The 60,607-nt window shown below is 46.8% G+C and overlaps 2 protein-coding genes across 2 annotated transcripts; both read right to left on the bottom strand.

Annotated features, from left to right (window-relative positions):
* Nucleotides 1–22,023: 22,023 nt before the first annotated feature.
* LOC137436232 (alpha- and gamma-adaptin-binding protein p34-like) lies at nt 22,024–50,938 on the bottom strand. The gene is made up of 10 exons (XM_068129961.2): nt 50,838–50,938; nt 47,032–47,222; nt 45,479–45,575; nt 45,202–45,291; nt 40,069–40,149; nt 39,539–39,594; nt 38,961–39,054; nt 37,078–37,194; nt 25,722–25,771; nt 22,024–25,525 (listed from the first exon to the last, which is right to left on the bottom strand). Exons 1-10 carry the CDS (start codon nt 50,893–50,895, stop codon nt 25,451–25,453), a joined length of 909 nt encoding a protein of 302 aa, XP_067986062.2. The 5' UTR covers nt 50,896–50,938; the 3' UTR covers nt 22,024–25,450.
* A 3,730-nt stretch (nt 50,939–54,668) lies between these two features.
* Nucleotides 54,669–58,224, bottom strand: LOC144889327 (LRP chaperone MESD-like; the record flags this gene model as incomplete). Its single annotated transcript, XM_078769484.1, is given in 1 exon segment — nt 54,669–58,224. A coding segment is annotated over 1 exon segment (266 nt), but the record flags the coding sequence as incomplete, so codon positions are not given.
* Between the last annotated feature and the right edge of the window lie 2,383 nt (nt 58,225–60,607).

Below are 60,607 nucleotides of genomic sequence, written 5' to 3'. Positions count from 1 at the left end.
GTACACTTCCGGAATGTTTGATTTATTTGTATTCAAATGTCTGGTAATTGTTTTATATTTATTTATGCGAATGTGTACTTGTATATAACTGTCATTAATTTAAAAAGGCTTCGGCACTTTTTTCTTTCAATTTTTTTTTTTTTTTTTTTTTGCCGAGAACACTCCCAGGCACTCACCGATGAACATCTGAAAGTTTGATGAAGATCCGTTCAGCCATCTCTGAATAAAACGCGGACACACACACAGACAACTCGCGTTTATATATATATATATTGTTGCGGTTTTGAGAACCCCTCACTTGTAAATACTTGTAAATAATTCTTGTAAATAATTCTCTTCATTTAAAAAGGTCGCACCCATAGTTAGTCCACAAGCAACACGTAGGACACCATAGGACTTTAGTTATTTCCTTAATATGTGTTTCAGATAAGGCTGTGTTCCCAATAGTTGAATCTGCGTTGTATTAATTAAATAAGATAGGTCCTTTTCAATTCCATTCATTTTGAGGCTTGACTCTCTCCAAATTCTATTACATGCCTTTTGTTAGCAGCGTTCGCTGCCTCGCTGAGCTTCCGCCCAAGCGCCGCCATTACGCACGCGGTCAAGCTTGGAGAAGAAGGGGGCGGAGCGCCCAGAACGAGGCGTGGCCCTGTTAGGGGCAGAGCCGGTGAGCCCTCGCTAACCAACCAGGGCTGAGGTGAGCTCACCGGTGGGCGGAGTGCGAGAGTACGCGGCTTGATTTCAAAGCGCCCTATATAAGCGCAAGCGCGGCGCCTTTACACAGAGAAGTGCTGAGAGGAGGTGCTAAGAGAGAGAAGTGCTGAGAGGAGGAGGTGCTAAGAGAGAAGAGAGAGACATGGGGGTGCTCGCATTGCTGCAATAGGCTAAGGCCCCTATTGTTGCTGGTTGTTGAGCTCGTTTGTACCAGATTTGGTTCGGGTCCAATTTGGTTCGGGTCCAATCCCACTCCCAGACACCAATTGTTGCGGATTCGGGGTCGGCGCTCCCCTTACCAAGGGGGGGGGGGGGTTAATCCCCTTGTCTTTTAAGCTGGCCGTCCCCCGATCCTGGAAATTATAACGCTCCTTTCCGGTCGAGATTGGCCAGGGTGATTGGTCAATGGAGTCCCAAATACCTGAGTGCCAATCCGACCGCAAAGCAGGGAGATAACTCCCGCTCGGACCGTGGACAAGATGGAAATTGCCGAGCGGTTTAGCAATCCGAAGCCCGAGCCATTAACAAAGGACTAAACCCGATCCTGAGCGGTTTCCCAAATCGTGCCACAGGTACTCAATGGAGAGAAAGGACGAAGACGATTGAATGGAGAGGAAACCAAAAGGTAAGGAAGAACAAAGGATTTATTACAACAACCAAAGAAGAGGAAACGAAAGGGAAGAATGTACAAGAAGAAGAAGAAGCAGGACACAGAGCAAGCTTATCTATGCAGTCTTACTTAACCCCAGGACAAACAGACAGACTTACACGGGAGGGTATGGTCGGGGAGGAAGGTCCAGGCAGATGGTAGGGGAGGAAGGTCCAGCTCCGGTCCAGGCTGAAGAATGGGAGGCAGCTTGCGTGTCGCTATGGGAGGCAGCTCGTTTGTACGAGGAATCATTAAGCGGCGCTGAACACCTGCGAAGCTGAGTAAGGAGGTCACGAGCGGAGAACTGCGCATACGGACTTGCGAAAGACTACCCCCACCCCCCCCCCCCCCCCCGCCATATGTAAGGTCCGATCGCGCGATAGCGACACGCAAGCTGCCTCCCATTCTTCAGCCTGGACCGGAGCTGGACCTTCCTCCCCTACGATCTGCCTGGACCTTCCTCCCCGACCATTACCCTCCCGTGTAAGTCTGTCTGTTTGTCCTGGGGTTAAGTAAGACTGCATAGATAAGCTTGCTCTGTGTCCTGCTTCTTCTTCTTCTTGTACATTCTTCCCTTTCGTTTCCTCTTCTTTGGTTGTTGTAATAAATCCTTTGTTCTTCCTTACCTTTTGGTTTCCTCTCCATTCAATCGTCTTCGTCCTTTCTCTCCATTGAGTACCTGTGGCACGATTTGGGAAACCGCTCAGGATCGGGTTTAGTCCTTTGTTAATGGCTCGGGCTTCGGATTGCTAAACCGCTCGGCAATTTCCATCTTGTCCACGGTCCGAGCGGGAGTTATCTCCCTGCTTTGCGGTCGGATTGGCACTCAGGTATTTGGGACTCCATTGACCAATCACCCTGGCCAATCTCGACCGGAAAGGAGCGTTATAATTTCCAGGATCGGGGGACGGCCAGCTTAAAAGACAAGGGGATTAACCCCCCCCCCCCTTGGTAAGGGGAGCGCCGACCCCGAATCCGCAACAATTGGTGTCTGGGAGTGGGATTGGACCCGAACCAAATTTTATTAACATCTGAAAAAAAAATTGGTCGAAACCCAGGGAAGAAGTGGGAGTCATGGAAGAGGGGATTGAAGAAGGTGCGGTAGAGGGGGTTGCAGGCATACAAAATGGCGGCGCCTCGCACATGGCTGCGGCAGCTGAGCCCGCGGCACCAGTAGACTGGGGCCTATTTGTGACCCACATGATGGCCTTTATGGTCAAAACGGGGGATAGCTTCAAGGGAATGGAAAATAGAATGGGTGAGCAATTGGGAAGAAAATTGGGGGGTTGAGGAATGAATTGGGAGAGCAAATTGGGGGGTTGAGAAATGATATGGGCGATCAAATTGGGGGGTTAGAAAGTAAATTAGGGGCCCAATTGGAGGACGTGAGTGGCGAAATGAACGAGGGGTTAACGAGGGTGAAAAGCAAGATGGACACCCGGGAAAATCAAATGAAAAGAATGAAGGACGGGTTAACGGGGTTTGTAAACAGAGTGGGTGGCCAGATAAAAGCATTGGGGAGAGACATAGACCGCAGATCGGGCGGAAAAGTTGTGGGGGTACGCGACGAGGTAATGCAGCTAGAGGAACACGGGAAAAGCGAAGTTGAGAAAAGCGAAGTCACGTGGACGGGTATAGAAATTGCGACCCGGGGTATGGAGAAGCCGACGACCGCCGAATTAAAAGATTTTATTTTATTAGCGCCAGCGGTCGTTGAGCTGAATAAAGAAAAAAGAATTAATTCCAATGGAAAAAGAAATTAAAATGGAATCAACCGAACCAATAGTGGAAATGGAAATTGGAGAGATGGCAGGCATAGAAAAGCACTCGTGGAAGGAAGAGGTGGAATGTACTCAAAGTCTGAATTCGCATTGTGATGCCGTGCTTAACCCCAATGAAAGTTTGCAGGTGTTGGAGCGAAGAAGAGGAAGCGCCAAGGTGAGTAGGTTGGTGTATGGCGCGAAAAGATTTTTCGGAAAAGTGTTTGGCGCAAAAAGAATTTTAGCGCGCTTGGGATCCCAGCGTAACCCGGGCGGTTGTGGAAGGTCCGTGGTGCGCTGTGTGAATGGAAATGGCGCGCGTGTGCGAATGGCGCCGGAGCGCGAGTATGACACGGAGAGTGAGAATGAATGCATGACAGAGTGTGATAGTGGGAGTGATTGTGATACAGAGAGTGAGTTGGTTGTGGAGCGTGTGCGAGAATGCACACCTGAGTTGGTTGTGGAGCGTGTGCGAGAATGCACACCTGAGTTGGTTGTGGAGCGCGTGATTGGGTGTGCGACAGGGGATTGCACACCCGTGGGTAGGTGTGCAAGAGAGTGCACACCCGTGAGTGTTACGGAGTATGTAACGGGGGAGAGGTGTGCAGCCGAGGAGTGGTGTGTAACAGAGAGTGCGAGGTGGTGTGAGAATGCAATCCGAGCATCGACGTTAACCGGGACAGCATTCAGGCCGACGTTTAGCCGACGCGAGCTCTCGGGGCGTGGTGCGCTTTGTGTGCTGCGGGGACCGGCGGGGATCATGGCCGCGTCACTCCTGCACGGAGTGCCGTGCACGATTCGGGCCGGGCTCCGCCCTGCACGGTTGGTGCCGCGCTTTGTTAGGCAAAGCGATCGGCCCGGTTCGAGAGGTAGGAGGGGTCGGAGCGGCGTCCCCTTGCGGTGGCGGCGCTCCGGCCGGGCAAGGCTGGGCCACCGCGCATGGGAGCGCAAGGCCCTGCATAGGGATGGTGCCTGGAGTCTTGGCCCGACCAAACCTCCTCCCCTGAATCCGAATGCCGGACGGACCCAACCTACAGTAGACCAAACCACCCAAATCCATTGCTCGGCTTTGCGAAGCCGAGCTTTGATGATGTAATGACGCACCGAGAGGCTCAAGTATAGTGGACAGTTGATGGTAGCAATAGTAATGGCGAATGGTATACGGTGTAGAGGGATGGTAGATCTACCATCCCTCACATCGTATTATTTGGGCACATGAGCTATAGTTTATGGGGTTTTGGCTGTACAAACTAGCCCGGGAGGGTAAGGATAATGATTAGGGATCTAGGAAATGACCATAGGTAACTGTAGATTTAAGTAGCGACATTATACCTGTAGTGGGGACGTAGGTAGATTAGATGGATAATAACGACGTGGGATGTGCATAGTGTAAGGGATGACTGGGAAGCACGTGTAATAGAAGGGCAGTAGTTAGATTAGATGATGCTATGTGTTTGTAGTGAGTGATGAAATGAGGAATTGAACGAGAGGATTTGTGGTGAGCATGATGAATGGCATTGCGTTGAGTGGATTGACTTGCAAGGTGTGCAAGTGGAGAAGTACAGGTGTATGGAGAATGGTTGTGTGGAATAGATGGTATGGCATAAATAGTATGGAATGGATGGTGTGGAGTGAGTAGTGTGGAATATGTGGAGTGGAGTATATGGTGCGAAGGAGTGGATGGGGAAAGGATGGACCCCTTCACGAATACCCGGGGAGGGTAGTTTAAAAGTAGGTAGAGGGAGTAGGTAAATTGTGGTTGGATATTGACATCTGTGGTGCGAGAGTAGCAGAGTACTGCTGTGATTGGTGCTTGAGTAAAGTGGAATGGCTGGGCGTGTGGCCTGTTAGTGAGAATGGTTAAATGGGCACTCCGCCACTGTTAGTCTGTCAGCCAGGTGAGGCCGCAGGTAGGCTCTGGGAGCCAGTTAGTGTTCAATGGGGCCCTAGGATCCAGAGGAGGACCCGGGTAGCCCGACGCCAGAGAGGGCGGTAGTGGGGTAAGGGAGCCAGAGGTCCTTCCCCAGGTTAGGGTGAGGAGCAGGTAAGCTCGGGTGGCGACGTACAGTGGCGGAGGTGTACAGGTGAGCGGACCTGCTGGTGAGCCACATGACCCAGCCCCAAAATTGTGTGAGGACACAGGGGGAAAGAATCGGGGGAGTGAGACCCCAAATTTGGTGAGTGCCACAGTATGTTCAATGGGAAATGGTTTTTAGAACCACATAGAGTAAAGTGGCCAATGGATTGGCAGAGAAAGACCCCGGGTAGAGTAAAGTGTGTTAATGTCATTTAGAAGGTAGTTAGGAGAAAATCTCTTCGCACCATCCGCATCCACTCACCCAAGGTGACAGTACTCCACACCATGTTTTTGCAGATGTTTGGGAATGGTAAGACGCATCATGACGTGGGGGTGACATTGTGTTTGTGATTCCATCTCTTCCTCCTTAGGAGGGATTGATGATGAATTTGGCATTAGGGGAGATATGGGGGGGACGAGACAGTAGAGACGAATTTGTAAATGGTGTAAATACGGCGAGGGGCAAGGGGTAGTGTAGGTGACATGGGGGGTGACGAACGGTAGGGACAAGCTTTCTCAGCTCGCTCTCCCGCGCTCTCCATGTTGCATTATCTTGTATTAATGTGTACCCTTGCGCTCTTGCCCGCTGCCTTACTTGCCATCCTTCCCCCACTCATGGACTTGTTTTTTTGGGCCCGGGGGGAGTGCGCAGGTGACTGCAGTTGTGTGCCCGCACCTCCGCTGCCTCCGGCCTGCACTGGTACACCACTTATGGACCACACATTCTGTGGCATAGCACCACATATGGACCCTACGTTTTGGGGCCTGGCACCTCTGCTGGGGACCGGCGGTATCTGATTGCGGACCACTGTTCTCAAAGTGGCATCCATGCCATGCAGGTGGACCACTGGAGTTGGGCCTGCTGGCCATAAATAAAGAGTGGAGACGATCGGTGCACTCTTATTAAAAATAGGCAGCAAGCATGAAGATCAAGATCAACCAGAACCAGCGGCCCAGCAGAGAAGACATCCCATCATCATTGCTTATTCTTTTAAAATGTGTTTTTTGTGCATTTTTTGGTGATGGTGCTTTATGGTGCTTTTGGTGCATTTTTATGATTGATGCATGTGGGTGCTTGTGGTATGGTGTATCAGTGCAGTGCAGTGTGGCAATGAGTTTCCTCTTTTCAAAAGTTCTGCTTTTGTCTCCCAAAAGACAGATCCTGGGTTCAAGTTGTAAATAATCAAAATAGTAGTCTTGTAAATAATGCTCCCCACCGGCTTGATGTGTAGTTTCAAAACCATTCCGCAATTCGGTTAGTCTGTGGGCATGAGTCTGTTAGGTAGAATGCAACGCAGCAGGCGGGACATACTTAATTGTTAAAACTGTCGCACTCAGGGTGAGGTTAAAAGTAGAGGGTTACTACACCTGAGTGTCACATTAAGTTAAAGTTTTGTCGGCATGGGACGTGCCTGGAGGAAAGGAGGGTGCAGTGTTGCGGTTTTGAGAACCCCTCACTTGTAAATACTTGTAAATAATTCTTGTAAATAATTCTCTTCATTTAATAAGGTCGCACCCATAGTTAGTCCACAAGCAACACGTAGGACACCATAGGACTTTAGTTATTTCCTTAATATGTGTTTCAGATAAGGCTGTGTTCCCAATCGTTGAATCTGCATTGTATTAATTAAATAAGATAGGTCCTTTTCAATTCCATTCATTTTGCGGCTTGACTCTCTCCAAATTCTATTATGCGCCTTTTGTTAGCAGCGTTCGCGGCCTCGCTGAGCTTCCGCCCATGCGCCGCCATTACGCACGCCGTCAAGCTTGGAGAAGGGGGCGGAGTGCCCAGAACGAGGCGTGGCCCTGTTAGGGGCAGAGCCGGTGAGCCCTCGCTAACCAACCAGGGCTGAGGTGAGCTCACCGGTGGGCGGAGTGGTAGAGTACGCGGCTTGATTTCAAAGCGCACTATATAAGCGCAAGCGCGGCGCCTTTACACAGAGAAGTGCTGAGAGGAGGAGGTGCTAAGAGAGAGAAGTGTTGGGAGGAGTAGGTGCTAAGAGAGAAGAGTGAGAGACGTGGGGGTGCTCGCATTGCTGCAATAGGCTGAGGCCCTCGAGACCCCTATTGTTGCCGGTTGTTGAGCTCGTTTGTACCGATGCGCGAGGAATCATTAAGCGGCGCTGAACACCTGAGAAGCTGAGTAAGGAGGTCACGAGCAGAGAACTGCGCATACGGACTTGCGAAGGACTACCCCCCCCCCCCACCTCCCACTCGCCATATGTAAGGTCCGTTCGCGTGCCAGTGACACGCAAGCTGCCTCCCATTCTTCAGCCTGGACCGGAGCTGGGCCTTCCTCCCCTACCATCTGCCTGGACCTTCCTCCCCTACCACTACCCTCCCGTGTAAGTCTGTCTGTTTGTCCTGGGGTTAAGTAAGACTGTATAGTGTATAGATAAGCTTGCTCTGTGTCCTGCTTCTTCTTCTCCTTGTACATTCTTCCCTTTCGTTTCCTCTTCTTTGGTTGTTGTAATAAATCCTTTGTTCTTCCTTACCTTTTGTTTCCTCTGCATTCGATCGTCTTTGTCCTTTCTCTACATTGAGTACCTGTGGCACGATTTGGGAAACCGCTCAGGATCGGGTTTCGTCCTTTGTTAATGGCTCGGGCTTCGGATTGCTAAACCGCTTGGCAATTTCCATCTTGTCCGTGGTCCGAGTGGGAGTTATCTCCCTGCTTTGCGGTCGGATTGGCACTCAGGTATTTGGGACTCCATTGACCAATCACCCTGGCCAATCTCGACCGGAAAGGAGCGTTATAATTTCCAGGATCGGGGGACGGCCAGCTTAAAAGACAAGCGGATTAACCCCCCCTTGGTAAGGGTAGCGCCGACCCCGAATACAACAACAACAACAACAACAACAGCAACATGCATTTTAAGGCCATTTTCCCTGCTAGAGCGGGGGTTAGCCTTGCGGTCCCCATGACAATCTTCTCCATTTTGCCCTATTTTCTGCATCTCTCCTTGTTAACCCCCTTGCCCGCATTTCTTCTTCCACCATCTTTAGCCAAGTCTTTCTCGGTCTTCCCCATCCTCTACTTCCTTCTACATCAATTTCCATCACTCTTCTCAACCAGTCACTTTCATCCTTCCTCAACACATGACCAAACCATCTCAGCCTGTTCCTCTTCACAGCATCAATCACAGGCAATATTCCCATCATCTTTCGCAATTCATCATTTGTCTTCCTCTCTCTCAACGATACTCCGCACATCCATCGAACCATTCGCATTTCCACCCTTTCCAGCCTTCGTTGCTGCTCTACGTTCATTACCCATGTCTCGCTCCCATAAATCATAACACTTCTCACACATGCAGCATACACCTTTCCCTTCAGCTTCAGCGACACTCTCCTCCTCATCAGCACGGCACTCAGTTCCCGAAACTTCTTCCATGCACATCTCACTCGAGCAACGGTTGCCGAGTCTGATCCACCTTCTCCATTCAGCATGCCTCCGAGGTAGCAAAATGTTTTCACACCTTCCAGCTTCACGCCGTCTCCAAGATCCAACTCAACATTTCCTCCATCTGCAGCTCCCTCTGTGCACACCTTACATTTGAATGTAGCTGCCACACTGGTAAATGACCCTCTCAGACCACTACATTTTTGATGAACCCACTCAGCGCACATTGTACATTGAATGGAGTTCACTCCGACACCCTTCCTGCACACAGCACACGGCCACTTCCCAGTTCTTTCCACCTCACCACATGCTTTACCACTTGCCATCACCTTCGTCTTTCCGATATTCACCTTCAGACCTTTTGTCTCCATACATTCCTTCCACTTGTTCATCTTTTCCTTCAGTCCATCCATACTTTCCGCAATCAACACCAGATCATCTGCATACAACAACTCCCACGGCAAACCCTCCTTTACGTTCTGAGCCAGCACCTCCATCACAGCTACAAATAGCAGTGGACTTAGTACAGACCCCTGATGCACTCCCACCTTCACCTCAAACTCACCACTGTTCCCGTCCTTCGTCCTTACAGCTGTGCGCGCTCTTTTGTACATTGCCATCACTACTCTGATCAACCATTCCTCCACTCCTAACTTCCTCAATGCCCATGTCAATACTTTGCGTGGAACCCTATCGAATGCTTTCTCCAGATCAACAAACCCAAAAAACAACTTCTTCCACTTCTCCATGTACTTCTCCTGCAACTGCCTCACAATGAAAAGCGCATCTGTCGGTCCTCTTCCTGGCATAAATCCAAACTGCATTTCGTCGATCTTCACTTTCTTCCTTATCCTCCTCTCCAACACCCTTTCCAATACCTTCATTCCATGCTCCACTAACTTTATCGCTCGGTACGAGCCACACTCCAGAGGGTCACCTTTCCCCTTGTATAGAGGGACGAGGGTACTCAGTTCCCAACCACTGGAATGCGGCCTTCTTTCACCACCAGATTACAGATCTCTGTCATTCTCTTCACACCCCAACTTCCTGCTGCCTTCAACATATCTCCCACAACTCCTGTCGGCCCTCCCGCTTTTCCACTCTTCATTGCTTTTATCGCTTCCTCAACTTCCTTCTCAGTTATCTTCTCTGCCGGTCCTAAAACTGGGTTACTCTCTATGTTGCCATCCCATTCATTCTCTGTATTCAACAGCATTTCCATATATCTTTTCCATCTTCCTTTAATTCCATCTGGGTCGACAACGATTTGTCCCACTTCATCCTTCAAGCAACTCACCCCCATCACGTCACACCTCTCTTTCGCTATGTGCTTTGCAATCCTGAATACTGCTTTCTGACCCTCTTCCGAATCCAAGCGTTCTCCGAACATTTTCCTACATGCCTCCTGCGCCTTTGCTACCTCTTTCTTTGCAGCCTTCCTGGCTGCCTTATAACTTTCATGCTCTGCTGTTTCTGCGCCCGTACCCTTCGCCTTCTACCACTCTTTGAACTTCTTCCTCTTCTCATCAATCCTCTTTCCAACTTCATCATCCCACCACCATGTTTCCGAGTGCCTCGGTGGTCCTTTTGTCCATCCACATACCTCACCAACGGCTCCCAACAGACTAGCTTTCATTGACATCCAACCACTTTCAAGCTCAACCACATCAGCCTCTACCCTACTCAGCCTCTCTTTTAATGCCTCCCTTACTGTCACCTCTTTCAACCTTTTCTTGGTTGGTACTTAACCCGCCGAGCTCTCCTCGCACCTTTCACCCTTATGTCGCAGACAACCAAGTGGTGCTGTGAAACAGCCTCCTCCCCCGGGATCACCTTTGTGTCCCGGAGGTGCCCCCTATCTCGCCTACGCACCATCAGGTAGTCAACGGTTGTCGTCGACCCACCTGACGTGTATGTAACAAGCTTATTGTCCTCTTTCTGGAACTGAGTATTACAAATCAACAAATCAGCTCCATCAGCAAACTCCAAAATCCTTTCACCTTCTCCATTTCTCACACCATATCCGTAACCCCCATGAACTCCCTCAAAACCATCCATACTCCTTCCCACATGTCCATTCAGGTCTCCTCCCACCACAACAACTTCTTCATCTTTCACGTTTTCCATCAGCTTCTCTATCGCACACCAGAACTTGTCCTTCTCTTCATCACTCCGACCAACCTGCGGAGCATATCCCGAGATGACGTTCACCAAGAGCTTTCCAATCATCATTTTCACCATCATCAACCTATCACTCACTCTAGTCACACTCACCACACTGTCTACAAACTCCTCAGAAAACAGGACACCAACACCATTCACGCCCTCCAGGCACCCTTGCCACACAAACTTGTATTTCTGTCCCTGCCTACCCTTCACCATTCTCACACCACTTCCCTTCCATCTCGTCTCTTGCACACAACATATGTCCACTCTTCTTCTGACCAATACTTCCACCACTTCTCCTGATCTCCCTGTCATTGTCCCTACATTCCATGTCCCAAACCTCAGAAACAGATCTCCACTTTGGGCTGCACCCTGCCAATATGTAGTTGTAATTGTCATGGTTCTCTTTTTGAGGCAATGTTTTTATGGCCGGATGCCCTTCCTGACGCCAACCCTCTTAGTCGTCTCTTACGACACGCGGGGATACGGTGTAACTATTCTAATCCAGGGTACACACTGGGAAACGTTTAAAACATGGAAATTCTGGGGGGGGGGGGGGGGGGGCTGGGGGGGGGCTGGCGTCAGCATCACGGCTGCAGTTTAAACATATTCCAACAATATCCAAACAGAACCATGAAAACCATGAAAAACAATCTTGGAAAAGTCTCCAAGCGAGAACGTGGATTTGAGAAGGAAGGAGCAGAGGCGGAAGAAAAACGAGATACAGGGGGCGGGGCACAAGCCGAGACGAGGAGAGCGAACAAGCACGTGTCCGGGAGGAGAGAAAGAATCAATATAGAATTATTTGTCTAGGGAGGTGAGGTGAGGGGGAGAAAATAAAATAAAAGAAACAAGCAATACAGCGAAGGAAAGAACCCAAATCGACAAAACATTGACGGGGGGAGGGAAGCCCCAAGTTACCAGGCCGCGCACGAGGTACGACTCAGAAAACGATTAACTACACACAAGTTTGTACGAATTACAAACCAATACCAACCAGAAACACACAATAACACGTACACAGCAAAATAACCAGTGGAAATTTGACAAAGACAAGAATGGGAAAACACTTAAACTTCGACCCCGAATCCGCAACAATATATATATACTGTATATGTAAATCGGGATTTAAATTTAATTCAAAAATTGATCAAGACGTCAATTCTCTTTCAAACATTCAAACCGACAGAGGTAGTTTTGTATCACAGTGTGGGGGTTACCTTATTGGGACATAATCCACAGGCACGGGCCAGTGGGGGCTTTTGATGGTTTTGGGGGTGGCGCGTGCATGGTTGTTGGAGTCACACCCCTCGAAGAGGAATTTTGCGTTATAAAAGCTGTATGAGTTCCGGTCGCGAGTGAGTTCTGTGGAAATAAAGGAGCTTTGAACAGCTACGAAGTGTCGCGGCCTCTCGTCATCCGCAACTCCTACATTGGTGACCCCGTCTTGCTCTCGACGTTTTGGGAGCTTCAAACGAACATGGCGACAAGCGCAGTTTTGATTAAACTGCCGGAGTTTTGTGATCGACAGGCTGCCGTCTGGTTCGCACAGGCTGAGGCTCAATTCGCCATTCGGAACATTTCTGCGGACGACACGAAGTATTATTATGTTGTGTCTGCGCTCAGCTGCTCCACTGCGACCAGGGTGGTGAGCCTTCTTCAGGATCCTCCCAAGGACCGCAAGTACGAGACGCTAAAAGCGCTGCTGCTCGTAACCGTCGAGCGCACTGAGGCCGAGCGCGCCCGCAAACTACTTTCTCTACCCGGGCTGGGCGATTACAAGCCGTCGGAGCTTATGGACCACATCTTGTCTCTCCTGGGCAGCCACCGACCATGTTTCCTCTTCAAAGAGCTGTTCCTGCAACAGCAGCCAGGACAGGTACGGTCAGCCCTGGCCAACTCATCTGTTGGGGATTTCCGCGCCCTGGCCAGGGAAGCAGACAAGTATTTCTCCGCCAGACAGCAATGTAGTGCGGCGCATGGGACCCCGGCTCCGTCGAGCCTCCACCGCTGGCGGACACCGTCACGTTTTACTGAAGAGGCCCGTGAGGAACCTCAGCAGCCTCGGGAGGCCCGTGAGGAACCTCAGCAGCCTCCCGAGGCCTAGACCAGCCCCCTCGGTTGGCCCAACCCCCACGGGCGGGGCCGTCTCACGTCGGGTAAGTCCCCGGTTGGCCCACCCACCGCCAAGCCGCTAACAGTCTCTGCTCGGGTCATCAGTCATTTCGGCCGGGTGGTTAAGGCCCCCCCAAAACTGACATTGCCCGTGCGAGTTAATTCTGGGGGGGGCGCATGTGGGGGTTACCTTATTGGGACATAATCCACAGGCATGGGGCAGTGGGGCTTTTGATGGTGTGGGCGTGGCGCGCGCACGGTTGTTGGAGCCACGCCCCCGAAGAGGGATTTTGCGTTATAAAAGCTGTATGAGTTCCGGTCACGAGTGAGTTCTGTGGAAATAAAGGAGCTTTGAACAGCTAAGAAGTGTCACGTCCTCTCGTCATCCGCAACTCCGACAACAGCATCTGTAGAATTTTCACCCTTTTACTCAACTCCGTTTTGCTGTTATTTGGTGGAGCAAAAAGTCAAGTGAGCTTTATAGATATTTAGATATATGAACAAGTCGTAAAATCAGACTCGCAATGAAAAGGGCATCCAAGAAGGCAGTGGTATGATTGCCTTTCGGGAATAAGAGCCCACACAATGAGATCATGCACAGCATCTCTTCACACAACAGCGGCAGTAAAGATGGCGTCTCGCACAACTCCTTCACCAAGTCACGTGACAAAATAGTAACATATTTGGCTCGCATCATGCAAGCCAAATATGTTACTGTATGTTATTATTTAGATATCATATGGGATACAACTTGTAATGTAATAAGTGGTGGGTGCTTCGTGTGCAGCCACCCGGCTGCTGGTTGCATCATTTTTCTGTGGGCGCATCTGCCGCTGATGCAATGCCTCTCTATCTCTATCAATGCCCCAATGCCAGTTATCTGGTACTCATTTTGCCGACCTCGGAAGGATGACAGGCTGAGTGAACCCCACCTGGCGTTAATTCAACAGGATTCAAACTCAGCATCTTACAATCCCAATTCCGCAGCCCAAACCATTAGGCCCCATGTGTAGGTAATAAGTATTCACACTCTCACTCACTTCAGAAACTATTCACACCCCTTGACTTTTTCACATTTTGTTATGTTACTGTAACATATGCATTGAGCTACATCAATGCTGCTGTTGTTGCATTATTATTGTTATTATCGTTGTTGTTTTTTTGGGTTGTTGATTGCGTACATGAAGACGCAATCGCGTCAAACGTGCTCGCTTCTGGCACGATGGAGTCTGTGTGAGTGTTACATGGTATCAGAAGTGTGTATATTCACGCCATCAACCACCATCCGCCTCTCTAAACATGGCGTTGCCGAACTTTGAACATCAGTCGATGGACTGGGATAGTCTCGATCTCTATGAGGAATTTAGGCGTTTCAGAAATCGTCAGTTTTGTCTTGTCTGGGCCGCTCGCAGATATAACAAAGCCTGGTCAAGCAGGATGGCTCGGAATGTGGATCGGCAAACAAGGTCGTCAAATCTACCGAATTCGAGCTTGAGAGGAAGACCCAGGGAAAGTGTTCAACAAATTTCAGAGCTATGCGCAGCCCAGAAAAAAATTCTGACCGAAGACCATTCTGACAGAACTACAGAGTTCCTTGGCTGAGATGGGAGCACCTGCGGGAAGGACAACTGTCTCTGCAGCATTCCACAAATCAAGGTTTTATGGGAGAGTGGCCAGATGGAAACCACTCCTGAAAAAAAGGCACATAACGGCTCACCTGGAGTTTGCAAAAAGCACGAGAAAGACTGAGAGCATGAGGCAAAAAATTATGTGGTCTGATGAGCCGAAAATTGGACTATTTGGCCTGAATGCAAAGACCGACGTCTGGCAGAAACCAAGCACAACTCATCACCCATCTAATACCATCCATACCGAGAAGCATGGTGGTGGCGGCATCATGCTATGGTGATGCTTTTCAGTGGCAGGAATTGCGAGACTTGTAAGGATAGAGGGATCAATGAATGGAGCCAAATACAGGCAAATCCTTGAGGAGAACCTGTTTCAGAGTGCAAAAGACTGAAGAAAAAAAATGCAGGTCTTCGACTGCAGGGAAGATTTAAATTCCAACAGGACAATGACATCGTTTCTCCAGGTTTCACACCCTCCCACTCTCTTGGGAGCCCTAAGTTTGCCTTGGGAAGGTGTGCTGTGCCAATGGACCTTGCACAACTACACAATGAGGTCACGTGACCTTTATGTACTTTGCTATATTATCGTTTATGTTGGAGAATGAAAATGTCTGAATTGTTCTCAATTGCCCTGTCAACACATGTTTATGACATCCTTCATATGTTTTTGCCTTTTAGACTTGAAGAACTAGATGCATGGCCAAACTAGATGGTATTCATAGAATACTTACCCTGCGCAGTCAACTTATTGCGAGCCAAATCTTGTGTTTTTGAACATTTTTTTTTTCTTTGATCCAATATGGCTGCCAGACCACATGAGCGATGGCATCATAAATTTATACTCTCCAATATAATTGTTGCATAAATCACGCTCAATAAATTTAAAACTGATCAGACTAAGCGTTGTCCCTGTCGAATTATGACGTCATAATTATGGCACCAATGACGTCATCATTAACAACACCTATTCCCCATATGGAGTTCTTTACAATGAGCCATGTTTCAATTTTTTCCATGCAGCGGTTTTGGATTTAGAGGTGCAACATTTTTCGGTTTTTCCAAGATGGCACCTGTACCACATGACCTATGACGTCATGATTATCATTAAAATATTTGAAAGGAGGAGGCACTCCTATGGTGAAAATTTCGTGTCCATCAGACCAACAGTTGCTGAAATTTTAAAAAGAATAATCGGATAAGTGTACTTGTCGAATTATGACGTCATAACGAAGGCACCGACGACATCATTAACATATCTTATTCCCCATGGGGAGTACTTGACAATGAGCCAGGTCTCAATTTTTTCCATGGAGTGGTTTCAGAGATACAGAGGTGCAAAGTTTTTCCAAGATGGCGCCCGTACCATGTGACGTCATAATCATTAAAATATTCTACAGGAGGAGGCACTCCCATGGTGAAAATTTCATGTCAATCAGACCAACGGTTGCCGAGAAAATGATTTTTTTTAAATGCAGACACGTACGGCACACGGCGCACATACATACTTACCTGTATGCTTAACCTCGCTTTTCGCTTCGCGAGCGCAGGGTAATAAATGAGGGACATAAGATAAGAGTATTGTGTAAAAGTTTGGGATATTTTCATTTTTGTGGTACTATTCCCCATTAAAAATTTGTGGGAAGTGAGACGTGTGCAATATAGGAAGATTGTGGCGGGCACAAGGGTCAATAATTCCGCGCACCAGTGGGTGGCGCGAGCGTCCAGGCGGGGCACTGAAATACATGCCCCGCCTTTCGGCCGATCGGCCACGCCCGGGGGCAAAGCGTGGCCTCGGGACATATATGCGGGCTCTAAGCTCGAGCCCGCCCAGTGCTGATATGCGAGCTTGTAATAAAGACTTGTTTGTATCCACGCGTTGTGGCCTACCCCTCTGGCAATCGAGTCGTGTGTGCACAGCACCACACTGGTGACCCTGATTGGTTCAGCCGTTGCTGACCCCCGAACGCGCCATGGCTACCAACGCCGTCGCAATCAAACTCCCGGAGTTTTGGGAAGCGCAAGCCGACGTTTGGTTTGTGCAGGCCGAAGCTCAATTCCAACTCCGGGGCATCACGGCGGACGAGACCAGGTACTACCATGTGGTCGCTGCCCTCGGGCCCGGCACTGCCGCCCGCGTCGTGTCCATCCTTCGGCGCCCGCCGGGCGACCACAAGTACGAGGCACTCAAACGTCTCCTCCTCGCCACGTTCGGGCTCACGGAGATCGAACGTGCCGGCTGCCTCCTGGACCTTCCCGCCCTCGGCGGCACACGACCATCCGTCCGGATGGATTTCATGCTGTCCCTGCTTGGAGACCAGCGCCCGGATTTCTTATTCCGAGCACTTTTCCTACGCCAGCTACCTGTACAGGTGCGCCTCGCGCTGGCCGGTTCCAAAATAACGGAACCCCGCGCCCTGGCTGGAGAGGCCGACAGGTATTTCGCGGCCTGCGACACGCGGTCGGTGTACGGTGCTGCCGTCGTGGATCCCGGCGCGGAGGCTACAGCGCCCCCTGCTTCCCTCGTGGCCGCTGCTACGCCCCACCCACTACCACCACCGCCGCCGGCACGGCCGCCGCGGGGGCCATCGCCGCAAACCTACCACCAAACCTACTACCAAACCTACTACCTACTACCATGCCAGGTTCGGCCGCAAGGCTAAAACGTGCCGCCCGCCGTGTTCTTTTGACGGGTCGGGCCGGTGCTCACTTGCGGCCATGAGCGTCGGCCATTCCGGCAGCCGCCTGTTCATCATGGACACCTCGTCCAGGCACCGTTTTCTTTGCGACTCGGGAGCGCAGGTAAGCGTCCTCCCTGCCTCCGTGTCCGACAAGCAAGCCGCGGGCCGGGGCCCCGCTTTACTTGCCGCCAACGGTACACCCATCCGCACATTCGGGAAGCGTTGCCTCTCACTGCGGTTCCAAGGGCAGCGCTTTCAATGGTCGTTCGTCACCGCCAGCGTGCCAATGGCCCTGCTCAGCGCGGACTTCCTATGTGCGCATGGGCTGTTGGTCGACATTAAGGGCAGACGTCTCGTCCAGGCCGAAACCTTCAGCTCGCTCGCTTCTTCGCTGAGCGGCTCACCGAGCGGCTTGCTGAAAGGTTCCATCCCGGCGAGGTTAGTCTGTACGCTTCCGGCAGCGGACGAGTTTACCCGCCTCCTCGCCAGTTTCCCGGCCCTCACGCGGCCCACCTTCTCAGCGGTGGCCGTCAAACACGGGGTGGAGCACCATATCCACACCGTCGGCCCACCGGTCTACGCCCGGGCACGCCGCCTGGACCCCACGACGCTCGCCGTGGCGAAAACGGAGTTCGCCACGCTGGAACGGCTGGGTATCGTACGGTGCTCCAACAGCGCTTGGGCCTCTCCTCTGCACATTGTGCCGAAGCCCGGCGGCGGATGGCGGCCGTGCGGGGACTACCGCCGGCTCAATGATGCCACCACCCCCGACAGCTACCCGGTCCCGCATATCCAAGACTTTTCCGCCCGGTTGGCAAACACGACCGTGTTCTCCAAGGTGGACCTCATCCGGGGCTACCACCAGGTCCCCGAACAACCGGACGATGTCCCAAAGACGGCCGTCATCACCCCTTTCGGCCTCTTTGAGTTCCTGCGGATGCCTTTTGGGTTGAAGAATGCGCCCCAGGCGTTCCAGCGGCTCATGGACAGCGTCTTGCGCGACTTACCTTTCATCTATGTCTACCTGGACGACATCCTAGTCGCGAGCGCGTCCCGGGACGAGCACCTGCTCCACATCCGCACGCTTTTCGAACGCCTGGGCCAGCATGGCCTGATCATCAACCCCGCAAAGTGCCATTTCGGCGTCGCCGCCATCGACTTCTTGGGGCACCGCATCACCAGGCACGGGGCCGTCCCTTTACCGGCCAAGGTGGAGGCCGTCAAGAGTTTTCCGCGCCCCCGCACGATCAAGGGGCTCCAGGAATTCCTGGGCATGGTCAATTTTTACCACCGCTTCATGCCCCGCGTCGCCCAGCTCCTCCGCCCCCTGCACGAGGCCCTCCGGGGAAAGCCGGGCAAAGGTGACATCGCCTGGTCGGAGCCGATGGCCGCGGCGTTTGCGGGCGCCAAGCTGGCCTTGGCCAACGCCACCATGCTGGCGCACCCGGCGCCCGATGCACCGTTCGCCCTCACCACCGACGCGTCGGACTACGCGTTGGGCGCGGTGCACGAGCAGTGGGTGCGTAGTGCTTGGCAGCCCCTGGCGTTTTTTAGCCGGCAGCTTCGCCCGCACGAACGCCGCTACAGCACCTTCGACCGTGAGCTGCTCGGGCTCCACCTGGCGGTCCGACACTTCCGCCATCTGCTCGAGGGCCGCCCGTTCACGGCTTTCATCGACCACAAGCCCCTTGTGTTTGCGATGGCCAAGGTCGCCGAGCCATGGTCGGCCCGGCAGCAACGTCACCTCTCTGCCGTGTCCGAGTACACGACGGACATCCGTCACGTCGCGGGTAAAGACAACCCGGTGGCGGATTGCCTTTCCCGGTCCGTCGCGCACGCGGTCCACCTCGGGATCGACTATGCCCGGATGGCGGAGGACCAGACCGCCGACCCCGGTGTCCAGGCCTTGCGGACCGCCGTCACGGGCCTCCGCGTCACCGAGGTGCCGTTCGACGTCGCGGGCATGGCCCTCCTGTGCAACGTCTCCCTCAGCCGGCCTCGCCCTATCGTGCCCGCTGGCCGGCAGCGCCCGGTTTTCGACGCCATCCACGGCCTGTCCCACCCGGGCACGAAGGCCTCCCAGAAGCTCGTCGCGGCGAAGTTCGTCTGGCATGGCCTCAGGAAGGACGTCCGCGACTGGGCCAGGACGTGCCTCGCGTGCCAGCGTGCAAAGGTCCACCGCCACACCCAGGCCCCGTTGGCCCCGTTTACGGTGCCCGAGCGTCGGTTCGACCACGTCCACGTCGACTTGGTGGGACCTCTGCCCCCCTCGCGGGGGTTCACCCACCTCCTCACCATGGTGGACCGCACCACACGGTGGCCGGAGGCCGTGCCATTGGCGGTGACGTCTGCGGCTGATGTGGCGCAAGCCTTCATCGCCACTTGGGTTGCCCGGTTCGGTGCCCCCTCGGACATCTCGTCCGACCGCGGCCCCCAGTTCACCTCGGAGCTCTGGGGCGCGGTGGCGCAAGGGCTCGGTGTCAAACTGCACTACACCACGGCCTACCACCCCCAGGCCAACGGCCTGTGCGAGCGCTTTCATCGCTCGATGAACCGCGCGCTCCGGGCCAGCCTCCGCGACGGCAGCTGGACCGACAGGCTCCCCTGGGTCCTGCTGGGCCTCAGGACGGCGCCCAAGGACGACCTGCGTGCGTCCTCGGCAGAGCTGGTCTTCGGACAACTGCTGCGGGTACCGGGCGAATTTATCCCTGACTCCACGGCTCCTTGGTCCACGGCGCAACAGTGCTCCACCCTGCAGGAGACCACCCGGAGGTTCGCCCCGGTGCCGACGGCACACCACGGTTGCCCGTCCTCCCATGTCGCCCCGGAGCTTCGCACGGTGGAGTACGTTTTCGTCCGGCACGACGCCCACCGGGCACCACTGCGGCCCCCGTACGACGGGCCCTTCCGCGTGCTGGAGACCCGGGACAAACATTTCACCGTGGACATCGGCGGTGCCCCGGATCGTATCTCCGTGGACCGCCTCAAGCCGGCCCACCTCGATCTGGACCACCCCCTGCAAGCAGCTCTGCCTCCGCGTCGAGACCGCCCCCCCCGGTGGTCAGACCCACGGCACCCCCAGCCCCGCTACCCCCCAGCCCTGCATGCATCGCCAGGGGGCGTTTCGGCCGGGTCATCCGGCTCCCCCGCAAGCTCACCCTTCAGGTGCGTGGGAATTCTGGGGGGGCACGTGTGGCGGGCACAAGGGTCAATAATTCCGCGCACCAGTGGGTGGCGCGAGCGTCCAGGCGGGGAACTGAAATACATGCCCCACCTTTCGGACGATCGGCCACGCCCGGGGGTAAGGCGTGGCCTCGGGACATATATGCGGGCTCTAAGCTCGAGCCCGCCCAGTGCTGATATGCGAGCTTGTAATAAAGACTCTTGTTTGTATCCACGCGTTGTGGCCTACCTCTCTGGCAATCGAGTCGTGTGTGCACAGCACCACGAGATAATAATTAAATTTCTGTGAAAGTCAATTTAATATCGCAGTTACTTTCAAGTAAACAAGTATATAAAATATATTAGGAAATTGAAAAGTTATATATATATATATATATATGTTATAAATATTGTATTATCCTGTGATAGCAATATCCACTTACCACAAATAAAATATGCACGGAACAGTCTGTGGATTTTTGTACAGTAAATAATAATAAACGGAAATAATCAACACCAGTTACATTAATGTGAATCACAAGAAACCACAATAGAAGTTGTGAATTAGTGAATGTGTGAAATTAGATTTCATCAGCTTGTTCCCTTGCTTAAAAGTCGATAAGTGGGTTCAGAATCTGTCAAGGAAGCAACGTTTAACAAAACAGCGTGTGAAGCTCCAAACTCTGTGAGATGAAGGGCACATTATTTATAAAATACCAGGAAAGCTGAAGATCTCCAACAATGGTGTGAGGTACTCTTTTCAAATGCCTGAAATAAACTGGCTTCGTACAAGAAAAGACCAGGAATACCCAGAATTACCTCCCCAAGGCAACACAAGCAGCTGAATTGCTCAGCTTAAAATATAGAATTAAACTAGAACGGCACTCAGTAGAGAGCATACCTCCACCAGGTGAACAGTTTACGTTTTGTATCCTACAGTAGACCAGAAAATCACAATACAGAATCACATTTAATCAAAATCATCCGTCCACAACTTTTTGAGATATCCTGCTTTGTATCGTTTTTGGCCCTATCTCCCAATGGTGAAGAATCGCTTTAAAAATTCGACTAGCTGGCTCCGAATCCGGATATTCACCAAAATCTAATAATTTCCTCCTTGTCACACATAATACCTCTCTGCCAAATGTCGTCCGAATCCGTCCACAACTTTTTGAGATATCTTGTTCACAAACGGACAAACAGACAGACAGACAGGGGTGAAAATATAACCTCCATCCACCTTTGGTGGCGGAGGTAATCAGCAGCTGATGAAGTGAAAAGAGAGCAGGCTTGACATTAGCATCCCATCCAGCGCTGTGCACAGAAGGCTCATTGCAGCAGGTCTTCATGGCAGGGTTGCAGCAAAGAAGCCACTGCTGAGACCACAGAATATGGTGAAAAGATTGAAATTTGCAACACAACACCAAGACTGGGTGCCTCAACATTGGAATTGGGTACTGTGGTTTGATGAATCAAAGTTTGGACTTTTTGGATCGAAGAAACACCAGTTTGTACCCCGAAGACCTGAAGAATGTTTGCATATGACATGCAATGTTTGCATCTTTCTGTTAAGCACGGGGGATGCTCTGGCTGTCTGGACTTGTATCAGTTTTTGGTGGAGGAAAAATTGGTAAAATCAATGGGATGCTAACAAAAGAGAAGTACAAGCAGTCCCCGTGGATAAGATTTTATTGCTAACTATGATGCTATAGGTCACATATGATGTCAAACATGATGCCAATCGGTCATATTATGGCAGCCATATTGAATCAAAGAAAAAAGTTGGACATCATTTTCTCACAGGCCACTCTTGAAACGAAAAAAATTGAAACTTGGCATTTGTCACCAACTCCCCATGGAGTAAATAGAGCAATAACGATATTGTCATCGAATAAGTGGTATTCCAGCCATAATTGGTCAAATTGAAATCTTTATCCAAAAAAATCTGAAAATTCATATATCTGATCTATGACCCGATGTGAGTGAACAATTAAATTTATGACATCATAGGTCACTAATCATTAATCCAATATGGCAGCCATATTGGATTAAAGTGAAATATTTGGACATAATTTTCTCTGAAACCGTTCAACAAAAAAAATTGAAACTTGCCATATGTCATCAACTCCCCATAGCATATATAGGGTGATAACGATGATATCGGTGAAGTGGTATTCCAGCCATAATTGGTTGAATTGAAATCTTTATCCAAAAAATGTGAAACTTCATATATCTGATTGATGATCCGATGTGAGTGACGAATTAAATTTATGACATTCATAACCCATGCCAAGAAACTATGTGACATAATAGGGTGCATAGATAATACGGGTCATACGGGATACATGCTGAATAGATAATACGGGAGACATGCTGAATGGAGAAGGTGGATCAGACTCGGCAACGGTTGCTCGAGTGAGATGTGCATGGAAGAAGTTTCGGGAACTGAGTGGCGTGCTGATGAGGAGGAGAGTGTCGCTGAAGCTGAAGGGAAAGGTGTATGCTGCATGTGTGAGAAGTGTTATGATTTATGGGAGCGAGACATGGGTAATGAACGTCGAGCAGCAACGAAGGCTGGAAAGGGTGGAAATGCGAATGGTTCGATGGATGTGCGGAGTATCGTTGAGAGAGAGGAAGACAAATGATGAATTGCGAAAGATGATGGGAATATTGCCTGTGATTGATGCTGTGAAGAGGAACAGGTTGAGATGGTTTGGTCATGTATTGAGGAAGGATGAAAGTGACTGGTTGAGAAGAGTGATGGAAGTTAATGTAGAAGGAAGTAGAGGACGGGGAAGACCGAGAAAGACTTGGCTAAAGATGGTGGAAGAAGAAATGCGGGCAAGGGGGTTAACAAGGAGAGATGCAGAAAATAGGGCAAAATGGAGAAGATTGTCATGGGGACCGCAAGGCTAACCCCCGCTCTCGCAGGGAAAATGGCCTTAAAATGCATGTTGTGTTGTTGTATAGATAATACGGGTAATGGGCCATAATAGCAGTGGGCCATAATCATATCCTGTTCAGTTAATGATGGTATTTTTGCTCAGCATGAACGTGCGAAGCGAGACTATGCTTGCAAAATGAGTGCCGTTCTAGTTTACGAAGAAGTTGTTTCAAGCACATTTATAAATACTGTTAATTTACAATAACAAACACATGACTGTTATCACTGATAATTTGATGAATTTACCCTGAAGTATGAACATCATTGGAGTAACCCTAAGTTTTGCACAGTACTGTATATCACTACTTATTCAACCAACCATGTGAGTATCGACTTACAATACTACCTGTTAATATCACTGTCTCAAAGGTGCAGATTCCATATCAAAATAAGATGAGATCATGTAAACACAAGACACCAGGAACCCACTTGGGCCCCCAGAGAAGGCCCATATCCTTATAGCTTTATCTTGGTTTTTGGCCAACTGCACATGGGGAAGGGAAAATGACGAGTCTCCTCAATGAAACACACCATGCATGTACAATCAATGAAAGGGCACAGAAGGAACCGCAAGTGACAGGAATTCCAAATATTAGTGGCATCGAAGGCATAAAATGATTTAAAACCATGCGAAATAATGTCAATGATAAGGGGGAGGGCCACTGGGGTGGATTTGACCACTTTGTAATAATCTAGTCTGCCCAAGGCACTGTGGAAAGCCACTCAGGCCAAAGAAAAGCTGGTCGTGGAGTCCGGTACCACCTGGTAACCCACTCACACAGCCCACTGCCCCAAGTGATGTTAGGCCTCATGCTATTAGTTTTTTGTGGTAATGGACAATTTAGACCCACTATTTTCATACTAAATGTCAGAGATTTATGATCTAGATTACAAACCAGCAGCTTCTTCTGGTGGTCATGGGTTTCAGTAAATAATCAAATTTCAAGGTGTCAATATGCAGTTTTACTGAATAAATTCACCACCTACAGAAGGTAAATGAATAAATATTAAATATACATGTATTTAATGTCTGGTTAATTAATTTACCTCCAAATATACACAATGATATGTATTATCTGCAAGCTTAGGCCTGCACTGAAGTGAAGTCCTGACTGCACATATACAAATTCATGCAAACTCGGGCTCCAGTTTTCTCTCTTCGCCAATGTCATGTACTTGCCTCTCCTTTCCGTAATGGTAGGAAACCGATAGAATGACAGACCAAGGTTTTCATATCCATTTGAGAGCATCATATTGCCATGCAGGACATAACAACCGACACAAGAACAGCACGCGGTAGAGCACATACCTTCGCCACGCTGAACAGTTTACGATTTTGTATCTACCGAGAATAAGAATCTGAATTCGGACCTGAACCAAAATCTAATTGACCTGTTCTTGTCATCTACCCAACTAATCTACCAAGTTTCGTCCAAGTCCGTCAATAACTTTTTGATATATCGTGCTATATATCGTGTTTGGCCCCATCTTTCAATGGTGAAAAATCACTTTAAAAATCCTAGTATCTGGATCAGGATCGTCACAAAATCAAATAATAAATTCGTCCTTGTGGTGTGACTCAACCACCACCAAGTTTAGTCCGAATCCAACAATAACTTTGAGATATCCTGCTCACAGCCAAACAAACAAACAAACAAACAAACAAGGGTGAATACATAAGCTCCATCCACATTCGGTGGTTTCACTCTGATTTATCGACAAAGGCCAGACCAGCTTGATGGCCAACATGGCGGCACCCACAAAGTCACGTGACCTGATAATCTGCCCAAGGTCGAGACACCACTCAAGCAATATAATTCCCAAACTAATTTAATAATGCTGGATAAGAACGCTGTTTATCAATCGAGCCCTCATAATCATGTTGAAGGGAACCTTTTTTTATAGTAAAGGTGAAGTGGTGGCACAACGTAACAGAGGAAAATACAGAATATTTACTCCACATTTTCTTCTTATGGGAACTGAGGTAATAACATGGTTGTTTGAAAACAAAGGCAAAACAACATCTCCCTTAAACTTCACCACCTGTACACCATACCATCATGATCCCTGATGGACACAAAACCCATATCCATTTCTTAGTATATAATGTATTGCCCTCTTTTGTACCCTTATTAATGTCTCCTTTGACAAAATTCAATCCTCTTCAGACGAAAGGCCAGCAATCTCGTCTTCCTCACCACCAATGGCGACCCAGAATGCTTTTGCCACCTGGGAAGCAGCAAACGAGAGTTGAAATATGCTATATGTGATGAGCAGGGGATGCGAAGGAATATAATGAATCAAGAAAAGTACGATTCATCCAATGAGGCTACAATCGTGCTGATGGTGCAAAGAGAATGAAAGGGGTTGGGTGTGAGGTAGATTTGATGTGAACACAAAGACAAAAGATGAAAAAGACCCTCACCTTCTCAGCATGGGCTTTACGATCTTCACAGGGCAGGAAGGCGGCTCTGTCTGCAAGGAGACGGCATTCAATTTATTATCCCGTTATTACGGCTCAATCACACAATGACCGTCAAATATGCTCGCACTTTGTATTCAATGACAGTGCATAAAGAGGTTGGTAGGAGGGAAATGCCAAGGAGGGAGCATGAGCAGGCATCACTGGAAACAGAGGAATTCCTAACAAACTTGAACAGGTGTTTAAAACATCTTTTGTAAAACGATGAGAGATACGAGACAGAGACAGTATTTGAGAGTGTCACATGACTTGAGGACAAACTGCAGTAATGAGTGTTTTTTTCTTTTAACAAAAACCTACAGGATACAAGACTCGTATAGCAACGAGATAATTTCTTTAAAATTAATGTCATGGTTATGAACTGGCCCCAGGTTACTGCACATACATGACACACGAGCACATGTGTGTAAAGTGGTTTTCCATGCCAGCACAGGTGTGGAAAGTGGTTTTGCAACACTAACACAAGTGTGGAAAGTGGTTTTGCATCACTAGCACAAGTGGGGAAAGTGGCTTTGCAATACTCGATATTTGCAATATATTTTACAAATTTGCAATATACTTTACAATATACTTTGCAATACTTTACAAACCTCACTTCCCTTGTCGGTTATAGTGTTAGTAAATATGCTCAGACAGGTCCCCACCCATTGTCCAAGGGAAACGGGAGATATGCGTTGTGTGGCCTATAATAGGTCTTCTTCTTCCTCCTCATCAATACCCCTCATATTCTTCTTTTATTCCTCCTTTAAATCCTCTTTATTCATGGCCCATGTATGGTGGTTGCCATTTCGTGCCCCACACAGTACAAATTCAGTTCTCTCCCTCTTACAAATTACCACAAACATTCTTCATCTATCTATAATTCCAGTAATCTCTGTCTGTACGTTTGTACGTTTGTCTGTGACCGCTGTTTCTCGACAACCACGGGTCCGATATACTTTTAACTTGCCAGGTATATTGCTGGGGACCCGAGGATGTGCCTTTTCAAGGTTTCATATTAATCGGACAATTACTTACCGAGCTATGTCCAAAAAACGATTCAACCAATCAGAGAGCAGCGAACTATCGCGTGTGCCGAACGTGGCGGGCACACTCTGCCTCGGATGGCACATTTGAGAGCGTATTCATTTATTTCACGTTTGCAAACTATGTTGGCGTTAAACTATGTTTTACAACTAATAAAAACGAATTTGCGATTCATTCGCTTTCCTGCGCGTTTGTGCACGCGATGGCGATTTCTTTACCAAACTCCGGAAGCCGTTCGCTTTGGACCAAACCATTGCATGTAAATAGAGGGGGGGGATTGTCACCACTCGCAAGCCGTTCGCTTTGGACCAAACCATTTCATGTAAATAGAGGGGGGGGGGATATAATTTTAGATATAGATATAGTACGGGCATGCCCTAGTCTATCTATAATTCCAGTAATCTCTGTTTGTACGTTTGTACGTTTGTACGTTTGTTTGTCTGTGACCGCTGTTTCTCGACAACCACGGGTCCGATATACTTTTAACTTGCCAGGTATATTGCTGGGGACCCGAGGATGTGCCTTTTCAAGGTTTCATATTAATCGGACAATTACTTACCGAGCTATGTCCAAAAAACGATTCAACCAATCAGAGAGCAGCGAACGATCGCGTGTGCCGAACGTGGAGGACACACTCTGCCTCGGATGGCACATTTGAGAGCGTATTCATTTATTTCACGTTTGCAAACTATGTTGGCGTTAAACTATGTTTTAAAACTAATAAAAACGAATTTGCGATTCATTCGCTTTCCTGCGCGTTTGTGCACGCGATGGCGATTTCTTTACCAAACTCCGGAAGCCGTTCGCTTTGGACCAAACCATTTCATGTAAATAGAGGGGGGGGGGATTGTCACCGTACTCGCAAGCCGTTCGCTTTGGACCAAACCATTGCATGTAAATAGAGGGGGGGGGATTGTCACCTTACTCGCAAGCCGTTCGCTTTGGACCAAACCATTTCATGTAAATAGAGGGGGGGGGATATAATTTTAGATATAGATATAGTACGGGCAATGCCCTAGTGTATATAACAGGCACAAATAAATTCCCTTTCTTTTTTTAAAATTAACCCTCACTTACAGCATGACAAACAAACACCTTACATGCCACCGCACCACATTTAACCGCAATTCAGACAGTGAAGGAAGCACCAACCCTCTGCCTTTTCAAACGTGCTTGGTGGGAAAAAAAACAGTTAAACACAGAGGAGATGCCAAGCAGAGGAGGATTCCAGCTCATGGATGACTGACAGCAGGAGGAAGCGTTGCCTGGTGAACGCACCAATGAGAGCACCTTGTCGCACGTCAAAGGGCACACCACGGCCTTCGCTCCCGGGAACTCCACCTCCCAGGAACTCTGATCCCCAAAGTCTCCGCCCCGCCTCAACTGCTTAAAAGGTGGAACGCCAGACCGATCGCTGCTGTTAACACTTGCTGGTGACCCCAAGACGACCTTCCTCACTGTTCATGCTGTTAACACATACTGAGGACCCCAGGACAATCTTCCTCACTGTTCATCCTGTTAACACTTGCTGGGGACCCCAAGACAACCTTCCTGACTGTTCATGCTGTTAACACGTACTGAGGACCCTGAGACAACTTTCCTGACTTCATGCTGTTGACACTCCCTGGTGAGCCCAAGACAATTTGCCTGCCTGTTCGAGCCATCAATGAGGAGCGATTAAGGTGGAACTAGGAAGCGCTGCGCCAGACGGCGCTGAGAGAATAGCGCAACGAAGGTTCGAGTACGAGGCAGAGGCGCGAGAGTGAACGAGACTCAATAGTTTTCCAGTAGATAAGAATTCATACATTTTGCCTTGTAACGATACTGTGCTAAATTAAGGTGAACGGCAATATATTACCACGGATTATCGCCTGTTTTAAATGACAATAAGGCCGTGGAATTAAAATTATTCCTTTGTGGACATATCATCACCTGCATGTCAGGCCACATGATCCAACTCCGATGTCACGTGATGGATGCACAATGTACTTCCGCCCGACGGAGGCGACGCGCTGATATCATGGTAACCAGGACGAACATGACGATATGGTCACAGGAGGCAAGGTGGCTTGATCAGAGATGATAATTGCTTTACTGCATTTTGTAACTGAAATGTATTCTATAAGCAAGTGCCAGGAATGATCACAAAAGCAAACTGGAAGGCCTGGTCTGTATGTTTGATGTAGTGGATTTGGCTATGGTCTGGAGACGGTAGCTCCACCATGCATGTGCTCCATTTCCAATGAACATCAATCACCCTACTGTGGGTATGTGCTGTTATTCTTTATATTTCTATTTCCTGCAAATACCTGCATATAATAATTAAGGAATACAAGTGGTAAATGGTTAAGTGGCGGTCTTGGAAATTGTACAAGAATACTGTAACGTTTATAGAGGGTAGGCAGTGATTACTTTAGCACAGGTAGAATGTGTAGGCAATATGCTCCGAATGTCGTGCAGCCATTTTGATGTAAATAAGTCAGCTCCGGGTGTTTGGATTACGCGTTACGTGTGGCCATACGGAGGGTGGCTCTTGTGTTAATTAGCTCAGGGATTATGGGTAAATTTATCCCCTGTATGTCGTTGCCTCCAATTTATTCCTTTGTTCCTTATGACACCGCACCAGACACATAGCCAAGCCATGCAATCGACACCCTAATTAAGCTCACTAATTAAAAAGCTAACCGGAAGCCAGGCAAGAAGCAGTACCACTGATTACCCCGAATTGGTAAGAGGACACAGGACGGGCAGGCCAAAAGCCACACCCAGAGGGGCAGTGATTGGTCCAAGGTTTTGATTGACAGAAAGGACGAGTAAGAAAGGACTCACTGATTGGTGAAGGAAGGACAAATGACGTCAGAGCCTTAACGATAAAAGAACGCGCAGGTAGACATTTTCTGTCTGCTTCTGGTTTTGATCGCGTGCAGTTGGCATTTATATCTCTCGATTCTGGATGTGTTACGGATTTATGTGAATTTATGTGAAGTACTATTCAGGTCATTGCTTATTAATGTGTAGTCGATTAAAGGTTGTTGTGATTAAAGGGTCAGGAGCCCTTCTGGGGAAAAGGAGACCGGAAACGGGAGAAGAAAAGACACGAGGTCCGGGAGAAGCGGATCTTCTTCCTCTTCCTCGCCGAGCTCCGACGCGAGCGGGATCGATATTGAGCAGCGTGGGGAACGCTGCGTTTGAAAGCCCGTCTGGCGAGAGGAGTTACCTGGGCGGGGTAATTACCCATTTACACGTCAAGTCGCCGTGGGTTCGTGCACGGAACCAAGCGTCCGGCACAGTTCGCCTCACCGTCTACAAGGACGCGTACGGGTCGCACCTTGGGCCTCGCGCGCGTTGCAAGCCGCGCTTGGTTTTGCCCCGTTGCTTGGCAAGGAGGTGTGCGCTGCAGCAGCTGTCCCCGGTACGAGACGTGCACATTTGGAGCACGTCCGCCCAGGGTTCGTTCAACCGCCAGTGTGCGGAGAAGAGAGACATTGTGAGGGACAGTGACCCAAGTGGTCGTGAGTGGGGACAGGGGGGGACACATATGTAAGATGGCCATCTTCGTAATATTGATTGTGGATTGTTGATGGTTGTTGATTGCTCGGGGAATATATTATTGATTACTCCGGATCCTTGGTGTGGGGTTTCTTATTGACTGGAATTCATATTGATTGCGTTACGAAAGCGTATAAATCATAGATCTTTCTGGCGGAGTTCCTCTCATCGTCCGGGGGTCACCGAGACCAGGTAGTCACCGGGAGGACCACGTAACAGAATTGGGGGCTCGTCCAAATTACAATTTGCGGATTCGCAATTGGGTCTACGTCCGGGATCTATAAAATTTTCTAAATTTTAGTCCGGGAAAGAATTCCCAAGAGTGGGAACTTTTCCAACGTTCCCAAAATTGTTTTGCTCGGTCGACAAAACAACAACAACAACAAAAAAACAAAAAAAACAATAGCAATAATAGTAAGACTGTTGCTTTTCTTTGTGGTAAAGTCTTGGGTGAAGGTTAACAGGTGTTAACGATAGTCACCATGGCGTTTGTTGCACAGAACTTTGCGGTAACACCTAGTGAGGCACAGTTCCGAGCGTTACTAAAAGCGGACCTCTTGAAATTGGCCAAACATTTTAACTTGGAGGTCCGAACTAATTTGAGGAAGGCAGAATTGCAGACCACGGTGATACAGTCTATGGTGGGATTAGGAACATGGGACGAGTTAGCCTGGGAGTGGCTACCCGAAGAACCAGAAGACGTTGAGCTCCGGAAACTGGAGTTGCAATTACGGAGCCAGGAACGGATCAAAGAAGAGGAAAGGAAAGCAGAAGAGAGGAGAGAAGAGAAACAAGCAGAGGAAAGGAGAGTGGAACGAGAACTCCAGGAAAGGTTAGAAGGGAGAAAAGCAGAGGAGAGGAGAGCTGCAAGGGAACTCGAAGCAGAGGAGAGAAAAGCCGAAAGGGAATTGAAGGAACGTGATCTGGCGCTTCAGCAAGAGATTAAATTCAAGGAGCTGGATTTAATGAGAGAACGGGGAGAGGTACCACCCTTGCTGACGGGGTCGACACCTAGCCAGAACACCTGGGAGGTGGGCAGACATGAGGCTGGTTCCACCCTTCAGTGAAAAGGAAGTCACTCAATTTTTTCCACACTTTGAGAAAGTGGCTCAACAGTTAAACTGGCCGGAGGAGGCCTGGACCATACTGGTGCAAAGAGTGCTGGTGGGTAAAGCTCAAGAGATTTATTCGGCGCTACCAATGGACCAATGTGCAGATTATGAGGTATTGAAGAAGCACATCCTCAAAGCCTATGAGTTAGTTCCTGAAGCTTACCGGCAAAAATTCAGGAATGCCAGGAAGAGGGAGAGTGAGACCCATGTGGAGTTTGCCAGAGTGAAAGAAAACATGTTTGATCGGTGGTGTGAGTCGAAGGGAGTCGGGAACGACTTCGAAGCATTGCGTGACCTGATGCTGGTGGAGGAATTTCAACAGTGTGTCCACGAGGACATCAAAGTGTACCTGCAGGAAAAGAAAGTACCAAAGTTGTGGGACGCAGCCACCATGGCAGATGATTATGCCTTAACACACCGGATAGGGGTCCACACACCTAACTCCTCGCCTAGATCTCCGCAGGGGAGTTGTGGAACAGCAGGTGCAGAGAACAACAATACATGGCGGCGGCCTCGAGATGATTATGGGGACAACGCTGATACCCGAACTGTTCGAAATCAGGGGGCTACGGGCCCAAGACAAACGTATTTTTCGGGGGGCCCGAGGCAGACCACGAGTTTTTCCTCCGGGCCTAGTTGCGCTTTTTGCAAGAAACCTGGACACTTGATGTCCAGTTGTTACCTCATGAAAAGGGAAAACCCAGAGCGGAGTCCGACTATTACCACTCCGAATGCGATGGCAAGCGTAAGAAATCGCCCACAGAAGAGTTACCAACCATTTATTTATGAGGGGTTGGTCTCACTCAAGGGAGACTTGACTAACCCAAGACCTGTTAGGGTATTGAGGGACACAGGAGCCCATCAATCCTTAATGCTTGAAGGCATTTTGCCATTGTCAAAGAGTACAGCAACTGGTGATAGTATTCGGTTACAAGGGATCGGTGGCTGTGTTAGTGCCCCACTTCATGTCATCCATTTGGAATCCGATTTGGCGTCAGGACCGGTCACCGTCGGTTTACAAGCCACGCTTCCTGTAGAGGGAGTATCTGTGATTATCTGGAATGATTTGGCCGGGGGGCAAATTTATGGTAACCCGAGGGTGGGTAAAGAGCCCCGCAGGGGAAATAACACCACCCCAGCTCGGGATGGCGACAAAAGTTACAAGTTATTTGTAGGGGGATTGAACTTCGACACAGAGGAAGACGTTCTGACCTCTGTCTTCAACAGATATGGGCCGCTGGTGGAAGTGCGGGTGGTAAAAGACAGGGAAACGCAACGGTCAAGAGGGTTCGGCTTTGTCACGTTTGCAAGCACAAGAGATGCCAGAGAGGCAGAGAAGGATTGGAATGGTAAGGCTTTGGAGGGTCGGACCATAACAGTAGGGAAGGCATTTCGTAGGCGTCGAGAGGTCTACAGAAGAGGACCACTTGGCGGTAGTTTTGGTGTGGGCAGCAGCCGATATTACAATGGAGGCTGCCAGAGTTAAGGCACCTCCTGAAAGAATGAATGTCAGAGCACTGGCCGAGAAGGAGACCGCCAGTCAGGTAACGGCTGGGACAAGGGGTCCCACCGTAACTGTTAGGAGTCTGGAGAAGTTGAAGCACTATATACGGTGGAGCCGCCGAGCCGGGGCTCCTACACGGACTAACCGTGAACGCCACATTCTTAAAGGCGTCCAGGTAGGGAACTTTCCTGCACGGACTAACCGTGAACTCCACGTTCTTAAAGGCGTCCATGTAATGAACTTTCCTCCCCGGACTAACCGTGAACTCCACATTCCTTAAGGCGTCCATGTAGGGAATACTCAGCTGGGCCTCCCGAAAAAGTGCTATCGTGAGGTTTAACTTTGGGGCTTTGGTCACCACCTCTTAACCGTCATTCAAGAGAAACTAGAAGTGGTTGACGCTTGGTCCAGAGTGAATTAATCTAGGGGTTTTGTGAAATTTTGTTGCTTTATTTTTAAGTGATAATTGTGCCCGGGGGGAACTGATGATTTGGGGGTGTGAGTTATCTTGTTTGTTTATCCAAGTTGGCCGGCAAAGAAAGTTTTCGCTGGGTTCAAACTTTCTTTCTTGAAGGGGGGGAGTGTTACGGATTTATGTGAATTTATGTGAATTACTATTCAGGTCATTGCTTATTAATGTGTAGTCGATTAAAGGTTGTTGTGATTAAAGGGTCAGGAGCCCTTCTGGGGAAAAGGAGACCGGAAACGGGAGAAGAAAAGACACGAGGTCCGGGAGAAGCGGATCTTCTTCCTCTTCCTCGCCGAGCTCCGACGCGAGCGGGATCGATATTGAGCAGCGTGGGGAACGCTGCGTTTGAAAGCCCGTCTGGCGAGAGGAGTTACCTGGGCGGGGTAATTACCCATTTACACATCAAGTCACCGTGGGTTCGTGCACGGAACCAAGCGTCCGGCACAGTTCGCCTCACCGTCTACAAGGACGCGTACGGGTCGCACCTTGGGCCTCGCGCGCGTTGCAAGCCGCGCTTGGTTATGCCCTGTTGCTTGGCAAGGAGGTGTGCGCTGCAGCAGCTGTCCCCGGTACGAGACGTGCACATTTGGAGCACGTCCGCCCGGGGTTCGTTCAACCGCCAGTGTGCGGAGAAGAGAGACATTGTGAGGGACAGTGACCCAAGTGGTCGTGAGTGGGGACAGGGGGGGACACATATGTAAGATGGCCATCTTCGTAATATTGATTGTGGATTGTTGATGGTTGTTGATTGCTCGGGGAATATATTATTGATTACTCCGGATCCTTGGTGTGGGGTTTCTTATTGACTGGAATTCATATTGATTGCGTTACGAAAGCGTATAAATCAAAGATCTTTCTGGCGGAGTTCCTCTCACGGTCCGGGGGTCACCGAGACCAGGTAGTCACCGGGAGGACCACGTAACAGATGCGATAGTGGACAGTCGTGTATCGACGTTCCCTCTTCCTCTTGCGCTTTCTCGTACTGGATGCCACAGCGGACGATTGTGTGCCGACATCGTCTCGCCCCTTCTGATTTGGACACCATCGTGACCGGCCGTGTTCCGAGATCTTGCTGGTGGTCGTGAAGAGGCAGGGCTGCGGACCGAGGGCTGCAGTTTCACACGCAAGGACGACGAAGACAGGCACAGCTGGAGGAAGGAGCTGCACGCCTGCTCGTTTGCTTCGCGCGGGAGGCCTGGTCCGCGCGAACTCACGCGTTTCATGCGCAAAGACGCCAAGGCCTCAGACGATCTTGGACAAATCCTGACGAGATTTTGGAGACGCTCTGAGCTAAGTCCGCCACTAAAATTACACACATTTATTTTCGTTTTTTATATTTCCCTTCGTCTGTGTGCAAGTCTGTGTGGAGGGTCCCTCAATGTAGGATTTTAGTTTTATCGTGCTTTCTTTGTTATCGGCATTTTCTTTAATAAACCTGTTTATTTTTGTACATTTTAAATCTCAATCTAAGGAGAAGATTGTCATGGGGACCGCAAGGCTAACCCCCGCTCTTGCAGGGAAAATGGCCTTAAAATGACTGTTGTTGTTTGTTCTATTTTAAATCCATGTTGTTTGAGTTACTTTATCCAGGTGTGAAGACGTCAGGTGGAAGCCGTTCAGGTAAGCGCTCCGGTTTCCCCCCCCCCCCCCCCTCCCACACTTGCCCCTACACGTATCCTCTGATATATTTTTGACCGAATGCCTTGGAGTATTAAGCTCGTTTTGGTCATCCGTGTTACCCTGCGTTTCACCAAAGGCAATCACGCGACAATACTTTATAGATGGCTTGTGAGTGAATTGTGACGACGCTGTTCCACCCAGGAATACTGTTGTAAATATTGTAGAGTAACGAGGTGCCTACTGTAATTTCTGTGTGGATTTAGTGGTCTCGTTTCCATTTTGTACTTGCAGTGCATGTGTCACTGCCATTTTTCTTTTTATACACAAATTGCCTGGGTTGATTTCCCAAAAAGAACACGGGAGGAAGGAATTACTTTTCCATTCCAAGTGGTGTCATGGACAGGATTTTAAAGGCAACGAAAGGGCAGTGACCAGGATGAAAACCGTGGAGGCCAGCAACACCCAGAGCCTGGAAGCCAAGCTGCAAGAGTGTACCTGGATGTTGACACAGCAGGCAGACTAGTTGAGACAGCAGGAGGCCCAGATAAGTACACCACAAGCTGTCTGTGTCCCCAAGGAACGTAAAGTACCCATCTTCACAGGATTTCCAGAGAAACCTGTGCAACCCATTGTGGAAGAATTTGTGGATGCAGTGAAGCGTGCCTTCAGAATGTGGTATATTCCTGTCCAGGATCAAGCAGGTGTTGTGCTGGAATTACTTGGGGGCCAGGCCAGGCAAACAGTAAAGTTAATGCCGGAACGTGACCAAGTTGGCAAGGTAGTGAACGAGATGGTTGGCAAGGTAGTGAACTTTAAGAAGTACCATCAGAGACCCAGCTGGGAGAACAGATTGAAGCATGCTAAGGAAATTCAAAACTTACTGGGCTAATGGCATTGACTGAGATTGGATGGCGTACTATACCGGGCGATACAGGATCCTAGAGATGGGGTTGAAATCCGGCAGTTGGTGGTACCTCAGGTTCTGAGGAAGGAAGCTTTCAAAGCCAAGCGTGACCACGCTGATCACTTCAGTGATGTACAACACTAAAGTTTATGCAACAGTGTTATTACTGGCCTTCTATGATGGCAGATGGAGGAAAATGGTGGACTCGGGACTGCAAGAGGTGTGCTCTGGCAAGGGACACCCTGCCACACCTCTCACACTTTTGTTTGTATGGACTTCATAGCTCCATTGGAAGCAGTGGCTGTGGATTCCATGCTACTCGAGCGCATGTCAAATGTGTACGAGAAGGTACTAGTGGTAAGACATATTTACCAAATTCTGTATGGTGGTACCGACCCGAGACGAGACGGCACAAGCAGTGGCAGCCGTCCTTGTTAAGCATTGGTTCGCCTATTTCGGATGTCCTGCCAGAATTTATTCAGATCAAGAGAGGAACTTTGAATCTAACACCATAGCAGAGTTGTGCACGTGTTCCGGCATCCAGAAGAGTCGTATGACCCCGTACCACCAGAAGGTAATGGTAGCTGTGAGAGTTGGAACAGAAATATGCATGAAATGCTTAGGACCCTCCCACCTGAAAAAAAAAGAAGATGTTGGAGAGACCATCTGCCTGAGTTCACACGAGCATACAATAGCCATGTCCACTCCTCGACAGGGTACCTTCGATTTTATCTGATGTTGGGCCGGGATGCGCGTCGCGCGACTACCTATGGATATAACACTAGGACCTGGCACTTCACCGGAATCAGAGGCTGTAACCATGGATGAGTGAGATGTAACCAATTTAACCAGGAACGGCTGAATACGGCATGTGAGAAAGCTAGGCAGAAAGCTTAAAGGAAGCTCACAGCTCTCCATGCATGTGGAAAAATAATCATTAGAACGGATTACAAACAACGACAGGGAAATATAACAGCAGTTGTGAATGTCTGAAGAAATGCAGATGCAGACGGACAAACAACAAATGTTAGTCATGTTATGGCCAACAAGTGTTTCAATTGTTTTTTTTTTTTTTGTTGTTGTTGTGTAAAATGTGGTTACTGAAAATTAAAGACCTTTCATCTGCTTTAGCTTCTCAAAAAGTCGTTCAAAGCCAGAATCTGGGTCCCCATGGGTCGTGGTGAGTGCTGCCAATTCTTGGATGTCACTCTCCAAAGCTCCATCTCCATGGGCTGCATGGGAAAGAGGAAAAAACAAACAAAAACACAAGAACATCCTCTTTCTTTTCCAAACAAACTTTACAGAAGGCAACTCTTAGTGTCCCTCAGAAAATTGTTTGTCCTCTTCATAAACAACCAATAAAAACACAAACCATAATAAATAAATAAATAAATAATGGAATGAGATACAACAACTTGGCTTGCTACATGTGAAAGAATATCTCTCAGAAGTTTTCCTAGTCTCCAGGTGTCTACTGTGACATGTGACATCACATTTACTACAAATGGCATCTCCACAAGAAAAAGCAACTTGGGTTTCCTGGCTTATAGAGACCAAATCAGTGACAGGTTCAACGAAGCTTTAGGATGACCTATGAAAGGCAGCCGCCATCAAGAAAAAAAATATTTATGAGTCGCACAAAAACTTTATGGAGGTGGTCCTGCAGAGGAAGGGGGCAGGCCAGACAAGCACAAACAGTGAAGATGTTGAACACATTCGTGAGTCGTTCAAGCACAGTCCCAATAAGTGCATTCAGATTCGGATGATTATCTTAAATCTTGACAATAAAACTTAAAGAAACGTTTCATATTCTGCAAACTGCATCCCATTTCATTACGGTTTGAAATCGGAACGATAATTTGTGGACACCCTGTGTGTGTATATACAAAGGCTGATCCATAATCATGTCCCTATATTTACCTCTGCCACCGAAGGTGGATAGAAGTTATGTTTTCACCCCTGTCTGTCTGGTTGTTTGCCTGTTTGTCTGTCTGTGAACAAGATACACTACATTACCAAAAGTATGCGGACACCCCTTCTAATTAGTGGATTTGGCCGTTTCAACCACACCCATTGCTGACAGGTATATATAATCAAGCACACAGCCGTGCAATCTCCCTACACAAACATTGGCAGAAGAATGGGCCATACTGAAGAGCTCAGTGACTTTCAACGTGGCACCGCCATAGGATGCCACCTTTCCAACAAGTCAGTTCGTCAAATTTCTGCCCTGCCAGCGCTTCCCCGGTCAACTGTAAGTGCTGTTATTGTGAAGTCGAAACGTCTAGAAGCAACAACAGCTCATCCGCAAAGTGGTAGGCCACACAAGCTCACAGAACGGGACCGCCAAGTGCTAAAGCGCTTAGCGCGTAAATAATTGTCTGTCCTCGGTTGAAACACTCACTATCGAGTTCCAAACTGCCTCTGGAAGCAAAGTCAGCACAACAACTGTTCGTCTGGAGCTTCATGGAATGGGTTTCCATGGCCGAGCAGCCCCACACAAGCCTAAGATCACCATGTGCAATGCCAAGCGTCGGCTGGAGTGGTGTAAAGCTCGCTGCCATTGGACTCTGCAGCAGTGGAAACGTGTTCTCTGGAGTGATGAATCACGCTTCACCATCTGGCAGTCCGACGGACGAATCTGGATTTGGCGGATGCCAGGAGAACGCTACCTGCCCGTATGCATAGTGCCAACTGTAAGGTTTGTGTGTGTATGTGTGTGTGTATGTGCATATGTGTGTGTGTATGTGTGTGTGTATATATATGATGTGTGTGTGTTCCTGACAGACTCAACCCACTGCACAGATCATGTACCCAACAGTTCCAATCAATCCCAAATCAACCGAACCAACTCTCACCTATGCTAACCTGTAAATACCTACAATAGCTTTGAAACCCAACTTGCATACACACACTCAAAAGAACTTCGCTTGCAATCAAACAATGGTTGTCACGATCGAAAATAAAACTCTCATTCAAATCCTTCAGTCATATTCACCATGTTCTGTTGGTGTTTCAGTTTCTACACCATCACCAATACAACTTGATCTTTCTGATTCTTGCAACAGCAATGTCCGCTCGTTTCCACCACGCTGCAATGAAAAGAGCACATTCTTGCCCACTGCATCCTTCAAAACCATCTTCTTTCCCATATGGACGAATAGATTTGCATGTGTGAGTGATGAGCAGGAAGTAGTAGAGTGTAGCTTTTTATTGACCTGCTTTCCTTCGAGACATTATCCAACCACTTAAGCCTCAAAATTTTCACAACTAGAGAAGTTAGAAATGTGCTCATGTGACAAGTACAGACAGTTTGGGTTGATCTGGTTGGCATTCCCATGTAAACGCTTGACTCGTGATGATGGGATCCCCGTTTCAAATTCCATCGACTGTTTTGTTTTAACCATTGGCCATGCGAGCAACTTTGTAATTCATGTAAAGGTACGTGATATCTCCTAATGTCCGAGTCCTGTATGTAATAAATGTAGAAGTTCTATCAGACGAAGATAATGTTAAAAGCAAAAGGGGACAGTTGTGTTGAAAGTTGTGAGACAGGGAAAATGTGACCTTTCTTACATTTCCATGTCGAACATCTCCCACGTGAGGCCCCATAACTGGTGATCTTCCAAGCTCTAAATGGTGAAGAATAAACATTTTTTTCAAATGAAAAAGAACACACGAGAGTGTAGGGACAGAAGCAAAAGGAAAGGTACATGATGATCCCAACTGAATGCAAGAGAGCGATTCAATTGGATTAATTGGATGCAACGTTGATCATGTGGTTTCAGTCATTGGAATTATTCATTTAGAAGACAAAAGGATTACATCTTTGAGAAGAGAATATCACGTTTGTTGATGCTCATATCACTACTTTTCAAGAGAGTTTGCCTCGTATTTTCTGTCACGTGCAAATACTTGTATCAAATTATGATGATAGGATGGGAACTTTTACATGAAGAGTTCATTCAAAATGTTTGGCACCTCCCCTCACCCGGACATCCGGCATCCCACCACACCCTCCCCAATCATCACACCTGGGAGCTCCGGCCTTAATATTTTTCTACTTCCCAAAATTATATGGGTTATGACTGTCAATCACAGCTTACCTTTCATGTGCAGGCCAGGCCACACGTGAGCATTCAGTGCTTGAATGATCCTTCCATTTCCTGTTGATTCTGGAAAATCATCTAAAGAAACATTTCAGACACAAACGTAGCTCAGAATCTTCTTCTCCAGCCAAAAACTATGACCTAATATAATACTTGTGCTGTTATCATCATTACTGCCAATCCTATTTCACCAACCTCATAAAATATCAAACAGACCACAGTGTACAGATAGAAAACCACGATTATGAGAGATGTGTGGTTGGTCTATTGATGTATCCAATTCAGGTTCACGTAACGTTTATTAACGTTCGCACCTGTTATTTTATCAATTCTTCCCAAGCAAAAACAAAAATGGGTTTGAGCTCGTGTGCGAACACACACACACACACACACACACACACACACACACACACACACACACACACACACACACACACACACACACCTTTACAGAACACTGGTTAACGGCAGCATTATCCAGTGCAGGCAAGCCACAGGATGGCAACCCACGAATACAATTAATGAGGAATGTCCTCTCTTTCCCATGAAAGCCAACCTATGGGCTTTGCCCATGCTCTCTCGTCTAAATGCTGAGCATCAAGCAAGTAAGCAGATCACATGTCCTTTTTAAAGTTGTTGGTACGACTCAGACGGGGTTACAACTGCTGACCTCCCAGACTCAAAGCAGACACTCTAAATATGGCAGCTCAGTGACACCGCTGAGCCAATAATCTTCCTTGAGTAACGACAGAGTCTAGTAACTTCCTTCATCTTTTATACCGGAACTCCTTAGATTTCCTTTTCCCATTTATAACCCCTGTTCTCTTCCTTTTAAAACTCCCCCCACCATCCCCTTCCAACAATCTACAAAATGTGAAAAATAATTCTTCAAAATTAATCGAGACTCCAACTGAAACATTTCTCCGAGGTCACCCTCACAATTACCTTTACACAACCGACTGCATTATATTTGAACTGTACCGAGAGGTCCATTCCAGAAAAAAACTCCACAACTACAATTTACCCGATATCAAGGATGACTTAGGTGTAATGTACATCTCGATACCAATGAAAATCAATGACCTAGATGGTTTTAATAATAAATAAACAAGAAGACGGCATGCGGAGCACGATACTTGCAAAATCCACCCCCCCCCTCCCCGCCCCCCCCCCGCCAAGAAAAAAATCCGATTGACACAGCAAATTGTCCATTTCATGAAGATTAAAATTTACGATCTTGATCAAAGCTCGGGTCAACAGGATGAAAAGTGACATTTTCTCAGATGAAAAATGATGATTTTAGAAGTTTGACCTTTGACCTCAAAAATAGTTGGTTTTCATATTTAGTGACACAATGTGCAAATGCCGTTCAATTTCCAAGTCAATCAGATGAAAATTGATGGTTTTTTCAGATGAAAATTGATGATTTTGGAAGTTTGACCTTCAGTTGACCTTTGACCTCAAAAATAGTATGTTTCCCAATTTAGTGACTTGATATGCAAATGCTGTTCAATTTTCAAGTCAATCGGTTGAAAATTGATGATTTTGGAAGTTTGACCTTCAGTTGACCTTTGACCTTTTGACCTCAAAAATAGTTCATTTCCCAATTTAGTGACTCAATATACAAACGCTATTCAATTTTCAAGTCAATTGGATTTAAAATGGCGATTTTAGAAATTTGACCTCCAGATGACCTTTGACCTTTGACCCCAAAAACAATAGGCTTCTCAATTGGGACGCCCTATACAACTTGGTGAAGTTTCGTGACGATCGGTTTAGAATTGTGATCTGTAGGCCGGTGACAGACAAACAAACACAGACAGACAACCACAAACGCAACCGACCAATATACTTAAAAAATCTTCGATTTTGCAAGTAATAAAAACTACATTTAACTATTAAACATTGAAAATGTATTTCCTAACTATTTATTTGATCTAGAATTTTGGAAAATGAAGCAAATAGGACAAATTCGACCTGGGCTTGTGTTTACAACCAAGGATACATGTGACCTCAAAAGGTAAGACAACACTATACTGCGCAGCCAATCATCATCGATATTAAAAAAGGAGCCCAGTTTCTCCATCTATAACGTTATGTTATTCTAAAGAGTTTCTGCTATTGTAGAATAATACAAATAGTACTGTTGGAAAGGTAATAATCCGTGCACCTGTGTGGAAATCCGATAAACTATTTACTTTGAACAAAAAAATGTTTCTATTACTTCTACTTCTACTTCTACTACTACCTAATCTGCATACCCAACTCAGGGATGTAGCGACCCCCATAACTGTCAGTCTTATGCCTTTTGCCAACATTCACGTGGTTACATCAACTTGCCTGTTTTAAAAGCCCGTGTTTCTGAAATTGAGGAAGAAGAAGTGGGATCTCGAGCTTTAATGGAGCGTTTCCAACGTTAACATTTTTTTTTTTGTATACAAGATTGAGGCTCGTGTAAGAGCTAACATTAATTACCAAAAAAAACAAACGGACATATAAAACATATAATAAAGGGAGCCTTTATTAAACAAGATGGGGAGAGAGAGGGAAGCACACAAGTACAACAGTAGAGAACAAGGACATCGGGAGATCTGTGGGAGGGAGAGGGCTTGGGGTGAGGAGGTATGGGAAGGGGGGGGGGGGGGCATGGGAGAGGTACAAAACATGGATACTGCTCGGACTTCTAGGAAAGAAGTCGGTATTTCAAAGAAGTGGATCTGGGGTGAATTAGCGGGGGTAGAAAAGATCAAGGTTTTGGATGGGGGAACATAAGAGATGGTGGTGAACAGCTGTTTTGAAGACCTGCAGGGAGGAGTGGGATTGAAGAGAGTGAGGGAGTTTGTTCCAGAGGCAGGCGAAAAGAGGAATGAAGGAGTGAAGGTGAGCAGAGAGCCTTGATTTGGGCAGTTTCACCAGAAGAGGTTTGTTATTTGTTATTTTATTTGTTTGTTATTAGAGGTTTGTTCTTTGTTATTTTACATTTGTTATTCGATGACAGCAGTAACCCTTTACCAAGATATGGGAAGAGCACACAATAGGGAATATAGTTATACATCTCAAAGCAACAGAAAAATATATAAAAGTTCACGGAAGGAGCACACAAACAACAACATGCATCATACATGTGGCGGGAATGTGTTGAAACATGCGTGTCCGTTTGTTTGTGGGACTAAATGCATTGAAAATTGGTGATTCCACTCCAAGTGTCCATAGGAATGTTACCTGAAAGTCTGGATGGCCACCTCAAATTTGAAGTTGCCCTGCCCACCTCCCCCCCCTCCCCTTTCCACTCCTTCAGGGGAAATTAGTGAGGAAATTATCATGTATGTGTTTGACTTCTATCTTATGCATTCCCGGGCCGCTGGTCAAAAAGAGTTGAAAACTCAATTAAGATTTGAAAAAAAAAAAACACTAAGGAAACCATAACACAGTGAATAGGTTGTCTAATCTTAGGCTATATGGAAGGCCCGTTTCCCATCTCCCACCCCACTCGCCACCCACCCCCTTACAGAAATCAAGAAAGAACTAAGCTCCAGAGGGTGGGTCAACATTGTCTAGACTAGAGGGGCCGAGGAGACCAAAGTGAACAAATATGCACAACAGTTATACTAGGCTGGCAAGTAACCCGCAGGGTTTACCTGCGGGTTTGACCCGTTTTGTTGCCGAAAATCCACGGACCCGCTTCAGTGTGGTCAAAACCCGTATCAGACGGAAAGTACAAACAGTTTCAAAAACGCAATGTTTTGCTTCCATTCCACTCGCAAGGATTCAACTTCTTAATGCGATATTTACTGGTACTTTTGAGCACGGTATTTTGAATGGTAGGATTCAATTTGGATCGTTTTCATTCACGAACAGATTGGGTGTCCACAAATTACTGTTTACTAATTACTAATTCAAACTTACTAATTACTTAATAATTATAATATAATAATAATAATAAATTATAATAATAATAAATATATAAATAATATAATAATAATAATATAATATAATAATATAAATATAAATAATATAAATATAAATATAAATATAAATATAAATAAATATATATATAAATATAAATATAAATAATATAATAATAATAATATAATAATAATATAATAATAATAATAATAATATAATAATAATATTATAATAATAATAAATTAATATAATAAATTATAATAATAATAATAATAACTTACTAAACTTAATAATTAGATATTACTAATTCAAACCATAATAGAAAATTAATGAAATGGGACAAAACGATGAAGTTTGATACATGTGAAAGTACATTTCTCAAAGTTTATTGTTGAGATCATCATTTAGCATTCATAATCATTTGGCCTCTATAAACCAGACAACACTGCTCTCTCGTGTAGGGACGCTATTTGCAGTATGTGATGTCACGTGTCACAGGCAACATCTGGAAACAAAAAGTCAATACATCTCTGAGTCTGGGAGGTCGGTGGTTTGAACCCCGGCTGAGTCATCCTCATGACTTCAAAAATGGTGTGCTGCCTCCTTGCTCGACACTCAGCATTTTAAAAGGATAGAGCATGGACACAATCATAGGTCGGTAATAATAGCGCAGGCTTTGATAGGTCTAAGGTCTCCACCTGTGTCAAACTTCGTTGGAAAATCAACAGGCCTAGATGCTTTGAATAAGGTAATTTGAAATGTATAAAAGAAGAAGAGGAGAAGCTAGAAGAATCTCTGAATGAAAACCTTAATAGAATAAACCCCTGGACAGAATAACTTGAAAACTGGATGTTATCGCGCATTAATAAATCAAATTTCCAGAATTTGTACAACTTGTCCAGTACAAAAAAACTACTCCCTTACCACTCCCTAAAGGGGAGGGTGTTTTAGTAGATTGTAGTGGAAAAAAAGAATAAGAATCAACTCGTTATGAACGTTACATTTTCAATATGCGCCAAAATGTAATGAAAAATGAAATTGAGCTTTTTTTTTTCCCCTTTAAGGATACCTACAAATGTATTGTGATGGAGATGTGGGGATGTGTTACAGGTATAAACCGGAGAAAGAACAAAGCACCATCCTGCATGTGAACCACCTGACTTGGGTACCCTCTCAAAGATCACATTACTTCCTACATGAACCTCACGTTAACCTGCATCATACCTTCTTCGTCAGGCAGTTCTGGAGGCTCAAGCTCAACCAACTCAAATCCGTGCCGCACACACCACTCCTGTACTTCTTGCAGAGGCACACCTGTGCACAGTACATCGAGATATGGACACATCATGTGTGTGTAGTGTGTGTGTGTGTGTGTGTGTGTGTGTACCACAAACATGCATGATATGCAAGATCACGACATGTACGCAGACCTCAACTGGTACTTGACACACAGAACCAAACACAACCATGACTACTCAGTTTGCTTGCTCGCCAGGATTACCATCATCATGAATTCGTTCACACACCAAGATGAGCACCTCAGGTGCCCACAGCGATATGAATGGAAGCCATTCCTCAGCCTGCTGCAGTCCTTCCTTCTGCAAATCACACCTGCAATGAGTTAATCAGAAAGAAGTACCAGACCTCAAACATACCATTGATGGAACCTGTATTACCTTACCAAACGAAGGGGCAATAAACAGGTTCCACAACCTTAACTTAATCAAAATTAAAAGTCCACATCAAACTCTCATGTCTCCGATTTCATTTCCAGGCTGAGAATTTAACCAGGATACCAGCACACAATGACTTACTGCTTTTGAGATACATCGTGGGATCTTTGAACAACAACTAAAATGGAAGTGGGACAGAGTTTAAAACCACCATGCTCAGAGATGCAGCAACATCTATCTGGCAGCACCAGAACAGCAGTTTATTGTTTTTAGTTTGATATTTTTAAATTTTTTTTTAAACAGCAAATGCAGAACTAGACAGCTCCGAGGTGCGCACTTTGCTAATCCTGCCTACAGCACATAGTTATATAAAGGTATTCCATCCAAGGGTTGTGCTACCCAGGTCAACCCTACTCGACTTTCAATGAAACTGGCAGCATTCAAGCTGATAAAGTATATATTTGAAAATCTCTTCCATCAATCTTACTATAATTCACCAAATGTCCGTCCGTTCGAAGGTACCGCAAAAACGGCTGAACCGATCGCAACAATATTTTGGGTAGGTAATCCTGGAACCCCCTGGAGTAAAATAGGCTATATTGTTTTTCCAATTTTTTCAATTTTCCAGTTTTTCCAAACACGATGGAATAATATTTACCGATATGAACAGTGTTGTGGCTTTTATTGAAATTCTACAAATACCGTTTAGATTTTGATGAGAATTATTAACCTGCCGCGAATGCGGAAGTGGACAGATGACGGCAATGCGCGGGTTTGATAATATCCCAATACAACCGTCATTCAATCGTAATGTTAAATCGTTAATCGTGTTAATCGTTTTGTTAAAGTATCAATTGATGATTGGAATTGAGTGAATACAATTACGATTTTGAATTCGTAATTGTATTCACCCACCCGTACGGAACTTCACAACAGGATTTAAATATTTGTTTTTGTCACGAATGTTGTTAAAAGTTTATTTTTTATATTAATGTTATTTAATTTGTGATTGGAGTTATGCTGTTTGGAATGAAAAAAGAGATATCGAGTTCAAGTGAATGACGGAATGCCGTGACGGTTTCTACTTTCTAAACGTGAATTCGCGGATCGCCATATGCAGATTCGCCATTGACTGGGTATAGAACAAACGTACCCGTTTGTTTGCGAACGGGTACGTTTTCCATGGAAGTCCTTCACGAACTTGCTGTCCATGTCTGCCGTGCGACTGAAGGTGCTACAGGAATGTGGAATTTATTGGTTTCATGCTTTACCATTCGCTGTTTCTGCATTGTCTGTTTGCTTCTGGCTTCCCACCCGTGCGTAGCACGGGTACCTCACGAGTAAAGTATAATAAAGTATTTGATCTTTCCATGTCCAGCACCTGAGAGCCGTCAAAGCAGAGCAGGCAAGCTTCCACCGCTTCTCCAAAACATCGTTCTCCGAGGGTCTTGTGTGGCACAACACAGAGGTGCACATCTGCGCAGTAGTATTTGTTATCAATGTGCCATGGGTAGGCTTTGACGTCCTCACCTAAATCCTCAGCAGCCGGAAGTTCCTGTTCACCAAATATCCCTGGAAATCAAGCACACCAACATCTTTATGAAGATAAATGTCAGGAGACTGAAACAAGTGTGGAGCAAATCTGGATTAAGGGTTTACCTTTAAGGGATCAATACATCTTCTATGTAAAGTGGCAATAATTCAAAAAAAGGTTCATGCAAATGGTTTTCAAAAACATGACCTTTTAAACAACGAAAAGTTTACAAAGAAGTGTTAACTGCTGCGAGAAACAAAGTAATGCTGATGTTTCTTAGGGTTAGCTCCTCTTCCTCCAACGAAGAGGTAACATCCAAAATGTCACCATTACTTTGATTGTCAGTGGTTAGCACATCTTTATCAGCTTGTAGTTAAAAAAAACTATCGCTTGGAATTGTCTGCCAACGGAAACCAACAGTGGCCTTGACAAAGTCCAATATTCCTTGGTTGTATTGAAAAAAAAACAAAAAAACACTTTGACAAGTTCAGATCCCATTCCCATGAACTCCTTTTTCCAGGTTATTTCTTTCTCCCTCTCCCTCATCCCTTTCCATTCGTTAGTTGTCAATAGGTTTATTCCTCTTCTATTTCATCCCCACCTCCTTCACCTTCCCCTCCTTGTTGTGTTTCATTCAATTTGTGTGCAGCTTGTTTACCCCCACGTGTCCTTCTCCCCTATCCTTGATCTCACTCTCACTTTTACTCTGCAGTTGGTGTTTCCACCTTTCCATTCAGCTGCAGCTCTTCCACAGGCCTCGATATCATGCATACAAGAGTACACTAAAAAAAATAATTAAACACATTCCCCCAACCCCTCTCCACACCCTTGTCCCTCCCTCTCTGTACCCTTGTCTCTCCCCCTTTCTCTCTCCCCCTCTTTCCACCTTTCTTTCTCCCCCTCTTTCCACCTTTCTTTCTCCGCCTCTTTCCACCTTTCTTTCTCCCCCTCTTTCCACCTTTCTTTCTCCCCCTCTTTCCACCTTTCTTTCTCCCCCTCTTTCCACCTTTCTTTCTCCCCCTCTTTCCACCTTTCTCTCTCCCCCTCTTTCCACCTTTCTCTCTCCCCCTCTTTCCACCTTTCTCTCTCCCCCTCTTTCCACCTTTCTCTCTCCCGCTCTTTCCACCTTTCTCTCTCCCCCTCTTTCCACCTTTCTCTCTCCCCCTCTTTCCACCTTTCTTTCTCCCCCTCTTTCCACTTTTCTTTCTCCCCCTCTTTCCACTTTTCTTTCTCCCCCTCTTTCCACTTTTCTTTCTCCCCCTCTTTCCACTTTTCTTTCTCCCCCTCTTTCCACTTTTCTTTCTCCCTCTCTTTCCACTTTTCTTTCTCCCCCTCTTTCCACTTTTCTCTCTCCCCCTCTTCCCACCTTTCTCTCTCCCCCTCTTTTAGTGCAAGGTACCCTTGAAAATTTACTTAACGCACTTTTTATTGAAAGGCAGTTGCAGGAGAGGTACATGGAGAAGAGGAAGTTGTTTCTTGGGTTTGTTGATCTGGAGAAAGCATTCGATAGGGTTCCACGCGAAGTAGTGACATTGGCATTGAGGAAGTTAGGAGTGGAGGAATGGTTGATCAGAGTAGTGATGGCAATGTACAAAAGAGCACGCACAGCTGAAAGGACGAAGGACGGGAACAGTGGTGAGTTTGAGGTGAAGGTGGGAGTGCATCAGGGGTCGGTACTAAGTCCACTACTATTTGTAGCTGTGATGGGGGTGCTGGCTCGGAATGTAAAGGAGGGTTTACCGTGGGAGTTGTTGTATGCAGATGATCTGCTGTTGATTGCGGAAAGTATGGATGGACTGAAGTAGAAGATGAACAAGTGGAAGGAATGTATGGAGACAAAAGGTCTGAAGGTGAATATCGGAAAAAGACGAAGGTGATGGCAAGTAGTAAAGCATGTGGTGAGGTGGAAAGAACTGGGAAGTGGCCGTGTGCTCTGTGCAGGAAGGGTGTCGGAGTGAACTCCATTCATTGTACAATGTGCGTTGAGTGGGTTCATCAAAAATGTAGTGGTCTGAGAGGGTCATTAACCAGTGTGGCAGCTACATTCAAGTGTAAGGTGTGCACAGAGGAAGCTGCAGATGGAGGAAATGTTGAGTTGGATCTTGGAGACGGCGTGAAGCTGGAAGGTGTAAAAACATTTTGCTGCCTCGGAGACATGCTGAATGGAGAAGGTGGATCAGACTCGGCAACGGTTGCTTGAGTGTGCATGGAAGAAGTTTCGGGAACTGAGTGGTGTGCTGACGAGGAGGGGAGTGTCGTTGAAGCTGAAGGGAAACGTGTATGCTGCATGTGTGAGAAGTGTTATGATTTATGGGAGCGAGACATGGGTATTGAACGTAGAGCAGCAACGAAGGCTGGAAAGGCTGGAAAGGGTGGAAATGTGAATGGTTCGGTGGATGTGCGGAGTATCGTTGAGAGAGAGGAAGACAAATGATGAATTGCGAAAGATGATGGGAATATTGCCTGTGATGGATGCTGTGAAGAGAAACAGGTTGAGATGGTTTGGTCATGTGTTGAGGAAGGATGAAAGTGACTGGTTGAGAAGTGATGGAAATGAACGCAGAAGGAAGTAGAGGATGGGGAAGATCGAGAAACACTTGGTTAAAGGTGATGGAAGAAGAAATGCGGGCAAGGGGGTTAACAAGGGGAGATGTAGAAAATAGGGCAAAATGGAGAAGCTCGTCATGGGGACAGCAAGGCTAACCCCCGCTCTCGCAGGGAAAATGGCCTTAAAATGCTTACTTGTTGTCTCTCCCCCTCTTTCCACCTTTCTCTCTCCCCCTCTTTCTCCCCCTCTTTCCACCTCTCTCCCCCTCTTTCCACCTCTCTCCCCCTCTTTCCACCTCTCTCTCCCCCTCTTTCCACCTCTCTCTCCCCCTCTTTCCACCTCTCTCCTCCTCCTTCCACCTCTCTCCTCCTCTTTCCATCTCTCTCCTCCTCTTTCCACCTATCTCTCTCTCCCCCTCTTTCCACCTCTCTCTCTCTCTCCCTCTCCCCCTCTTTCCACCTCTCTCTCTCTCTCTCTCCCCCTCTTTCCACCTCTCTCTCTCCCCGCCCCTCCCCCCCCTCTTTCTCTCTCTCCCCCTCTTTCTCTCTCCCCCTCTTTCTCTCTCCCCCTCTTTCCACCTCTCTCTCTCTCTCCCTCTCTCTCTGTCTCCCTCTCTCTCTCTCTCTCTCCCTCTCCTCTCTCTCTCTCTCTCTCTCTCTCTCTCTCTCTCTCCACCCTTATCTCCCCCTCTCTCTCTCCCTCTCCACCTCTGTCTCACTCTCAAGTTTTAAATAAATCAAAATGTTCACCTCCCGATAAAGTACTCGTCCCCATCTCCACCGAACCCCTCCATTGACATCCATCCTGCATTAACAGGATTGAAACTGATCCACAAACAAATCATTACAACTCCCGGAAGAGCAAGGCCTCTCATCAGTCCCTCTCAGCATCTCCTTTACGACCTGTTCGTGATTTGACAAAATTGGATTATTAAAATCACACGAAGGTTCTTATTCCAATAACAAGGATTAAGGAACAATATGGACACAGACTAACAACGGTGCACATGTTATTATTTGTACATGGGTGTTTGCCGTTTCCTCAGGATATTAACCAATGAAAGCAAGGGAACAGATGGACGGACGTGTGGAATGGTTCATCTCACGTGTTACAATGTGATCCGGACAACAACCACGTCCCACCACAGCAACCACTCCAAGCATCGCGGACGGAAATTCTTACGTTCTTCGTTCTGTTTTGTGTTTCAGATTTAAATTGTTTTTCAGATACATTAATATCCATATACACCACACACTTTGTCTAAGTGCTTAATTCCCATTTTTCTTCAGGAACGGAATTACTCTAAACGGAAATGGACCACCACCTTCCTCGTATTACCAATGCCTATACACCGCTCAATACCCGCCCGTGTACAGCTTTCATTGCGTTGCGTGTACGTAATGACTATTCTTCATTGGAAAATTTACTTAATGTGAAGGTTAGTTTGGAGCGTTATCACTTCTAATTACAACTGTTTTTTCTTTTTTTCAGATTTCAAGTACAGTTCATTGCTGAATATATCGTGGGAATTAGAGGAGAGCTTCTCCGCTGATGAAGTGGAACGTGCTGTAAGGATTAACGTGCTGCGCCAAATCGTGCAGTGCAGTCTGAATGGGTGAGATGAACTATTTATTTGTCTGTGCCTCACACTTTGACTGCAAATGGTCCCAGCAAGAGGAGGAAAGTGACCTCTGGGTTTCAGCATAAGGTGCAATGGAGATGATCTTTCCATGTTGATGTTGGACGACATTGGAAGAATTTTGAAGCAAAACTTCAAACTGCAGAAGAACGCTCTTCTGCACAGATGATCTCAGATTGATGAGGCCCTCACTGTTTTCAACCATCATGAAGCCATGAACACCGATCGTCTGTTTGACCAATGTGATGGAGGAGTTAAATTGTACTTGGGAAAAATGCCAGGGGCCCATTTCTGTAAGAGTATGTGCCATGTGGCAAAGTATAGAAAAGAAGGGATATTTCATACCTTGTAGAAAATGCCAAACAAGGAGCATTCAAAAAATCTCGTGCGCATGCTGGACTCCCCTTGTGTTATTAGGAGCCAAGGAATGCTCTAGAAATGTTCATATAAAGGGGTGCCAATTTGATTCATACAATTGCATGAAGAAGTAAATGTATTTTAGGATTAAGGAAATCCTAAAATACACTGATATATGAAAGAATGTCCCTTCTTTTCAATAGTTTGCCACACAGCACATATAAAGGGGCCTTTTCTGTGCCCCTGGCATTTTCCCAAGAATACGTTTTAAATGCAAATAAAATGCATTTAGTCATCGTACAATACTTTATTCAAGACAATATAAAAAACTTGAAAAGTAGGGGACAAAAAAAAAAATTCAACCCAGGTGGGACGTGAACCCACATTTCCCAACTTGGGACTCTGATGCTTTATCCATTTGGCCAGCACGTTAAATTTTTTTGTAATATTTTAAAGAGGTATATAATATATACACAACAACAACAGGCATTTTAAGGCCATTTTCCCTGCGAGAGCGGGGGTTAGCCTTGCGGTCCCCATGACAATCTTCTCCATTTTGCCCTATTTTCTGCATCTCCCCTTGTTAACCCCCTTGCCCGCATTTCTTCTTCCACCATCTTTAGCCGAGTCTTTCTCGGTATTCCCCATCCTCTACTTCCTTCGACATTCATTTCCATCACTCTTCTCAACCAGTCACTTTCATCCTTCCTCAACACATGACCAAACCATCTCAACCTGTTCCTCTTCACAGCATCAATCACAGGCTCTAATCCCATCATCTTTCGCAATTCATCATTTGTCTTCCTCTCTCTCAACGATACTCCACACATCCATCGAACCATTTGCATTTCCACCCTTCGTTGCTGCTCTATATTCATTACCCATGTCTCTCTCCCATAAATCATAACGCTTCTCACACATGCAGCATACACTTTTCCCTTCAGCTTCAACGACACTCCTCTCCTCATCAGCACGCCACTCAGTTCCCGAAACTTCTTCCATGCACATCTCACTCCAGCAACCGTTGCCGAGTCTGATCCACCTTCTCCATTCAGCATGTCTCCGAGGTAGCAAAATGTTTTCACACCTTTAAGCTTCACGCCGTCTCCAAGAGAGTATGAGTGACGCAAGAGAGTGAAGTGTGAGTGACGCATTTTACAGCATAGGACCCATGTTCCAGGACCCGAGCAGGAGTGATGCATTTTACAGCGTAGGACCCATGTTCCAGGACCCGATCACGAGTGATGCATTTTACAGCATAAGATCCAAGTTCCAGGACCCGAAGATGAGCGACACATTTCACCGTGTCGGACCCATGTTCCAGGACCTGAAGATGAGTGATGCATTTCACAGCGTAGGATCCAAGTTCCAGGACCTGAAGATGAGTGACATTTCACAGCATTGGAACCCATGTTCCAGGACCCGACCATGAGTGACACATTTTACAGCGCAGGATCCAATTCCAGGACTGGAATATGAGCGCCGCATTTCACAGCGTAGGATTCAAGTTCCAGGACCCGAAGATGAGCGATGCATTTCACAGCATAGGACCCATGTTCCAGGACCCGAAGATGAGCGATGCATTTCACAGCAGAGGACCCATGTTCCAGGACCCAAGCAGGAGTGACACATTTTACAGCGCAGGATCCAATTCCAGGACCGGAAGATGAGCGACGCATTTCACAGCGTCGGACCCATGTTCCAGGACCCAAGCATGAGTGATGCATTTCACAGCGAAGAACCCATGTTCCAGGACCCGAAGATGAGCGACGCATTTCACAGCGGAGGACCCATGCTCCAGGACCCAAGCAGGAGTGACACATTTTACAGCGCAGGATCCAATTACATGACCGGAAGAAGAGCGACGCATTTCACAGCGTCAGACCCATGTTCCAGAACCCGAGCATGAGTGACGCATTTTAGAGCGTAGGGACCCATGTTCCAGGACCCGAGCATGAGTGACACATTTTACAGCGTCGGATCTAAGTTCCAGGACCCGAGCATGAGTGACTACAGTTCTTAATTTATGGCGTCTTATGATAGGTGCGCACACTTGCCTCTGACCTGTCTAGCCTGGGTTGGAATCCTGACCCAATTATAAACTGTCATCCCAGTGTTTCACAGGTAGGATGATTCATCAATGTGTTAAAATGTCTTTCGGATGGACGTTAAACTGGATGTTCCGTCTGCCAACATTCGTTGGTGGACATTAAAGATCTCAACTTGTCTTATTTTGGGACAAAAGGAATTTCTGGAAATTTAAACAATCTCTTATTATTTGCTGTTCCATCCTCATTACCTGTCCCCTTTGTACTGATGACCCTGCCTCACGTCTTGTCAGCTTGACACCATGGAAACCAGGCCTTCAGAATTATTATTTCCCTGTGCTTATCAGCCGACTATTCAGTCTATGAGTCTGGGCCCATCACCTTCACATCTAAGATAGGTCGGTGATCTGTCTTCTACAGCCTCCTTTGTCGTCTTGCATCCTCCATCCTTTCCGTGCTGTTTCCCACCCCTTCCCTCCACTCCCAGATTTCTGGAGTGCACGTCCCAGATTTCCAGTCCGCCAGCAATCCACTACTTTACGCTCAGCATTTAAAAAGCCAAGAACGCAGACAAACAACTCCGGGAAGGCAATGGCAAACCACATAATAGAATCCTTCCCAAGAAACTGCTTCGGCAGCACCGACGCTCTGTAAAGAATACTGTACATCAACACCGAATCTAACGTCCTGGTCCATTCTGTGTTCTTGCTCTTCCATGAGCCTCGACTGGGCAAAAGAAAAACAAAATTAATTTGATGAAAAGCATCCACCATGATTATGGGTTTGGTTACCAAACTTACAAGGATAAATTTCCTCAAAACTTTGACATATATTACTCGACCTTTTAGTTTTACAAACAAATCTAGGTCAAATTTGAAGCGTCCAAAGAAAATGTGATTACGGTTGCATTTCGCTTTTATTTTGTTGACCGAAGATGAGGCTCTTGGAAATACGAACAACAGAACAGAAGATACTAAAAATCAACATGGTGTAAGGGAACCGGCAGGCAATGGTATCAACGTTGTCCAAAACCTTCCCCAAGTTTGGCATGAATTGGAATTAACTCGCTGGTGTTCAAGTACCAGAGCCACTTTTATTCCTTCAAGTCTCTTATTCGCAGACAGGAAGGAGAAGTACAGAAAAAGGCTCAACGGTTCAGCATGTGCATCACATCCACATCCTAATTTGAACATTTTATCCACCCGACTTGTATAGGCATGGCATACAAATCCAGCCTAAACATTTACTCTCTCAAAAACAATCGTAATTCATGATAAATCAAAGCAATCCATTAAAACCTTTCCCAAAAATAGAAATGTTCTGCGATACAACCACAGCTGCTGGCACTGCACAAAATGCATGTTTTAAAAAACATGCGCTTACAATGTTTTAGTTTATAAAGTTAATGTTAATTATTTTTTTTGGAACGAGGCTGAAGAGATAAATGGCGGTCTCAGATCGAACTGAGCTGACAAATAATATGATTATGGACACCGTTTTATCATTCAATTGGGCGTTTTTCCAAACAAGAGTCAGTCTGTCAATAGACCGATATCTCTTGGCCTCACCAAACATTGCATGGTGCACAATTTATCTTAAACATACAGCAGATACATTTGAAATCTTCAGCGACACAGCCGGCCGGTGTCCTCGGCCACCGATGCTACCACCCCAACTTGTGCTACATACGTAAGAAGACTTTAAATCTCATCTCAAACCCCCTTAAGCCACAAGGCCCACTTTTACATGGTCTCACAAGGTTAGTTGGGTAAAATGGATGGCAAAGGATGTCGATTTACCAAAAACATACTGGAAGGAAGGAAACACAAAGTGGCAGGATTTGGCATGCCAAAACCAAACTGACAAACAATTAAAAGGGTAATTTTAATGAAGGTTAAACTTTGTTAATCGGTGTGTATTAAAAATAAATAAAAAAACTCCCAACTTTACACATAGATGATGCCGCATAGTCATTTGATTACACCTGCAGAAATACCCCAATATGTGCTAATATGTATTAGATTGAGAGGATGGTGGAAAGGTAAGCAGCATTCATTTATCTTTTGTGCAGTCTACTCTGAATTGGATTCTCACTCAGATTTTTTTTTTTTTAAACTAGAGCAATGTGACTGTGTCGCCAATATGCCTCCGCATAGTCCCACAACGGGTAGATGCCCTCGTTCACTGTCCTAAAAAGAAAAGTTTTATTTAAATCCCTTCAGCTGTTTTCAAGTATCACATTTTCACCAGCCATGACAGGTTTCACATCGATCGGTGAAGCGGTTTCAGAGAAGGGATTTTTTTAATTATCGGCTTTCAGGCTAATATGGCTGCCACCCCATGTGACACATGACCTTAAAAAATGTACTCTGCATATGTATGGGTAGGGGATCACGTTTGTGAAGTTTCGTGTCGATTGGATAAGGTTCATTTTTCTATCCAAGATGGCTGCCAAACCACGTACGACATCATCATTTTCAAACCAAATCCAATAATGTCCAAACCAAATCCAAACCATATCCAATAATGGTGTTAGATGACATTTGTAAAATTTCGCATCAATAGGGTAAGCGGTTTCAGAGATATAATCAGTTAATATTTTCCTTCAATCAAAAATGGCTGCCCCACCATGTGACCAATGACGTTTTTGTGGTCATCTTTTAATCGCCATGCCCAGTCAATGACGCACGTAAAGTTTTGAGTCAATCAATTTTGTGGTTTGGGAAAATATATGTTTTTCGGGTTTTAGGTTAAATCCAATATGGCTGCCAAATCATGTGACCTATGATGTTATAATTTTAATATTTCAATACAAATGTGGCATTGATCATGTGCATGCAATTTCAGATTTTTAGGATAAGGAATTCGATTGAAACATTTTTGGCTGGGAGGCCACTTCACCTATTACATCATCATTATCATGCTTTTGTTCCGCATTGGGAGGACTTGACAATGTGCCAAGTTTCAAATTTTTCCATTCAGCGGTTTCCGATAAATATATATTTATTTATTTGAATTTAATCCAAGATGGCAGCCATACCACTTGACCTATGACATCACAATCATCAAAAACATTCTGCATGGGTGTCACTCCCATCGTGAAAGTTTTTTTTTTCAATCGGACATGTGGTTGCTGAGAAAAACGAGGTTTAGCCCGTACGGATGTGCAGACGGACGGACGGACAACCCGAAATCATCATGCCTCCGGCCACCTTCTGGGGCGGAGGCATGAAAAGGCATAAAAAGAAGTCGTATCGCTGTTTCAATTGTGTCGAGGTAGCGCACTGACTTTTGAGATGCCTTGTCTGTGTTCAATTCCCAACCATGAACTCGGATTGGTACTTCACAGAGAGGGTGTGGCATCACCAATATGGATATTTAGATGGATGTTCTGTCGAATGGCATTAGATTGATCTTTTGACAAAGAGTGGGCAAGTTATTGCCAGCATCCCAAACAAATTCCTGCCTAAACTGGATGTAGCAAATATGTCTGGTGTTCTCACTCTCCTTGACAGTTTCACACTAGGTTACACTGCTTGCTACCTCAGCATCCTCCCCTCCCCAGTGGGGAGACGTCTTGCAATTATTGCCTCTACAGGTGGTTTAACTACTGAACCTTGCCAGAAAAAGGGGGGAATGACGATGCCAATTCTGGAAAACAACAACCTAAGTGTAGATGTGTAGCTTTGTTCGTACCTTAAAAAAAAAAAACCTATTACTTCTGTCGAAAACAACATTCTGCTTTTAATGGAAATTTACCCTGCAGACCTGGAATCGTGCAAGTGATTCGCCGACATTTTTGTTTCTGGAGGGAGTGAATATTACTACAGTAGTACCTATAAACCAACAGTCAACACTCATGGAATCAAGACCATTTACATACAATGAGATCTCATTGAGGAATGAGGTTTCATCAGTATTAGGAGTATCAATATTTCACAGCATTTGGCGTTTTAGTAAATTGTCAAAGTGTGTAAAAATAAAATGTTCACTTGACCCACTCTCAAAGTAGTAGAAAATTGCAAATTTAACAAAACAATTCTCCCGACGTAAATTCTAACAATACATTATTGATCGCTTCTCAGGAATCGGCAAGCACAACTTGTGATTTTTTTCAACTGGTGAGAGTACTGTCAAATTGGGAAAAAAACAAAAACCTTCATACATGTTACGACTGTCGATTTAGAGCTCCACCTTGGCACTATCACCGAGTGCTTCACTCTCATTTGCATCATGCTCAACTGAGACGTCTTCGTTTGACGACTTCTCTTTATGCTGCTTTTCCTTATTCTTCCCTACCCCGTGCTCTTTTCCCTTGCCAGGAAACACCTGTCCTTCAACAGTGACATCAGCACAGCGGTCCTGCCCAATCAGAAAGTCTTTCACCTCCCATGCAAGGCTACCATCCTTGAGCATGAAGATGGCACGGTTTTCACCCACAATAAACCTGTAAGACAAAGTATGCATCAGGATACACAGTCGTAAGATTCATGATCAAACATTTTCTCCAACTAAGGCCGTGGAAGTAAGCTATCGTACCGTCTACCGACCTCGTGTAACTTGCTACCAAAGTACTTTTCCATAAATACATTCGGACCTCGACATTTGCGGGGGATACGTTCCTGGAAAATGCCGTGAATGTCTAATCCACGAATGTGGGGACATTGTTTCTAAGGGAAAAGGAGGAATAGGTTCCCGGCCATTCGTGATTCACAAAGGAACTAGAACGACACTCTTCGACGTTTGATTCGACGTAAAGTTTGATTTAAATTCAATCAGATGTTCATAAGTGTCACATTTTATAATATTGTACTTATACTAGTACTTATGCATTATAATATATACTTATACCAAGTTTGAGCAAAATCGCATCACTGGTTCACAAGTTATCATGGTAACAGGATTTTTACCGAACATGACCTTTGACCTCTTGACCCCAAAATTTAATCAGTGCATGCTTACATCATTAGACATACCTGTACCAAGTTTGATTTAAATCACTTCAGCTGTTCTCAAGTTAGCACCTTTTTACCTGACATGACCTCTGACCTTTGACCTCTTGATGCCATAATCCAATCAGTTCATCTTTGCATTGTATATACTTATACCAAATTTATTCAAAATTCCATCACTTGTTCACAAGTTAATGCACAACATACTTTTATTTAACACTAGCAGAAGTACCCGGCATTGCCGGGCGGGGGAGGGGAGGGGAGGGTGAAGGGGAGGGAAGGGGAATGGGGGGAGGGGAGGAGAGGGGGGGGGAGGGGGAGAGGAGGGGGAGGGGGAGAGAGGGGGAGGGGGAGAGAGGGGGAGGGATGGGAGGGGGAGAGGGGTGGGGAGGGTGGGGGGGGAGGAGGGGGGAGGGGGGAGGGGTAGGGAGAGGGGGAAGGGGGGAAGGGGGAGGGGGAAAAGGGAGGGGAGGGGGAAAAGGGAGGGGGGGAAGGGAGGGGGAAGGGTGGAGGGGGGAGGGGGAAGGGGGAGGGAAGGGGAGGGCCAGTCAACAATGACGTTGCAGTTCTCATGGTCGGAGAGCAGCACAACAATCGCGACATCGTCCTGCATCTTCACAACAGCACGAAGTAGATTTTGGAGACTCACCGATCCTGTGACGCCCTCCAGTACCGGCGTTGCCGGGCGGGGGAAGGGAGACCCGTACATTCCCAACCCGTACATTCGCCCTCTCGACTCAAGCTCACTCGGACAAAAGCCTCGCACAAATTACACCGTGAAGGCCCAATGGCCATGTCTATGCCACAAATCAAGTACATGAGCGAGTCGGGCGCACTGAATTGAAAATATATAGAACGCTCATACTCCGTGAAAAGTGAAGCCGCCGTGTCGCCATCTTGGTTAGCACGACTCGACCAACTCGCTTCACGGATCTCGTTTGTTTTGAACGTGTGAATTACATGCGAATGCGTAACTGTGAGTTTATGGCGGCAAGGAGCATCACGTGATCGCTCTGAGTGAATCAGCGCGCTGCTCTGCCACCTGATCAGATTCCGTGTATAATATTCCTCGCTGAAATGCGCTGAGGTAAATATGAATAAAAAATATGGATCTCGTAAAGATGAAAGAAAAAAAAACCTATGTGGTGTGAATGGCAATGTTCCTCACTGAAATGTGAAAAAACGCAATCGCTTTTCGCTCTGAAATACGTGCGAACGCGTAACTGAGTTAATGGCGGCAAGGAACATCACGTGATCGCTCTGAGCGAATCAGCGCGCTGCTCTGCCACCGGTCAGATTCCGTGCATAATATTCCTCGCTGAAATGCGCTGAGGTAAAAATATGGTAAAAAAATATTATGAAATAAATTTTTGTAGGTCGGCCATGTTCTTCCCAGGCTCAATGGCCATGTCTATGCCAAATATCAAGCACGTGAGCCTCTCCGTTTAGGAGTCTATCGGTAACATTAAACACACAAACTGTGTTTTATATTGTTACGGATTCGGGGGACAGCTCTCCCTTTTGCAAGGGGTGATTAGCCCCTTGTCCTGTTAAGCTGGCCGTCTCCCCGGTCCTGGTACTTGTAACGCTCTCCCGCGGGATGGAACGGATCAGGGTTATGGGTCCAGGGTTTATCCCGAATACCTTTATCCGTCCCTCCGCAGACGAGCAGGACAAGTACCGCTCGAACCCCGGTTTTAGATGTTATAATTGCCGAGCGGTGTTAGCAACCCGACGTTCGAGCCATTAGCAGAGACTAACCCGATCCTGAACGTTGGCCAAATCGTGCCACAGGTATTCAATGAAGGAAATCACTAAAGCGACCGAATGTGAAGAAGAAGACGAAGGTAGGAAGAACAAATATAATTTATTACTATTA

This window comes from Myxine glutinosa, unplaced genomic scaffold (assembly GCF_964187855.1).
Source record: "Myxine glutinosa unplaced genomic scaffold, kmMyxGlut1.1 SCAFFOLD_2726, whole genome shotgun sequence".
Classification (NCBI taxonomy): Eukaryota; Metazoa; Chordata; class Myxini; order Myxiniformes; family Myxinidae; genus Myxine; species Myxine glutinosa.
Note: the sequence above shows the minus strand (reverse complement) of the source record. Positions and strands in the feature narration are given on the sequence as shown.

Bases quoted from the DNA above. Each gene is read 5' to 3' on its own strand.
- LOC137436232 (XM_068129961.2), bottom strand. From the start codon at position 50,895: ATGCTTGGAGTGGTTGCTGTGGTGGGACGTGGTTGTTGTCCGGATCAC. The intron at 45,576-47,031 runs GTGCTGGACATG...TGTGATTTGCAG, and splicing joins TCTGCTTTGACGGCTCTCAG to AAGGAAGGACTGCAGCAGGC. The intron at 40,150-45,201 runs GTATGATGCAGG...ATGTTTCTTTAG, and splicing joins AGAACTGCCTGACGAAGAAG to ATGATTTTCCAGAATCAACA.